Genomic DNA, 72,089 nt, shown 5'->3' with positions numbered 1-72,089 from the left:
GCATCATTATAATTACGTCATATTTCCTTTATCAACATTTCTATTCTTGAGAATTTTGAATATTACCTTTCTCCTTGTAAAACCTCTAAGGTTATCCTTGAATCGTTCCTCCTGTATTCCCTAGATATAGGGCATATCAAGATACCATTTATCAATACCAGAATCATTGTCTATATACTTCTGAAAAATTTCTCCACTGATCCTTAAAGGTTGTTATTACCTTAATCCTTTCCAATTCATACTATCAAAACTCATACTAACCCTATTAAGGGTGAAATGCCAACCTTTATGCATTCCCCTAGGATTCATTTTAAGTTACCGATGTTTTATCCTTAATTCCACCTTTAAAAAGGTACATGCATCCTTCCATGGATAAATCAAGTCATATATCCCAGATAAGGGTGTCTTATTCCATCATTCCCACCTTGATAGTTGTTATTCCTAGAGGACTAACAATGAGATTTACAGAAGGGGGGTTGAATGTAAATCTCAAAACTTTTTCAGGTTTTGAGAAGTTTATTAAAGCAGTGTGTTCTAGATGAACAAGTGTATGAATTGCTTTGAGCTAATGCAGACAGATATATATTCAAACACAAAATGTAAAGAACACAACAAACTTTAAAAACTTTTCTGGTGGATTTGTTGTTCCACCAGAGATGGTATATTAGAAAATCTGTGTTCAACAATGTTGATCACAGCTGCATCCTAGTACAAACTAGATGAATTTTCTCTCAAGATATTTCTTAACAGCTCTGGAAAATCTCTCTCTAATTACTAGCTTCTTCTTGGTTTATATATTACCAAGTGTACAAGTGAAAAACAATATAAAATTACAATAGTAAAATAAGTTCTTCACTTGCTTCTTTTCCTGTTCACTCAAGTACTTTGTTGACTATTGCATCTTTGTACTAAAGAAGAACGGCTGCTTTTTCTGTTGATCCTGAAATTCGGCTACCACATCTCAGGCTTTCTCTGACAACCCATGTGCCTCTGTTTGTAGGTACAACTACCACTTATCAACGGCTAATTAGCAGAACATCCGTTGAAGCTTTCATCCGTTGATGACTTCATCCGTTGAAGGATGTTATCCGTTGAAGCTTTCATCCGTTGATGCATTTATCCGTTGATGCTCTCATCCGTTGAAGGATGTTATCCGTTGAAGCTTTAGAGACATCCGTTGAAGCTTAGCTTCTCATCCGTTGAAGGTCTTTAAGTCATCCGTTGATACCACTTCATTTATACAAAATTACAAGGCATGAAATATTTACAATTGGCCTTCCTATCTGCATATCATCTAGTAGTCAACATGACTCATAGTTTCTCTCAACTTCTAAGAATTACATTTTAAATACAGAGACTGAAATATGCTACAATACTAGACTTATTTCTAAGTAAAGCTACACCATCAACGGATAGCCAAAGTGGTCTTATCCGTTGAGGCTACAGACACTAAATTTCTACTTAAGTGTTTTGTTAAACATATCATCAAACTAATGCACATATATTCCTAACAATAGTATATGCCTAATTTCACAATAACATCTGTATTTAAAATGAGGTTAATCAATATGGCCTCTAAAAGATAACAACGGTTATCCGCTTTTCTTGCCTAATTTGGTAACGATAACAAGGATGTTCTGGAAGATATTGGTCGTGTTCAATGTGAACTTCTTCTTAATAATTCCTTATTTACTTTTGTTGTTTATCTCAACAGTCATCTCAATGTTGAGATATCTTTCATACCTGGCGTCTCCCTTTCTGGGTATCAAGCCACCGGTCTTACACTTCACATTCTTGAAGGTCACTTCCTTCATCCAATTTTCCTAATTTCTTACTTCCTTGTCTCCTCAGTCCATCCGCGTCTCATTATTTATCCTTCGAACTACCTCAAGGTTTCCTCGAATCCTCCCAACTTACAGGGGTTAAAATATATGTACCTCCTATTCCTTCAATCATCAACTTTAACTCATGGTGAATCACCCTCATCCGGACGATTACATACTTTTCTATTTCTATTGCTACGAGTCTTTAGGGTTTCCTCATACCCAACTCCCTTATCATTCCTCAAACTCTATTGCCTTTATATTCCTTTCCACTTCAGTTTCTTTTTATTTTCCTTTCTCTTATCATTATTTCGTGAACCAAGACAACATAAGCATTGATTTCAAACATCCCGTCATTCTGGATTCGTGTCCTCAGAACGAATCTTGACAACTTTTACAACTTATATTCATAATTCATCATACTCTTCTGCCTTTGTTCTGGCTCTAAATATTTTACAATATCTCCATAACCTTGGGAAGTACTTTCCTGAAAACAATTGACTGAACTTAAATCAGTTTATTATAATCTCTTGCTCCGTGCCTTCCTTGGCCTTTCACCAGCGGGTGGCCTCTCTCTTAGGAGGGTAAGTGACAAAAACAGTCTTTTGTGATTCATCAATCATTTAGAATCTCAAATGATTCCTATATTTCCTTTAGCCAGGCTCTTGCCTCGACTGGGTCAGCTTGTTCCTTGGAACTCTGAGAGCTTAGCGACTTAAAGGTCCTGAAAGAATTTCTCGCCGCATTGTTTCCTCAGGGTGGTGGTTGGGGATAATAGTCTAAGTTCTGTTTAGGCAGGTCCATGAATTGCCCAATTGGAGTACCATCCTGATTCTCCCTATCTTGTTTAACTTCTGTTTTCTCAGTATGAAATGTTTCAACCTTCTCCCATAATCGGGGTTATCTTATACGTTAAAAATCCTTGTTTTCCACTTCATTATGTTATGGGTTCCTTCTATCTTGATGTCGACCTCCCTGACTATCACGTTCAGGGTTTGCTCTAAATCTTATTCCTCAAACTAGCTTTCATCTAAGATCTCATCTTTAAGTTCTTGAACATTTGGAACCCAAATTCTGTAGGAATACCTCATTATTCCCTTATCATCTTTCTCGGTATTAATTTTTATCTAATTGTTGGCTCTCTGCCTTCATTCATCACTTTTTCTGGCACAATATGTTCTTTTCCGATAATTCGGACTGTATTGCAATCTCAAACAGCTTTTCGGTACCGGCTCCGGTTACCTTCACTTCTATTTCCATTTTCTCAAAATCTCTTATAAACTCTCCCAAAGATATTATCATCTTGAGTCTCTCCTTTTTACTAAGGGCATCAGCCACCACATTGGCTTTCCCCGAATGATAAAGAATCTCCCAATCATAATTCTTGATTAGCTCTAACCGCCTCATCTGGCGTATGTTGAGCTCTTTCTACGGGAAAATGAACTAGAGCACTTATGGCTTAGGTAAATCTCGCACTTCTCTCCATACAAGTAGTGCCTCCAATCTTTAGGGAAAAACTATTGCCACGAGCCAAAGCTCATGGGTGGGGATATCGAATTTTATATTCCCTTAATTTTCTTGACGCGTACGCGAGTACCTTGTTGTGCTGTATAAGAGCACCCTAATTCCTTATGCGAAGCGTCAATATAAATCACAAAATCTCCTTTTTCCTTCCGGAAATGCCAACATAGGGGCCATCACCAATCTTTGCTTCAGTTCTTGAAAGCTGTTCTCGCATTTCTCTGTCCATTCAAACTTCTCAGTCTTACGAGTAAGCCGCGTTAAAGGGCTACTATCTTTACAAACTTGAACGCACTTCCGGTAGTGACCGGCCAATCCTACCTCTGGTAGTCGCCCTAACCATAGTCATCAATTTCTCAGTGGTCCTTTATTCATTCTTGTCAGGATCCTCCACGGGATTCTCCCTAGCAACAATCCCTTCTAGGACAACATCCTCAACCGCTACATCCTCAATATGAACATCATCCGGTCCTGCATTAGGACGCTCTATCAGATCCACAATCTGATCTCCAATTAGTAATAAGACATCATCGCGTTGTCGCTTCTCAACCTCAGGGTTCGGAGTCCCGCTACCATATAGGATAACGAACTACGCTTTTATCACGATATTTATAAGGGTTCCCATAAGGGTTTTAACTGTCAGTACTACGTTAGGTAGTCCAACTATGAACTTGGCAAGAGTTCTTATTTTCTTAGTGAACTTATTATCTTAACGTCACATCATCTCTGAGGTTTATAACGCTTAGCTCTGATACCATTTCTGTAACACCCCCAAATTCGGGGTCGGGGATTCGGGTTGTCACGAGTTCCATTTCCCTTATCAATAGTTAATCTTAACAGTCAACCAACTACTGCGTACTGTGACCCCACAATATACACACACACAACCACAAGTTATAGTCTCAGAGATGAATACCAAAAATAACACAAGTCATTTTATTCCACAATTATAAACCATTTCACCATAAAAGGGTTTCTAAATAGTTGACATTTCCTTGCCATTATTACAATTCATAAATATACATAAGTCCGGTACATCAAAAGTTGAAAGCCTAGCCTATTGGTAGATCTTACCTCAGCTACAACGGCATCAACGCTTACAGGAAACTGCGGAACGTTTCCTATCCGCTCACGAGTTGGGAGCTTGGTCCTGATCATCTTGTCTATCTGTTGTTGTGTGATGAAAGAAGAAAGCAAGGGTGAGCAACAAGCCCACCAAAATAATATGTATAATAATTAACAATATATGAGCATTCTCATAGTACTCATGAAAGTCTTGGTCGAAAGAAATGAACTAAGCTGACATCTTAACGCGACCAAGTCACAAAATATTCAGTATATATATACATATATATACTTTTCACAATATTTGAAATCCTTTGACATGTATAACATCCACAGAGTTCCAGTTTATAACTGTATAAAAATATCGTTGCAAGGTGATCTCATATATCTAACCTTGTCTCAACATTTTTCTGAAAACCTTTGACATGCACAAGATAATCATTTACTAGATATAAGTTTAAAAGATGAAGTTATAAGACACTCTAATATACTTACATCTTTTCCGAATACTACTTGAACTACCACCGTTCAAGTTATAATTAGTTTCAAAAGTTCATCACATAGATGAGACTACAAGATAAGATTCGAATAGATTAAATCTTTGAAATATCATTCAAAAGAAATGAAGTTACGAGATACTTCATTAAGTCCCGATATATATATATATACACCTATATATATATCTCATACATTTCCTGAAAACCTCTGTCATGTAAAGTATAAACAGAGTTGCAATATCCAATGAATTTGGAAAGAAAAGAATTTTGGCATAAACCCGATATCTTGCTGATCAGGCAAAGATACCAATAAGTAACCTTTTCTACTATAGATGGATGAATTCCTCGCCGGTCATCACCCTGGCCGCATTCGGACCTCGCGCTAGACCGTTACCCGGCCACTCACGCGTGGATGGACTGTCACCCAGCCTCTTACACCTTCATAGACCGTACCCCGGCCTGTCGCTTATGCCGACTCAGTTAGATGGACTTACTTCCCGAACATTGGGCAAGTAATCAAATTGTTTTCTCAAAACAGCAACCTTGTTACGAATATAAAATACACCACAGAGCCGGATCCCTAAGATTTTTTGAGCGAATATTCAAGTCCCCTTCAAAGGAAGATCTTAAATTTGAAAACGAGTTTTGGGATCCGCCCTAACTTTTAAAATCATTTTGAAGACTCGAAAACATTTTTTGAGAATATTTGGAGTAATGCCGATTTAATGAAATAAATCAGTCCCGATATATTAGAAAATATCTGAATATTATTATTTAAATAATATTCCCATAAACAATAATCTTTATCAAAATAATTGAAGTAGAAGTTTTAAAACTCATACTTGAAATGGATATTAAATAACCCAAGATATACTTATACGAAAGTATAATCTTTATTTGAATAATCGAAAATAAGTTTGATTATCGAAACATTATTCTTTAATAAAATAAAGAATATTATTTAGTAAATAAGCGGAGTCATAAGTCCTCAAATGAATATTCAAAATAATATTCATTAAATAAAATAAACGGAGTCTTAAGTCCTCGAATGAATATTCAAAATAATATTCATTAAATAAAATAAACGGAGTCATAAGTCCTTGAATGAATATTCAACTAATATTCATTAAATAAAATAAACGGAGTCATAAGTCCTCGAATGAATATTCAACTAATAATATTCATTAAATAAAATAAACAGAGTCATAAGTCCTCGAATGAATATTCAACTAATATTCATTATTTAAAATAAAGTTATCGAATAAACCTTATTCGATTAATAGTTTTGAAAACTATATCTATATATATATAAATATATATATATATATATATAATATACTCGGGAACATCGACTCCCGGTTTAGAAAATGTTCACCTTTGGGTCCCCTATACTAAGGGTATACGAAACTACTGCTTATCTCTAGCATAGGTATTATGCAACTTATAAGCTTTTGAATCAACAATTAGATATCAAGATTACAAAACAGGCATGCATATAAATATCATATCACATGCTCTAATATATCGCAAGACTTTGCTAATAATAATCATGCACTTATCACAAGATAATGCATATACATATATACATCACAACAACAGTATAACGGGTAGAAAACTTGCCTGAGTGCTCCCGGATAGACTTAAGCTTAGAGTGGGTCCGATAACCTATGAACAACAACATAAGTCGGAATTAAACCCCGGTCGCTTAAGAAACTAGACTATAACCAATTGAACCCTAACGTTCACTTATGGTAACTTATATGCTTAACGAATCACATAAGTCGCTCGTGTACCCTCGGCTCCACCATTTTTAATAAATTAACCATTAAGAGTTTTAAGGAGATTCTTTTGCGAGCACCTTATCAACTACCTAATCCACTTTACATAAATGTTTCATACTCCAATTAGTCATTTAAGGACCTTAACCAAGGTTTCAAAGTAAGGCGAGGGGTAATGGTTCGGTCGCGAAACGCCGTTACTTAAAACGGTCGTTTCTCCTAACCGTACATCGGATTCAAACGAACCACATATCAAAACGAAGCTTGAAACATAAACTATCTGAGCATGGAAGTGGTTAGTTTATAGAAGTAGGTGTTCGGGTCCAACAGTTAATCACAAAACAGTTTATAGAAAATCGGGCATTACGACGGCTATAACCTAACAATTTCCAAAGTTTAAACTATACCAAATCATCACCAATTCAACAAAAATCCAACATCCATCAACATCAAACTAAACCCATTCATCTAAGCACCATTATCATCCAAACAAACCAAACTTATAACTAAGGGTTCAAGAATTTATACCTTCCTTGGAGAGTGGGTAGTCACTAACAAGCCTCTAGGAACCTTGATCTATGCTTAATCAACCTTAAGCTTTCATGAAAATCAAGAAAATCAAAGTAAGTTACTATTCACTACTATTCATCATCATCTTTGATGAGTGGATTAGCTAAGCATACCATGGAATCTTGATCTTAAACTCATGGTATAACTAAGTTATGAAATATAGGATCCAAGGAAACAAACCTTGTAATTTTCCATGGCGCTAGAACTTGAGTTTTGAAAATCTATTTCTTCATTTCTTGAAAAGGCCGAATGGAAGAAGAAAGAAATGGGGGAGAGCTTTTGCTTGCTTGTTTTTCCTTGGGAAATGAGAAAGAAATGCTTGGTGGAGGAGATTTTTTGAACAAATATCTTGATAAAGTGATGACATCACTCACACATGTCATTGCTTGCATCATTCCTTTGCCACATATCCTTCCCTTATGGTTTGATGATGTCATCCTCCTCTAATCTCTTTGATTAGTGCTTAATTATTTGGGTTCAAAGGTTAATCCTTTGGTTACTTATATAAGCTTGATCCTTGGTCGCTTATTTGTTTTACGGTTCGCTTCACTCTCGTTCTCGGTGATCGTTTGAGGGATCATATCCGGGATCTTATTACTTGGGTTCCCCTAAACCTTTCTCAATATTTTATATTCCTTTTATGATCCTCTCTTAAAATACTTGAATTTAAATCCTTTTAATCATGTTACCTTATACTCAATTCTTTCGGTATCTGGTGGATTTTCGGGAAAAATCAAAGTGTTCGAATTTGGATTCTGACGATCTTTACATACACTTATATCCCATATAAAGTACTAATAAGATCTTAGAATTTCTATAACAGTACTTCTATATAGCGTGGCATGAAAAATTTCCTTAATCAACAAAATCACTATTCATAAGAGTTTCAAAAATTCCAAAATTTGGGGTTATTACAGCGGATGCATTGAGCCGCAAAGAAAGGCTGAACATGTTGATCACATTAACAAAATTGGTGAAAGAATTTGTAAAAATGGAAATTAAAATACGAATACCCGAGTCAGTGAATGATATGGTCTACGCAATGACATTTTAACCTAAAACACTAGAAAAAAAAATTCAACGTTGTCAGGAGCAATTAATGGAATATGAAACGGATAAACTGACTACTGAATAAATTAAGACTTAGAAAGACGATAAAGGTATGTATATGTTCTGTTCGCGTATTTAAATTCCTAATATCGCGGAACTGAAAAATGAGATTCCACATGAAGCACACAGTTCAAGCTTTTCAATCCATCCCGGAAGTACGAAGATGTACAAAAACCTAAAAGAAAGTTTCTGGTGGCCGAATATGAAGAAAGAGATTGTTGAATGGATAAGTAAATGCTATACATGTCAAAGAGTCAAAGCCGAACATCAACGACCGAGTGGATTACTTCAACCACTGGATATTCTCGAATGAAAGTGGGAACACATTACAATGGATTTTGTAGTGGGATTACCAAAGACGAAAGCTAATCATGATGCGGTTTGGGTGATCATTGATCGACTTTGTGCAAAGTCTGCACATTTCTTACCAATTAATGAAAGATTTTTATTGGAAAGATTGGTCAAGTTATATTTGACTGAAATTGTGATGCGACACAACATGCCCATTTCGATTGTGTCAAATAGAGATCCTAGGTTCAATTTGAGATTTTGGCGGCAATTTCAAGAATATTTGGGCACAAAGTTCAACATGAGTACCGCTTAGCATCCGCAGACTGACGGATAAAGTGAAAGAACTGTTTAGACTATTGAGGATATGTTAAGAGTCTGCGCTTTGAATTTTGAAGGAAATTGGGATGATCATTTGCCATTAATAGAGTTCTCGTACAATAATAGTTATCACGCCAGTATTGGTCTGCCACCATATGAAGCGTTGTATGGAAGAAAATGCAGATCTCCTGTCTATTAGGACAAAGTTGGTGAATGTAAATTATTGGTTCCAGAATTAGTGTAGCAAACAAAAGAAAAAGTAGAAATGAATCGAAAAGGGTCAATAGCATCCCAGGATCGATAAAAGAACTATGCGGATCAGAACCGAAAAGATACTATGTTTGAACCTAGAGAGAAAGTGTTATTGAAACTGTCACCATGAAAAGGTGTGTCAAGACTTGGTAAGAAAGGAAAGTTTGATCCTAGATATGTCGGGCCATTCGAGATACTGAATCAAGTCGAAAAAGCTGCATATGAGCTAGCTTTACCACCACAGAGGAGCATATCCATAACGTATTATATGTTTCATTGCTAAATAAATACAATCCAGATGCTAGTCATGTAATAGAATTAGAGCCCGTGTAAATTCAGCCAGACCTATCTTATATAGAGCAGCCACGTCAAATATTAGATTGCAAAGAAAAGACGCTTAAAAATAAGATAGTGCCATTATTAACAGTGTTGTGGAGAAATCCTAGGGTTTAGGAATTGACATGTGAACTTTAAAGCGGAATGCTTGAAAAGTATCCCCATTTGTTTACTTAGGTGAGATTCTGATGACATAATCCTTTTAAGGGGGAATAATGTAAAGACCGGGATTTTTGTGCAACTCAATGTGAATTAGTAAATAAATATTTAAACATAATTTATTCTAGTTTGACGGGTCAGTATAAGACTTGAGATATGAAACATGATTAATGATCGAGTCGAAATGTCAGTCGGGCCGTCAACTGAGACGCGGCCCGTAAAAGATGATTATATGAAAAGTTGATTTAATGAGATTATCGATAAAGAGGATTAAATTGATTATGTGGAAATATATGGAACAAACAAAGATTCTTATGTGCCATTAGCTTATTTGATCAAGAATATATATAGTCATATTGTTAGTTGAATTATTCGTTATTCGGTAAGTCATATTGGGATATGTGAATATATGTTATTTGACCCCTACGTGATTGAATGTATGATTATGGAGTTTTTAAATATTTTTAAACGATTTATTATGTGAGAAATAAGGTTTATTTGATCTTTAAATATTTTCATAAAATCATCAGAGTATATTTAAATTATAAAACTTATTTTACTATCTCTGAAATAACTCTATAGACCTTTTAAAAATAAGAGTTATATTTATTTTAAGGTTTTGATATTTTATAATGATTTTAAGAAAGTTATTTCTATTTTGTGCGTTATCTTGCAAAATTCGCAGAAAATGAACCGTCCATTCAAATATTATTTTAATAATACCGGAAGATAGATATTTTTATAAAATTCATTTTAAAAATAACTCTCTATTTTAAAATCTCCTTTTCCTATTTATTATTATATTTAGCGATTAAAATCATCATCATTGTTTTTCCCAGGAAATTGGTAAATGGTTGGATATTTGGGCAAATTACTGAATTTCCCTTGGGCATATAAAACCCAGGAACCCCCTTTTTCTTTCATTTCTCCCTGATGTTCATCCATCTTGTCTCTCTCGTTTCTCATTTCTCTCTCTCACTCTCGATTCTCACTCTCTCTCTCTCTCCCCTCTATATCTTCGTCGTTCCTTATTCGTTTTTCAATCTGAAACCATGTATGTATTCGGTTTTACTCCCTCTACAATTATATGTGTGTGCATGCATGTTTCTCTCAGATATTTATTGAAACCTTATTCTGGGTTTTGATTCAATTTTTTTTCGATTTCTGGATTGGGTTTTGGTTTCGTGGTTGATTCTTGATGATAAACACGATTATACAGTTATTTAATTGAATCGGGGGAGTTTTTGAGTGGAAACCCGAGTTGGGCACCACCGAGACTTTTCCACCACCGGCGTTGATCCCCGGTGAGCCGGTGGTGGGCAATGATGTACTAACCGAGCCCTAATAATCAACATAAATTCGTTTTTGTATTTGCATGTGATGTTCGAATAATTTTCAAAACTGTATTATTTAAATTTTTAAATTAATTCGGTTTCGATCATGTTAATTCGATATGTAAATTCAATTTGTATGTTTTAAGGGTTGCATGTTGATTTGGATGTTATAATCAAGTTGCATGTGTGAAGTTATGAATTTAGGATGTTTCAAAAATGGGATATTGTTTTGAAATAGATATGGTTCGGGTATCGTGTATTTGGTGCATATGTTTCGACTTTGTGATTAATTACTTGTGATATCAATGCATGCTATAATTTAGAAATGTTCAGATTTTATTAATTATAATTAGTTTCTGATTTTGAGAATTTTAGTCGATGCATATATGTTCGGTTCGTTAATTGTGGTTCGTAATACGATTATGACATTACTTGGAATATAGACACTAATATATATTTATTCAATAGTTGAAAAATATAAATGTATCTTGTAAAGTTGGATTTGATAATTCTATGGCATGTAAATTTTTTGTTATTTGGAATTAGTTAAATGGTAAGAGTAATTAAGAGAAGGTCATGCCGGATTTTTGGCAGGATTTTAAATGATATATATATATATTGGATTAAAACGTTTTGCGTATCGTTTAACAATGTGCATATATGGTTGTAAGTAAAGCGTTAAAGAATTGGAGTATATATATGTGATTACTTGTTTATGTGTAATGAGATGATATATATATATATATAGGGGAATGATCAAATACAAACTAAAATTAAAATAGAAACTTAGAACTAATCTAAGCCATTAGATCTACCTAATCTAATGGTCCTCCCTAAATCACCCCACACAACTACCCTACACCCTCCCACACCCAATTTCAGCTTTTCCCCTCCGTTTTTAATTTGATTTTTCCCGTCAAATCGTAAGTTTTCTTTTAAAATATGATTTCACTGTATTTTTTTACATCTAACAACGATCGATTTGCATACCATATGTATTATATTTCGAGTTAATTTTTTTAAAAAAATTATTTAGTTTCTAGTTTCTATTCTAAATTAGTTTCTATTGGAGTAGCCCCATATATATATATATAAGAATATAAGTTGGGTTATAATTAATCGAAAGGTTAGTAAAGTTAGACGTTCAGAGAAACGTCGAATGTTTATAAGGTCCCTAACTAGGGTTTATTGTTGTATAGTAGATTTAGAAAGCGAGGACATTCGAATTAGGAAAGGAAAGGAAGTCCTAGGTGGCAGTAATCCGATCTCTGTGAAATAGGAAAGAATCTGAGGCAAGTAACTCTGCCCTTTGTTATAAATGTTGAATGATATAAAATGTTAAGGGAAATTGTTATGATATGAAATGATAAAGAAAGTTGATCATTGATATTGTTATCCAAATATACCTTTGAATAGCCTGTTTCTTTTGATTACCTATACATCCTATACTTTTAATATTTCATTCAAACTGCTAAATACCCATAACTATCTAGATCTTTATATTAATAATACCTATGCTTGCTTACACCCTGCGCCGGTAATAGCCTTTGCTTTACACATACTTTTAATACCTTTGCTTTACTTGAACATATTTTAGCTGATGTTTCTTCCTTATACCTTCATTTACCGCACTTGAATTCCTGAAATGAAACTAAGAATAATTTTTGAATTGAAAGAGTCTAAATAATTTCAAAGGGTTGGTAAATGATTAAAAATGAATTAAGTTTTAGAAATACAATGACTTTTCCAATATAAAGATTTCGTTGGATTCCTAAAGTTTGGATATGTGCTTAAGAAGCTAGTAGGGCTAGTTCAGCTAAGTAAGAGGCTAACGGGGTTAGTCCAATATTAAAGGCTAATATAGTACCTTAGGTACCTTATGCCCGGAATGGAAGTCCGCACGGACTGATCGCCGGTTTTATATTTAAAAGATGGATAATCCAAGGGAAAACTATTTATTTTATAGTAATGAACGATTAAGATTTTAATCGTGCCTTAAGCACTAATCCTATTGTTATGTAACCAGTCGCACTAAAACCTTAAGGTGGTAGAGGAAAACATGAACATGATCTTATACTCTTTAACACTCCCCCTCAATTTTACGATACTTTTCGCTATGATTGACAACGACATATACAACCAACACCAATATCAATACTAACAATAAATCTTTAAATTAAATAAATGGGGGTGGGAGGACTCGAACCCGGGTACCTCCCTAAACCGAGTTCTGATACCATGTTAAGTAACCAGTCGCACTAAAACCTTAAGGTGGTAGAGGAAGGCCCGAACATGATCTTATACTCTTTAACACCTATGAACATTATGATTTGATTTTCAAAAGTGATCCTGAGACTTTCCAGATTTTGATAGAAACCTTCTTATAAAAGATTTGCTCAATCCAATGACTTTATACTCCCAAACCATAATCTTGAGCCTTTAAACCCTTAATCAGAGATCTAATTTACTACCATTGGGTTACTTCCAGATGATTGATATTTTGAATTGTTCTTATAATTACTTGCTGAGCTTGTAGCTTATATTGTTTTATGTTGATCTAACTTTGGCAGTTAAGCAAGAAGATGGCCAGACTGGCCAGACTTATGCACACGGCTCGTAAGAGTGTCTATAACGGTCCCTTTCGTACCGTTAGATTCAAGTGCCAGACCAGGTAACTTTCGAATGTGAGGAATCGTTGGATGTTTTTGGGAATGTATGTGACGCCCTCAATCTCGGGGTTAGGAAATGAGGACTCACACCTCTAATCTAATAATTAAATATGCATAAACCCCGATTAACTACTAATAGGATCAACATGATAAAGTATGAGACAAGATTACAACTACCAATCACAAAATATAACTTACAAACCCAAAATACTATTAAATAAACAATATCGATTCCGGCTGGGAACCGACAGATAACCCATTGTATCTTTATACACTTCTTTCTAGGCGCGAGTTCACTCATAACAACTACTACCTGCTCTGGCAACCGGAAACCCTCAACACGGTAGGGACCACCAGGTACGCTCTTACGAGCAGTGCGCCTAAGCCTGACCATCTTCTTGCTTAACTGCCATGGTTAGATTAAGACAAAACAAATGAGTATAAAACTCAGCAAGTAACTATATAGCAGTTCTACAATATCAAATCACAATATACTTTGAACAAACTAGGGCATTCTACTTTAATTAATCTAGGTGACAGATTTCCATTTTTTTTCTTTGGGATAAGGAAAGGTATCTGAAGAATAGTTGGGCTTTCAAGAAACAAGGCTTGAAATAGGACGAAAGCCGATATTCATCACAAATCATTATAGGATCAAAATAGATCTTTCGATAGAGGAAAGCAACAGTATTTCAAGATATAGAATCAATCATATGATCAACAATTTCAAGAATCAGGGTTCTCGAGCCTTAAGCTCCATAATGACATAATCAACTCTTTTCAAAGCAATATAAACCATTTTCATTTCCAAAAATCAATTTACTGAATAAAAGTTTCAGTTCCCTTTTAAATACTCACTTATAACCCTTGATTGGATCACTTTATCTTTCCATTTCATTATATACGGGTGATCAGCCCGTATCGACCTCCATTCCGGTCTTTAAGGTACCAATCGGCATAATTTCAGCCTTAAATTGGACTAGTCCTACTAGCCTCTTACCATGACTGGACTAGTCCCACTAGCCTCTTACGTCTCTATCCAATCCATCAGGAATTCATTTGGAAAACCTTGAGTTTGGAAAAACAAATAGGTTTTCTAAAATTCATTTTATCATTACCAAGCATTTGAAATCATTCAGACTCTTTCAAGTCGAAACTCATTCTTAATTCAGATTTTAAAGAAACAAAGTTCAGGGAGTGAATCGAAGATACGCAAGGAACAATTCACAAGAATTCTGTATCAAGGACGACAAGGCACTAAATAAGAAAGATCAGCATTGACTTAGGGATCAATAGGGTGATCAAGAGAATCAGGGTATCATTAAACAGAGTTAACCAAGATAATCAATAGGTTCAATATGATTCATGGCATTATAGGTAACTTGAACAGAAAGGTCAGGTTATCAATGAGTGAAATCAATAGGCTTATCAATAACAGGATATCAAGAACAGGGATTCTTTAAATCAATAACAGGGTTTCACAAAACAAGGGTTTCATGCTTAAACAGTTCAATACTCTACATGGTATGAACAACATTTCCTTTATAAACATTTACACAAGTAATCAGAGTTACTTGCCTGAATTTGCTTTCCTGAGGGTTGAACTACTGCCACCTAGTAAATCCTTTCCTTTCCTAGCCTGAATGCCCTCACGCTCCGAATCTACAATAAAACCAAAATCCTAATTAGATTCCCAACTCTCGTTCCCGGAACGATCCCACTATACGGTAACTCGATTATATCCTTGACTCGAGCATACGAATATAGCTTATACATATAAGCACATAGCACTTAGCACATAACATAATCCTTATATACTTAGCAATCAAAGCGTACTCGTTTGACCTTGGCTATGTCTCAATTCACATTAACACGACTCTCTTTTACGAGTACAAGACCTATTTACAACCAAACATTTACGTATATACTATCACTTATATCAATCAACTTAATTTCCTTTTCTTTTGCTCCTTAATTCGAACCATACATACAAAACACATCCACATATATTCATTTTCAACCTCATATAAGCAAGCACAACTAATGCAATTCACAAGGATCATTTAGCACTTAAATTTCATCCCTTTTTAACCAAAAATCCGAATCTTACTTTTATTAATATCGAAATCAACACTCCCGTTTAATTACCAAAATTCGAACATATCACTTCTTAATCTTTATCATGCAATCAAAATCTCACTTAGCAATTCAATCCACTTAATTTCACCTTTTTATTCCTAAGAATCCATTCGGGTTTTTCCATAAATCAACATACAAGAATGGATTTTAACATGCAAGGCAATACATCACATTTCCCACTTATTTTAGTTCTTAACTAGATCATTCCATTCACTTAAACACCAAATCATGTAACACCTAACTCATTCAACCAATATGCATTTGCTCAATCAATAATTAACCCCTTTTTATCTTGTTTTCATTCGGCAAGAACATAATTTTCAACTCAAGGACTAATCAATAACATGCACTAATTGATCTTCTTTAAAACTATCATGCAATCACCTTTAAGCCACATAAACCTAGTGTTCAACAAGATTAACCCACAAAACCCGAAGTCCTCTTCTTTATTAGCAAAAGCCGAAGCAAAAACTCACATGCAAATCCTCAATTTTTTATTTTCTAAGCAATAATCATATGCACACATTCATTTTCTTCCTAACACAATCAATGGAATCTTTTAATCAAGCACACACTTGAATTTCATCAAAGAAACAAAACCCTTTTCTAAATTTTCAAGAAATCATAACATGCAACACTAAGATCCAACGATCACATCATGGAAAATCCACCGGCTCTCCTTTGGATCATGGTCGGTGGTGGTCGAACTTGAGAGAGTCCATAACGGATCTCTTCTCGAGTTTATGACCTCCAATCACGCTTAAATTCACTCTCTTAGTTATGCATCAAGAAATTGTTTTTCTTAAACACAACCATAGTGATTACTTCAACAAAACCTTTATAATCACTTACATGCAAGTAGGAATCGAAGTATATACCAAGAATAACAACTAATGGAAGCAATATCTCGGTGTTTGAGTGTGTTTTAATGGTTGCATGCGAGTGAGAGAGGTGAGAGAGCCGAGAGGGAGTGAGAGAGAGAGAGTGTGTTCGAGAGAGAGAGGAGAGAAAAAAAAATAAGAGAGAAAAGAGTGAGTGCACGGAAAAGAAGAAGAAAATGGGGGAGGAAGGAGTATTTTATACTCCACCAAGATTAAGGGCAAAATAGTAATTCAATAATTCCTTTTTGACTGGCACTTTCTTTCTCTTTTTACTCAAATGCAATGAAATTCAAAATAAAAATATTTCTCTCTCGGAAAGATGAAATTGTTCTTGAATAAAAATCTTTAACACGTAGGTTTCGAAATTAGCTTTCCAACCATTACTCATAATGAATTTTTGAGCGAACGGTTGATTTTATATGAATTTCGCAAACTTGCTTTAATAAATACATTTTCCACATAAAATCAATTTAAAAATGCAAAGATCAACAATCAAGTTCACTTATTATTTTTAAAAAGTCTCTAGGATCTTTACGAAGATAACAGAACAAATCTCATGTTTTTATCCTTCTCGGATGATTTTATAAAAATGCGCGAAGGTTAATTAAACCTTTACTTAAATCACGTAATTCCTTTAAAATTTACAAAATTGACACAGAACACATAGTCATGCACACAGTCAAGCTATCACACACATATAGTCACATAACGACTCAGGTCTGATCATAGAATCTATCCTTCTTTAATCCTTATCCTCTTTTACGCGTACCGGGTCACGTTCAGCCTGACGGCCCGACGCTCAGCGTTTCGATTACGCTTCTCATTATCTTTGCCAATCAACACGTCTCTTAAGACGCGAAATGCTTTATTCATTCACTTCATATATAATTCACATTTTATATTATTTAATTCCATATTAGGACGGGTTCCGTTCTACTTGACGGCCCGACACCAAGCTTAACTTCTAAGCTGACTCTTTAAATTGGAACGTTTTTATCCACGATCCTTAACTCTAGTATATAGATAAAACAAATAATCATCACTTAATCACATAATTATAATCTCATCACATAACACATAGTGAGATAACACATACTTTATTTTCTTAATTACGACGCAAAATTCTCGGTCGTTACAATGTAACCTTTGAGTACAGATACAACTTGGTTATCTGGAAATTCTAAATCGAAATTGTAATTTCTAATATTTTGAAAATGATTGTAATAGTAATTATTATTATGGTTAATAGCTGTAATCTAGTCTCATCCTTTATCCTGTATCGGTCCTTATAATTTTTCGGGGTTTATTATATTGCTGTTATTGCATAGTTTATTTATTATAAGGGTGTCGTGTGTTCTTATTTCTAATCCCGAATTTGAGGACGTCACATGAACAATATATTATTTCACGTTAGAATTTTAATAACTAAACTAAATTTTATTCATCAATTTTTAATTTAAATTTATTATATATCTCATACTCCGGGTCATATTTGTTTCAGATAATTTATTTTTCAGTTTTGATCAGTTTCAATTTATAATTACATTTATTATTTTGAAATATTTTCGGTTATGTTTTTGCTTATGGTAATTTTCAGATTAGTTTAAATTAATTTTCACGTACTTATTAAATTATATGATTTAGATATTAAATATGTTATCAATTTCATATATTTTGGTTTGATTTTCACATAACGGTTTTGGATTTGAATGACCTATTTTGGCAGATTCTGTGACCTAGGTGATTGATGATAATATTTGTATAAATATTTTTAAGCGACATTTAGGATAACTTTTTTATAAATGATAAATTGTTAATTTTTTTTATCTCCATCTAATCTAAATAATTGTGGGGAAAAGGGAAAAGAAAAACAAATCTGAGACCGTGGACACGTGTTAAGACTCTTCATCAACCACTCTCTCGCTCTCTCTCTCTCTCTCTCGTCTCTCCCAATCTCTCTCGACAAAATACAGTAACCAAAACAACACATACAAGATTCGCATATCACTAACACACAAACACACACAAACATTAATACGCGCACGAGATTCAATGTCAAGCGCAACAATGGTGATTGCTTCAAGCTCCTGGTCACGAGCGTTGTTACAGATCTCTCCGTACACTTTCTCCGCCCTCGGTATCGCAATTGCTATCGGCGTATCCGTCTTAGGCGCCGCTTGGTAATTATGTTGTGTGTATAACTGTATATATGTATCTATTAGTTTGATTTACGTTGTAATGGTTTGATTTTGAATGTTATTGATGTTTGATAGGGGGATTTATATCACTGGAAGTAGTTTGATTGGTGCTGCGATTAAAGCGCCTCGTATTACTTCGAAGAATCTCATTAGGTTATATTCGAATCCTAGCTTCGCGTATTTGTGTTGCGTTGTTTTGGTTTTGATCTGATTTTACGGATGAGTGTTTGTTAGATTGAGTTGATTTATGTTATTGTTTGGTGATAAGGTGTAGTTGCGAATGTTTTATGCATTGTCCGGAATTTGTTTTTGAGTAGTGTATGTTGGTTTGGAGTGTTTATATTACTGTTAGAATAATGATTAGGATGCGTTTGGATTAAATTGCGATAAAAAAATTAAATATAGCTGGGCTTTCTGTTAGGATTGTTACTTGTTAATTTGAACAAAGAAGATTTAGTAGGAAATCATGTCTTGTTTGCGATTTTTCTTATCAAGCTAATTGATTTGTTGATGACCCAGATTCTATGAAGCTATCATGAGTATTATATGTGCAAACATCTTTTGTCATGGTGATATTGTGTGTCATCGCAGATTATACACCCTTACTTTAATGCAAATCCATGCCCTGGTGTGGTTTATATGACAGGTCTAAAACCTTAGTATAGTTCATATAAGCAAAACCATTATGGCATGACCAAACTTACTAATATTTGCTTAGAGAAAAAGTACAATATAAAGCTGTTGGATATAATTGCCTAGATTTGTTATCGGATCTTTGAATGACTTGAATGTTATGTTTGATATGACTTCTTATGCCTTAGAAAGAGTATGGAGAAGTAGATAACTTTCTGCCTAGACTTTATAGTTGGTAGTCACCTTTATTTGCCAAAAGTGACAAGGGCCAGTTCTTTCCTTGTAGAAGTTGGTGTTGTTAAAGGTTTGAGCTCCTGATTAATTGCCTTCGCGTTTCGGACCAAGGTTCACGATTTAAAAATGAGGTTTTTTTGAAAATGGCAAAAAAGAAAAACGGCTAATATGCGCTTATACAGAAATTGCACAAAAGCACCAAAAGTGCTCTTTCTCTTAAAAGGCAAAAAGTACCCCTAAAGTAAAAGCAAAACTTACAAAGAAAATACACAACACTGGTCGACTTCTTAGACAGCTGCTAAAGGTTAATCTAAGTGACATTATGATGCTATGTGTTGTTTTTTAACCAAAATATATCGGTATGAACTTGGTTTTTATTCTTGTAATGGTGGGTTGAGTGTAATAGCTTATGATCTTATGGTTGTATCAAAGCTGTAGATACCCCCCTCCCCTCTTCCCCTTCTTTTGACAAGAGAGTAAGATATTTTTTATAATTGCCAGTTCACATACTTGGATAATATTCACTTTATTGGTCTCGCTGTGCTATGAACATCATTATGGAAATTGTAGCAATGATGGTGTTTGTATGATTTCAGTGTAATCTTTTGTGAAGCTGTTGCTATATATGGTGTCATTGTGGCAATTATTTTACAAACGAAGTTGGAGAGTGTTCCAGCATCCCAGATATATGCACCGGAGTCTCTTCGAGCAGGATATGCAATCTTTGCCTCAGGAATCATTGTAGGCTTTGCAAATCTTGTCTGCGGGTATATATTTTTATCTTACACTAAGGTCTAAGAGAAATTAGTTGCAACTTACAACTTCTTTTTTGTCATGTTTTTTAAAAATATCTTAGCTTATGATGAAAACTACATGGTTTAGACTTTATTACCAAAAAATTACTTGATTTTTAGCTTATCTTCCTGTACTTAATAGATTAAAGAAAAATACTCGATTTCACCTTTTACGTTAGGTCTATCTGATTCTGTGATTTTCGTAATCTCTTGTATGTGTCCCTGCTTATTGAACTTACTTTTCTACATTGCATAAGGAGCTCATAAGTGTTAATCTTAAATTTTATAAATCTGCTTACAAATTACAAGGCTTTTTATGTATATAATTTTCAAACTGTATAGTTAAAAAGCAACAAGATAGTCAACAGCACCAGTGAGAATTTTTTTATCTAAAAGATTTTTATCTATTTAGTGGAAGGAAAGGAACTACTACCCTGCAGGGCCATACTTTCTACCATACCTCCTAAACAACTCTTCTGCGAGCAAATTATGTCAATAGGATAGTGAGTAGTTCTCTTAGTGGGGCTTTAACATAGCTCTATTAGGCCAATTCTCATACTTGTTCTAGATACGCAAATTGTTTTGTCAACCTTGATCGCCTCCAATACATGTCGAAAAATCTAAATCAGTCTAAATTTGGGAAGTCTGTAATTGTTTTTCTGAGCAAATAGGTTAAGTTAAAATTTTGCAATAAAGGTGGTGTTTGGTCCCAGGATATCTGGTTATGGGTTTCTGAATTTCATTCCCATGAATAGGTCTTTGGCTGGAAAATGCATTTGATTGGAACGGTTTATACACGTATGCTAACCTTGTATAATGTATACCTTAGTTGACCCATGGGATTGAGTTTCATCCTCACTCCCATTTCCTTTCATTCCTTTTGCTATCAGCAATCCAGCACCGCTAACAATGATATGATGTTGGGTACTTTGAATGTAATTGGTTGTGTGATCATTATATATCATCGTCTTTAATTAAGTTTTTGTCAACCTTCTGCTTGGCAGGTTATGTGTAGGAATTATTGGAAGCAGCTGCGCACTATCTGATGCCCAAAACTCATCACTTTTTGTGAAGATCCTTGTGATTGAAATCTTTGGTAGTGCACTGGGATTGTTTGGAGTGATTGTGGGAATTATCATGTCAGCTCAGGCATCTTGGCCAACCAAAGTTTGATATTCTACATCAGTCAATTTAAGACAGATATACCAATGGATGGAAGCATCCCTACGAAATGTGCTTTTCACAACTTTTCAGGTAAGTTGTGTAGTAAGGATTTCCAGTTTAAATGGAAATACTATTTGTACCTTTGTAAAGTGAGGGTGAAAAAGAATGATGAACCAAGAAACAGCATTTGCTAGATTTTGTAAAATGTTGGTCTTGCATTTAGTTTTTTAATAATAGCTCTTTTGAGTTGTATCAGCTGAATAAGATTGCGACAATTTACTTGTGAACTCATTTTTACTTGAGATTCTTTTGAGCACAACATCTTCCGTAGCTCGGATATTTTACATATAGTCTCTGCTATATAATTCTGGTCATCCGCATTTTGTTGAGAGCAAGTTGTCGCAGGCTTATTGAATTCTTAAGTAATGTCAGCCAATGTTTTTGTTCATTTTGGTTGAATAATTTTCAGTTATGTTTGATTCGTGTTATGTGGTTAATTGAGTTTACAAACTTCTATCAATAGAAATTAATTACCTGTTGATACTTGTTTAATTATACTTCGGTTACTATGCCACACAAGTTGCATCAAGCGAACCATTTTCCCTTAAAAAAAATGTACGGTCTTGTTCGCTTTGAAGAAGATTGGAGGCTGCCTGCATTTTTTTTTTTGCTAAATAGCTGCCTGCAATTTTAATCTGTCTTTTCAAAGTTTGACAGTTTAGGAGGTTCTATTAAATGGTTTATAAATAGAAAATTTAACATTTTTCTGACAAAAGATATAAATCAATATACTAATATAAAGGTTTTAATTATAAACTTGTTGCCAAATGAATTTTTATTTTAAGGTAAATTATACAGCTTCTAGATCAAATTTTAGGGCCCTGAAAGTCCAGCCAAAAAACTTTCAACTCCACTATGAGTCTTGAGTTATATGCTCAACCTAACCCTTGAACATAACAAATATAAGACTAAAGCTAAAATAAATACTCGAGTTTGTGCAACAAGTAGTCAGTTACTAAGCTAATAATTACCTAAAATTAGTGTTTTAACCACTTCCTATGGTGTGTTACCATAGTCATAATTCCACATCATGTGTACAATTTTAGATATTTTTGCATGTCCTGATCATGGACTCCCCCCTAACAAAATTCTGAATTTTCAATGTGTAATCAACTGGCATTTTGGCAAGACGTAATGACTTGGCTTCGCAGCCCTCTAACTTCACAAAATTTGAAACTCTTGCAACAAGTCCAGTAAATTAGGTATTCATGCTCCTAACTTCAAAGTTAAGAAATTTCAAGGTCAAGAACTGTTAGTAAAATAAGAGCTCCAACAATTGAAAGATTACTTAAATTAGACTAAGATCGTCCACTTATAACTTATTTTTAAATAAAACACTGCTAGGTATCCAAAAAAAAATTTGTCAGGGTATCAATTAGTTCCCAAAAAATAGTTACAAAATAACGTATGTCATATTTTTATTGATTACATGTAAATGACCCTATGCATTAACACTAATAACACCAATTAAATTATTCGATACAGCCACATCATTAACACTAATAACACCAATTAAATTATTCGATACAGCCACATCATCCATTCGACGGCACTTTGTAATTATTTTTTGTATCTGTAGCAATACTCCCGAAAATTTACATTCCAGTTACTAGTCGTCAATTTTTGAGTTATAGGAAACAACGGACTTGCTCTTAACCATTAACATTTTCATCACGGATTCACGGTCCTTTAAACTTTCCAAAGACTGTCCAGCTTTTATGGTACATACAGATACAGTAAGTTCATGGCATGAAGATTAAAAAATATGGAATTAAACTCTGTACAAGCAGGACCTGACTTCAATTAAGCCAAGTCAATCTGCAAATGCTGTTTAGAAATCGAAGTTATGAAAACATTATATGCATAAGCTTCATCTCAAATGGTTGCACTTGCACCAGGTCTTACAACATATATCAGGCTGTGATCATAACATATACGGCGCACATAAGCATCCCCTTCAAATGGTTGCATAGATCAGGCTCGTCAAGGAAAACTTTGAATAGTATACCTCCTTAATTTACATGCACATAGATAATCTTGTCTCTCTAATCTTGAAAAAAGTCCAAAAAATATCTACGAGGTAGCCCTCAAAATTGAATTGAAATATGAGATCACATGGAAAACAACTAAAGAAACATAAATGATAAAGTAGGGCCGCTGGCTATAGGTCTTCCTCTTCTTCCCTAATTTCCTAAGTTGTCAAAAATTTCCATCAAAAAGCTTGACTGGCTCATGCATGACGTTAGATATATATGTCAGCATTAGTTAGGTTTAGCCTATATAAACCGGGGTCATACTCTCGTATTTCGATAATTCAAGTTTAAAGGAGCAAAAAGATGAGGCTCTGTATTGTGACGATCTGCATTTTGGCCCTGTCTTTGGCAATTTCTGCAGAACAATGTGGAAAACAGGCTGGGAATGCTTTATGCCCAAATAGAATGTGTTGCAGCCAATACGGGTGGTGTGGCACCACACCTGCCTACTGCCGTAATTGCCAGAGCCAGTGTGGTGGCTCAACGCCTTCCCCTGGTGGTGGTGGTGGTGGTGGTGGTGGTTCAACACCTGCCCCTAGTGGTGGAGGTGGAGATGTTAGCTCTATTATTAGTGAATCTCTCTTTAATCAAATGCTTAAGCATCGGAATGATGGAAGTTGCAAGAGTAATGGTTTCTACACATACAGTGCTTTCATAAACGCAGCAAAATCTTTCGGTGGTTTTGGTACTACTGGAAGCACTGACCAGCGTAAACAAGAACTAGCAGCTTTTTTGGCTCAAACATCTCACGAAACTACAGGTAAAAGTAGTTTTCTGCACACAGGCTAGTTGCATCATAGTCAATTCAATATATAACACACAAAAGATGGTCAATGGTCTTTCAGGTGGATGGGCAAGTGCACCAGACGGTCCATATTCATGGGGATATTGTTTCATAGCAGAGAGAAACAATCCGGGTACATTCTGCACTTCCCCAGACTGGCCTTGTGCTTCTGGAAAACAGTACTACGGTAGAGGACCAATCCAACTCACCCAGTAAGTCCATCGATATTTATTAGTTACTAGTCAGTCCTAATAACTAAATTTAGTTGTAAGCTAACGATCAAACTTTGATCTGGACTAATCGATCAGTAACTACAACTATGGCCAAGCTGGAAAAGCAATTGGAGTGGACCTCATAAATAATCCTGATCTAGTAGCTACAGATGCAACCATATCATTTAAGACAGCTATATGGTTTTGGATGACTCCCCAAAGCAACAAGCCATCAAGCCATAATGTGATCACCGGGAGATGGTCTCCTTCTGCTGCAGATAATGCAGCAAATCGTGTCCCTGGATTTGGTGTGATCACCAATATTATAAATGGCGGACTTGAGTGCAATAGAGGGACTGATAGCAGAGTGCAGGATAGAATTGGCTTTTACAAAAGGTACTGTGACATCCTCAGAGTTGGGTATGGAAATAATCTCGACTGCAACAATCAAAGGCCATTTGCTTGATCTATTTTGTTCTAACTTTCAGTTAGCTAGATCAACCAGTAGAGATGTACGGGGTTGCCCAAATACTGTTAATGATCTAGCTACTTACTTCTACATGAATAAAGTGTTACCGGGATTATAAATAAATTTGATGATTTTCTCAGAAATAAATAAAGCGTTGAATTAGTATGATCACTGAAAATAAAACACAAGAATAATATTAAATGTAACCGCCTATACAATTTATATATTTGAAATGATGCTATTATGCCCAAAAAAAGCAAACTTTGATGTCCCTTCAGAGCCATGTACTCAACTTATCTTAGACACTATGATAGTAATTGATAAACAAACACTAGCTACTCAGTCAAGTGTTTTAACCACTTGTTCTACTGATGTATTATAATTTACAGTCATGCACAAATTATTTGAATGCTGCAAGTCATAATCATCAACTTCTACCAAATAAAATTCTGAAGTATATTTACTATCGATTTAACTGACAAGTCATAAAAATTAGCATCTGAATTCTGAAGTGTGAATTTGATTCAAAATCTTCACCACTAGCATTATCATCACAGCCCTTCCATGATATATTTCTGCTCCATTTCCGGTTCATGACTTGAAAATTGTAAAAACGCGGAACTCAAATGAAAATTATGATTTCATTTGAAGCCAAGTCAATCTACATATGTATTTTACAAGTAGAAGTTTTCAAAACATAAATGCAATGGTTGCACTAGGTTATCATAATTTATAGGACATACAAAAGCTTAATCTTAGATTGCTGCTGCACCAGGTTATAAGACATATATCAGGCCCGTCCAGAAAAACTTGTATCAAAATGGATAAGCATAAAGTAATCTAGTTCTTGCTCACTGGATTGCTCGTGCTTGACTTTAACTTCCTTACCATGCATGTCTTCGTGCTCGTGCATATATCAATAGGAACAAATTATGTATTCCTCTAATTTTCTAAAACAAACCAAATATGTCTATGAAGTAGCCATCAAATTTGAATTGAAACATAAATTTGTGAGATAACATGTAACACAATTAAAGATGTTAAAACAATCTGCGATTAATACATATAATCAAACAAATGTGTGCGTGAGTAAACGAAATCAAACGGAGGAACAAAAGATATACACAGAAGAGAGATCCTCGAGTCCAGTTGAAACTGTCTCCTTAAAGCTATTTCGCCTCTCACCGTATGCGCGAGTCGATAGCCTCCCAGGATAAAACGAGATAGCGGCGGCGTTACGGATAAGGAGCACCTTCAGCGAGCTTGAACGGGTACAAAACTATCACCGAGAGAGAGAGAGTTTTGTATTTAAAGGCGAATATGTTTTTGGTGTGTATAACCCTAACGCCTTAGATGTGTTTATATAGATGTAGATAGACTTGTGCGCTACTCTTTTCCATAATTTAATATCATTAATTATGGAATCAGTGTAATACTTGCAAGCTACTCTATTCCATAAATAATCTGAAACAGAATCAGATTAAATATATCAAGACATACACCATATCAATTAATCTGAAACAAAATCAAATTAATTTATGCCATAATATTTGAGCCAAATTCTAATGGAAAATAATAATTTCCATTATTAAGAGAATATCATCATATCTTACACATCTTTTAGTCATAATGCTCAAAAATATGACTTACCAATATGGGACTTATACCCATATTTTCCAACAATCCCCCATATGGGTGAGATTGGTGATCTTAGTAGCACACACCAGACATACAGACAGACACGGAGTTTGACTTGGTGATAGTTTCTTCGATCAGATATAGCATACGATAGGTAGAGAATGCTCCTTGAACCTTCGCTCGAGTAAGCATACCGACTTTACTAGTAGACAGTAGACGTGCTTGTCCTTGAACTGTTCGACCGTTTGTGTAAACGATGATATACTTATCACTATATCGTTTCTGACTCGTTCAGCTCTCATGAGTATGTCCATTTTGGCCATGGAACATCGTCCTGGTTCTGCAGAAGTTTCTAAAGAATTGTGCCTCACAATTCTCCTTTGAAGCGGCCCCACTTCTCTCCCACATAGGTGATCTTTATCTTATAGAGTAACCCGCGTTTACTTAACTGAATTCCATGCGTTCACTCCCGAGCTCCATGTATTCATCAAAGATCATTAAAAGCTCAAAGCTTAACCTCGTACCTTACGGGTCTCACTGTTTCCTCATCATAGGAACAGGCCAGGGGTTACCCCCACAGTGATTTGGTCATCATGATTTAGTTGTCCCATTGAACCAAGTTCTTGGGATCTCCAGTCAGCAATGGTTGGGTGTCCACCATGATGCCGTTAAGCAATAGGCTTAAGGCCCATCCCTCTCGATGATTTCTCAACTACTTCTCTTGATAACCCTTTGGTTAGTGGATCCACGATATTAACTTTTGACAGTATATAGTCAACAGTGATAATTCCGGTTGAAATCAATTGTCTAATGGAACTGTGTTGTCGTCGTATATGACGAGACTTTCCATTATACATCGTGCTCTGTGCTCTGCCAATAGCGGATTGACTATCACAGTGAATCCCAATTGCAGTTACAGGCTTTGGCCATCTTGGAATATCCTCCAGAAACTGACGTAGATATTCAGCCTCTTAGGCGCATTTATCTAGTGCCACAAACTCAGCTTCCATCGTGGAATGAGTTATCACCGTTTGTTTTGAGGATTTCCATGATATTGCCGCTCCAGCTAATGTAAACACATAGCCACTCGTAGACTTAAGTGCTTTCTTGCTAGATATCCAATTTGTGTCAGTATATCCTTCTAATACTGCTGGGTATCTGCCATAGTGCAATCCATAGTCTCGAGTTCCCCTCAAGTACCTTAGTACCCTTATGATCGCTTTCCAGTGATCAGCTCCCGGATTACTCGTAAACCTACTCAACTTGCTAATTGAGTATGCAATGTCTGGTCTTGTACAACTCATGAGGTACATCAGACTACCAATTATCCTCGAGTATTCCAATTGGGAAACAGCTACACCTTTGTTCTTGGATAGGTACAAAGTCATATCCACAGGTGTCCTAGCTTTCTCAAAGTCATCCTTAAGAAACTTCTCAAGGATCTTGTCAACATAATGTGGTTGACTTAATGCGAGACCCTCTGATGTTCTAGAAATTTGAATTCCCAGAATTATATTTGCTAGTCCCATGTCTTTCATGTCGAATCTTGATTTCAACATGTCCTTGGTAGATTTGATCACTTTATCATTGCTTCCGGCAATAAGTAGATCATCTACATATAGCGTCATCATGACATAGCCATTGTCATTCTCCTTGACATAGCTGTTCTCGTTATCCTTGTAATAGGCACAGCTATCACATTCATTGATTTTGAAGCCATTGGCCAGCACGACCTCATCAAATTTTTCATGCCATTTCATAGGCGCTTGTTTCAAACCATACAATGATTTCACCAATCTACAAACTTTCCTTTCTTGTCCTGGGACAACAAACCCTTCGGGTTGTTCCATATAGATTTCCTCATCTATGTCCCCATTTAGGAAGGCTATTTTCACTACCATTTGATGTACAGTTAGATTACGCATTGCAGCAATAGCAAACATCATCCTTATGAACATTATTCTCGTTACAGGAGAATATGTATCAAAGTAATCAAGGCCTTTTTGTTGCTTGTATCCTTTAATTACAAGTCTGGCCTTATACTTATCAATAGTGCCATCAGTTTTCAACTTCTTCTTGAAAACCCACTTGCTACCTAATGGTTTGCAACCAGTTGGCAAGTCCACTAATTCCCAAGTATGATTTTGCATAATTGAATCAACTTCATTCTTGATGGCCTCTTTCCACATAGGTCCATCAGGTGAGGTAACCGCCTCCTTATAGGTTTTTGGGTCACCTTCTTCGAGCAAATAGGTCATAAAATCAGACCCACAGGATTTCTCCGTTCGTTGTCTTTTGCTCCTTCTCACTACCCCCACATTTTTGTCTTCACTTTCGTCACTCTCATTATCGTCATCTACAGACTCATGAGATCGTTTAAACGTCGTAGGTTGTTGGTTTCCTGGATTACAGGGAAACTGCATTCCTTGATTCCATAATGGTATTCTTTTGAATATCAGGAATCTTGGATTCATGAACAAGAAACCGATATGCAGTACTATGTGGAGGATATCCGATGAAAATACAATCCACAGTCTTAGGACCTATCTTCACCTTCTTCGGTGTAGGGATCAGTACCTTTGCAAGGCACCCCCACACTTTCAGGTGTTGGTAACTTGGTTTCTTTTTCTTCCACATTTCATAAGGAATTACATCCTTATTCTTGCGCATCGTAATATTTAAAATATTATTTGCGCTTAAGATGGCTTCTCCCCACATCGATTGTGGAAGCCCAGAGCTTAACAACATCGCATTCATCATTGTGCGATTCTTCCTTTCAGCCACACCATTTGACTGAGGGGAGTATGGTGCAGTGACCTCATGGATTATACCATGTTGTGAACAGAATTCTCCAAATGGTCAACATATTCACCCCCACGATCACTTCGTATCGCTTTGATTTTCTCAGTCTGTTGTGTCTCAACTTCTTCCTTATAGATTTTAAATTTATCTATAGCTTCGTCTTTGCTTTTCAACAAATATACATAGCAGTATTTTGTACAATCATCAATGAATGTAATAAAATACTTGTTTTCTCCTCTTGTTGGAGCGAATTTTAAATCACATATGTCGCTATGTATTAGGTTTAGCACTTTGGTGTTCCTTTCCACACGTTTAAATGATGATCTCGTTAATTTTGCCTCAACACAAGTCTCACACTTATGTTTTGAATCGATAGTAAGTTTAGGTATGTATTCTTTTGCACTTAAACGTCATAAAGTGTCATAATTTACATGTCCTAATCTAGCATGCCATAAATTAGGAGACTCAAGCAAGTAAGCAGAAGAATTCTTCATTTCATTATCGTCCTTAACGGACATTACATTGAGCTTAAAAAGCCCATCGGTTAAATAACCCTTCCCTACAAACATACCACTCTTAGACAAAATTACTTTATCTGACTCTATTACAATGCGAAAGCCATGTTTACTCATCAGAGAACCAGACACAAGGTTCTTGCGAATATCAGGCACATAAAGTACATTCTTCAAAGTCAGATTCTTCCCAGAGGTCATCTTCAGGATCACCGTGCCTTCACCCTCAATGGTAGAAGTTGTTGAATTCCCCATGTAGAGCTTCTCACCAGCATCAGAAGCTTTGAGGCTAGAGAAAATCGCCTTGTCTGAGCAAACATGCCTAGTAGCACCAGTATCAATCCACCATTCACGTGGATTAGAACCGACCAGGTTCACTTCAGAGACCGTAGCACAGAGGTCTATATCACCCATATCCTTGGAGATATTCTCTACCATGTTTGCTTCTTTCTTCTTGTTGGGCTTCTTGGGCTTCTTGCAGTCAGAAGACCTATGACCAACTTTATCACAGTTGTAGCACTTCCCCTGAAATTTCGACTTCGAAATCCCTCCTTTGGGTGCCAGCTTTGCCCCTTTACTAGAATTAGTCTTCTTGGGCTTGGAGCTTTGAGCATGCTCCACCATGTTTGCCTTCTCAGTGGAAACATTAACTTTCTTCTCGGACCCTCTGTTGTCTTCTTCAATATGAAGTCTAACAATAAGATCCTCCATAGACATCTCCTTTCGCTTGTGCTTAAGGTAGTTCTTGAAATCTTTCCATCCAGGTGGAAGCTTTTCAATAACAGCAGCAACTTGGAAAGACTCACTTATGACCATTCCCTCAGCATGAATGTCATGAATGATCACCTGCAGTTTCTGCACCTGACTGACCACAGTCTTAGAGTCTGTCATCTTATAATCAAGAAAGCGGCCAACAATCCACTTCTTTGCCCCAGCGTCCTCGGTTTTATACTTATGGTCAAGTGACTCCCATAAGACCTTAGCTGTTGGCTTCGCGCTGTATACGTTATACAACGGGTCAGACAAACAATTTAACACATAGTTCTGACAGATGTAGTCGGAGTGCTTCCAAGCATCAGCAGCGTACACAGTCTGCATGTTACTCTCAGCAGTGAGCAACGGTGGTTCTTCCTTAAGGAAGCGATCCATATGCAACGTGGTCAGATAAAAGTGCATCTTTTGTTGCCAACGTTTGAAGTTCGTTCCGTTGAACTTCTCAGGTTTTTCAGCATGTGCAGCAGGCACAGTTGGCATAACAGGTGCAGCAGGCACCACAGGTGGAACAGATGGTACGTGCGTCTGTAATACAGGTGTATGCACACCAGTAGGTACCGCAGGTATGATCGGAGGAGTGAATCCTGCCGATATCTGTCCAAGAGGAACACTAAACTGTCCAATGACAGTGTGTCCCACAGGCACATGTCCCAAAGGCACATGTCCAACAGGCGTTTGACCCCCATCAGATCGTACGATCCGTGCGTTAGGGTTAATCGGCTGCTGGTGAACCCCATCAGATCCAGTGATCAGTGCGTTGGGATCAACCGTCATGTTCATCGGATCGTTTACAGTTTGGTTCTCCATCGATCTGTTACTCAATCAAAACAAGCAGATACAGATGTATCAGTCACAGATGTATAAAATAAATAGCTTTAAGATTGTTAAAACAATCTGCGATTAATACATATAACAAACAAATGTGTGCGTGAGTAAACGAAATCAAACGGAGGAAGAAAAGATATAAACAGAAGAGAGATCCTCGAGTCCAGTTGAAACTGTCTCCTTAAAGCTATTTCGCCTCTCACCGTATGTGCGAGTCGATAGCCTCCCAGGATAAAACGAGGTAGCGGCGGCATTACGGATAACGAGCACCTTCAGCGAGCTTGAACGGGTACAAAACTATCACCGAGAGAGAGAGAGTTTTGTGTTTAAAGGCGAATATGTTTTTGGTGTGTCTAACCCTAACGCCTTAGAGGTGTTTATATAGGTGTAGATAGACTTGTGCGCTACTCTTTTTCATAATTAAATATCATTAATTATGGAATCGGTGTAATACTTGCAAGCTACTCTATTCCATAAATAATCTGAAACAGAATCAGATTAAATATATCAAGACATACACCATATCAATTAATCTAAAACAAAATCAAATTAATTTATGCCATAATATTTGAGCCAAATTTTAATGAAAAATAATAATTTCCATTATTAAGAGAATATCTTCATATCTCACACATCTTTTAGTCATAATGCTCAAAAATATGAGTTACCAATATGGGACTTATACCCATATTTTCCAACAAAAGAAACATAATCGACGGGGGCTGCTAACTGACTGTCTTTATCTGCTTCCCTCCTCTACCTGAAGAAGTCAAATACATCCATCAAATAGATATATTATCAGAAAAGTTATCTATATAGAATTTACCCTTCAACTTTGTAGGCAACCTTTTATCACACAATCACACAACACTCTCTATCTGGCCTGACTTCACTGGAAGCTCAGTCATAACACGAATGCAAATGGTTGTACTAGGTTATCATAAAATTTGGGACGGAGGGAGTAGACTCTAACCTCCTTACAGAGCATGTCAACTTCATATACCAATAAAAACAAATTATGTAGTCCTCTACTTTCTAAAACTACTCAAATATGTCTATGATATAGTCATCAAAATTGAACTGAAACATAAAATATGCGGGATCACATGTATCACAATTAAAGAAACATAATCAATAGGGGCTGCTAACTGACTTTTTTCCCGCTTCCATCCTCTCCCTAAAAAAGTCAAAAACATCCATCAGATAGACTGATTATTTTAAATTTGTACAAGGTTAGATATGTCAGTTAGTAAAATTTTATCCTATAAATTGGTTCATGTGCCATACTTTCATATATCATACTTTCATTTATCGATTACTAAGTAGCATAAAGATGAAAATCTGGATAGTGACAATCTTCATATTGGCTTTGTCTCTGGAAACTTTTGCAGAGCAATGTGGAAAACAAGCTGGGAATGCTTTGTGTCCAAATGGAATGTGTTGTAGCCAATATGGGTGGTGTGGCACCACATCTGAGTACTGCAGCAAATGCCAGAGCCAGTGTGATGGTTCCACACCTGCCCCTGGTGGTGGAGGTGGAGATGTTAGCTCTATTATTAGTGAATCTCTCTTTAATCAAATGCTTAAACATCGAAATGATGGAAGTTGCAAGAGTAATGGTTTCTACACATACAGAGCTTTCATAAATGCAGCAAAATTTTCAACGGATTTGCAACTACAGGAAACACTGACCAGCGTAAACAAGAAGTTGCTGCTTTCTTGGCTCAAACATCTCACGAAACTACAGGTAATATAGATACTGTTTGGTTGCGATGATAATATATCTTAAATATGACATGTGAACCAGATGGTCCATATGCATGGGGATATTGCTTTATATCAGAGAGAAACAATCCGGGTACATTCTGCAGTTCCCCAGACTGGCCTTGTGCTTCTGGCAAACAATATTACGGTAGAGGACCAATCCAAATCACTCAGTAAGTGCATCAGTATCCATTAATTTACTGATCGTCCTAAAACCTTAATTCTATTTTAGATTGAAAATATGTTTTGGACTAATTGATCAGTAACTACAATTATGGCCAAGCTGGAAAAGCAATCGGAGCAGACCTCATAAATAATCCTGATCTAGTAGCTACAGATGCAACCATATCATTCAAAACAGCTATATGGTTTTGGATGACTCCTCAAAGCAGCAAGCCATCAAGTCACAATGTGATCATCGGAAGATGGTCTCCTTCTGCTGCGGATAATGCAGCAAATCGTGTCCCTGGCTATGGTGTGATCACCAATATCATAAATGGTGGTCTTGAGTGCAATAGAGGGACTGATAGCAGAGTGCAGGATAGAATTGGCTTTTACAAAAAGTACTGTGATATCCTCGGAGTTGGGTATGGACATAATCTCGACTGCAACAATCAAAGCCTTTTTCTTGATCTATCTTGTTCTAAATTTCAGGTAGCTAGATCAACCAGTAGAGATGTACGGGGTTGCCCGAACACTGTTACTTTAATGACCTAGATAGTTACTTATACATGAATAAAGTGTCACCGGGATTATAACTAGCTAATAAATACCCAGTTAAGTCTTGATAGAGCTCCGAGCTGATCGTTAGGCTCGACTCGACTCGTTAAGTAATCGAGCTCGAGTTCGAACAAGAAAATATGCTCGTTAAACTTATCGAGTCGACCCAAATTTTACAAGTAGTCGACTCGAACTCGACTCGAGATCGACTCGACTCGTTAAACTCGACACGAACTCGACTCGATAAGTAATATGCATAAAAAATCTATATATGTACATGAGCATTCTCTATTTTAAATCTTAAGTGGTAATCTGATGGAGTTTCATCTCTGAGACTTAAAAATATCTATCTATTATATATATATATATATATATAATAGCCCAACATAGGGCATTGGTGAGACATTTTATTAAATTTAAATGGTGAGACATTTTATTTAGCTTGAAATGTCTAAATTGCCTTTGTAGTTACCATTTATAAAAAATGCTTTTGATGGGAATCAAACCCTAATCTTGCAAATACTCTATACAAGAGCATACCATTAAGGTACTAATTCATATGAAAAAATTAATATTTAGTATTATATCTACTGTGACTAATGAATAATTTTTAATTATCTATCTTTTTTTACATTTGCTATGCTTAGCCCAACATAGAGCATTGGTGAGACATTTTATTCAATTTAAATGGTGAGTCATTTTATTCAATTTAAATGGTGAGTCATTTTATTTAACTTGAAAAATTTAAATTGCCCTTATAGTTACCATTTATAAAAAAATGCTTTTGGTGAAAATCGAACCCTGGTCTTGCAAATACTCTATACAACAACATACCACTGAGGTACTAAATCATATGAGTTGTTAATCATATAGATATTAGATATGTTTGTGTGTTTTGAAGAAGTTAATATTTAGTATTATATTTACTGTGACTAATGAATAGTTTTTCATTATCTGTCTTTTTTTTACATTTGCCATGCTTTTAGTGGGAATCGAACCCGGTCTTAAAAATACTCTACACAACATAATACCACTAAGTCATGCAACCATATATATACACATATGAGATATGATTGTGTGTCTCGAAAAAGTTAATATTTGGAATTATATATATTGTGAGTAACGAATATATCAGGGCTTAATGCTCCTAAATGCATGGGTATTTTTATGATTACATAATTTTATTAAAAAATTAGACTATTAAAAATACACTACGTGCTCATATAACTCTCTTAAGTACGTACTTTGGGATATTTTTCTCCAAATTTTAATCATCTATTTCTTTTTATATTTTCTACTTTAGTCATTTAATCAAATTGACCGTAAAGTTATAAAAGTCAACAATAATAAGATAAACTGAGTACTATTATGTGTCCCTATGGGTAAAACTATTTCAAATTTTTATTTGGACTAATATATTTGAGCTTATTCTGAACTCAGCATCAAAATGTCACTTAATTTCTAAAAAATACTCAAAATTTGACCGTTTTTCACAAATGATGTCAGAGCTTTATCAAGCTAAAATGTATTTTTTTTTACTTTCGAATTTAGTCAACGGGCTAGAAAATGATTGATAATAAGTTGTTTCCACTGATATTTTTCGTACACTTTATTTTAAATTATCAAGGGCTATATACTTTATTTCTAACAAAATCGACACAAACTAAATTTTTTTAAATTATACGCTATGTATTCTAAAACATTATTATATAATGACTCGTGATAGCCCAACATGGGGCTATTTGTTCAAAAGACATTTTATTCCATATAAATATTAAGATAATTTATTCAGTTTAAAATGTCTACATTTTCATTAGACTTACAATTTTTTTAAAAAAAAATTATTTAAATGGATTCGAACTTGAATCCATACACTAGATTGCACATCTCCTACCACTAGACCAAACACTCACATGTGTTTTTAATTATGCAAATTATATGTGTGTATGAGTGTCGCATGAATTAAAATATAATGACAAACTTATCATTGTGCTTACTTTTAAAAATATAATTAATATTTAGGGTTTTCAAAATTGAGTATAAACACTAATTTAGACATTTTCTTATCAATTGAAAATCACTCATTTGTGTTTTATATCACAAATTATAAGAGTGTGCATATCGCATGAGTGAAGAAATTTTTGATAGTTTAATTATTGTGTTTCTATTAACATATTTTAATATTGATCAAATTTGTATACTTATTGATTCAGATTGTAATATATTATGTATTATATAAGGTCTCTTTATACAATTCTAAATTATTTAATTTAGTGTAAAAATAAAATAATAATGTAAATTTACTATACGTAAATAATTGCACTGAAAATTACGTTACTTGTGTTTTCAATCATACACATGGTATGTATGTGTGTGTGTGCCGCGTGAATAAAATAATATTTGGTATTATTGTTATGATTTATTAACAATTTTTTATCATAATTTTAGTTTTACATATCTTAATTCGGATTATAATATATTATTTCACATTACAATATTAATAAATTATATATAATATAGATGGACTATATTTCAAAGTAGTGTTAAATAATAGTAATAAACTACTACATATGAAAATCAGATCACGCGCCCACCTAATCTTATATTTCCACTCATACACGTGATACATGTGTGCGCGTGTCGCGTATTATAGATATATTTGGTATTTTAATTATTATAACTTATCAAAAATATTTAAACACAGTATTTTTTTGTATTTATTTATTCAAATTATATTATATTACTTTATGATTTAAAATAAAACAAGCAAGTTAGATTAGACTATAAAGTAACGCATACCTTTAGTAAATTGCAAACAACATTTCCACATATGTTGAATCGATGAAGAACATTAGGGACACATCAACCCAATTATAGAGAAGAAAATTTGACAGATAGACCATCATGTACCAATATATATTTCAAACCAAAATCACATCATGTACCAATAAATATTTCACACAAGAACTGTTATGTATGGATGAAACTATGTAAGCTAGAAAAAAACTCTACTTTTATGAATTGGGTACATAAAGAAATTTTTTGTCCACAGTTTTGTTATCTATGTGACTCTTTGCAAATATGGACCAAAAACACAAGTAAGTCGTTTATAAACATTATGCACAATCTTGTAAACTATTAAATATCTACACTACTCATTTCGCAAAACAAAAATATTTCAATTATGAATAGTTTTCATCTATAACTAGGTAATTATATAGCTAAAGTACAACATATTCATCACCAAATAATGAATATCGCACACAGCACAAAATATCGAAAATTTAAAATTTATACTAGAACATGACCCGTGCCTCGCTGTAATATCCGGAACTTAATAATAATAATAATAATAATAATAATAATAAAAATAATAATACTAATAATAACGACTTGAAGATAATTAAAATAAGGAATCTAATATATTGGTAATTAGAGAATAAACAGTTGATAATAATATTTAATCAATTATTAAAATTATATAAATATCTAGAGGCTATATATTTGCACACACAATTGTCTAATTAATTAGAACCCTAATAAGTAAAGTCACGGAGATAAAAAGAGAGGCAGGGAAACAGAGGGGAGAAACAGAGCCATCAGGAGAGAGAAGAGTCAAATACATATGTACGAGTCATTTGGCCGTAAACCAAGTAAGGTGATTCATTCTTGTTCAAGTTTTAGTAGTCTTTTTATATAATTGATTAATTAATCCTATGTACATTCATAATTCATAATGTCACATCACGAAGGAGCAGGTTAACTTAATGGTCTAGTTCGGTAGTTAGAGTTTTAAAAATTCAGATATTAGTTAATAAAGCATGAAAGGGTTTAAAGTATATGCTTATGTTTCATGAATATTAAATTGTAAACTTAATTGATTTTATGGCTTCAAAATCTAAGGTAATCATGTAAAATATAAATATATGTAGATTCAATAGCTCGATCCACCGAAACTGGTTTGTAAAATTAGAGTCAAAATTATAATATTAAAATTAGTAGTAGTCTTAATTAATTATTTGTATGACGAGAGTCTCTTAGTGAATAATAAATTACAAGGATAGGAAGTTATTCATGGATGAGGCTAAGACATTTCTATTTTATTTATTAGAAAGGCTTATTATCTAAGTACGAACAAATCCACAGGATTTGTATTGACTTTAATAATATATTAACTTTAATATGTCAATACTTTTGTTACTAGCTCAGGATTCGAGAATTTAGTGAGAGGTGATTTGCAGATTTTATTAGTTAAGAGGATTGCTATATTTGAGATACAGATTCTATCCCTTTTTATTCAGTGTTACTCTTATTATGATAAATATGTTCATCCTTCTGTTCACTCCGTTATTATTCGTCTCAAATATTTTCACTTTTTAAAATTATTTTAAAATCTGTTTTGAAATATCTAAAAATCTACTTCATCTGTGGTTTTCAAAATTACAAATCTCAAATAATCTTTTTAAAATATTTGAATATATTTTTCCGTTCTTTTTCAAAATTATATGTCTTAGATTTGTTTCAAATATTAAAGTATCCGTTTAGTTTTGTTCTGAAATGTTTAAATATTTGTAGCATCTCCGTTTCGAAATATTTGCATACCTGTCAGTGATTTTAGAAATTATTCATGTTACAAATCTGTTTAGAATATTTGATATATTTGCATCAAGTGATTTTAAACTTTGCGAAACTATTTTGTTTGAACTCTTAGTGTGATTTAGGGTATACCGAGTTAACCAGCTGTAGGGGTACTACAGCCATGTCATTGCGGCAACTGTGACATGACAATTCTGTGACAGTGTGATTGGTCGCGGCTCATCCTTCTGTTAGCCCTTGGGAGGAGCTTTTGGCCATTTTGATATTTGTTCAGGATACGTGGGTGCACCCAGAATTTGATTTGTGATTTGATTTATGGTGACGTTATATATGCCGTAAACGTTATCCATTCTGTTGCACACATTAGGTACCCTATGATGTGTGTATTTGTATCTGTTAAGATCTCGGTATGAAATATCCTAACCCCTCGTTGTTTCAGCCTTACTTATTTTTTTTAATTGTTTATTTATTATAAATTGCAGATTATTTATTTCTGATCTCTTAGTTTTATAAACTGTATTCCAAATCCGTACTGGGCATTTGGCTCATGCCGTATTTTTTTTTTCTTGACAGGTGCTTAGGGGGATTAAAGACTGTGTGATGGAGAGATACCCTATATTTTGTTGATTAGGTCTATATACTTCCAACGTTATTTAGATTTAAATATTTATTAAAGATTATATTAGTGCTCTGTTTGCAAGTTTATGGATTATAGAAATATCTCCTTCAATTTTCCAGAAGGGGGTGTTACACTCGCACGGGTTTTCATGCTAGTTTTCTTCTAATACAGCATTATCCGGGACAACTTCTATATGTATTTTTTTATTTTCTTGCTTTCATTTCAACTCTAAAATGTTTGAGAGATAGATTCAATCAATTAACACAACAAAGTGTCATTTTTAAACTAAAATGAAATCCTAAATCTGCATAAATCAATTTTGAAAATAAGAAGCAAGAAAATAAGACATACTAGTTAATTTGTAAGATAAGAGTAATGAGTCAACTCTAATTGTGAAAAAAGACCAAAAAAAGTTAAAAAATTAATGACCAACTCGAACTCGACTCGAAAAGTTTGTAAACAACTCGAACTCGGCTCGGTTGTTAACGAAATCAAGTTCGAACATTAAAATCTGATCGTTAAATTTTTTGAACTTGACTCGACTCGTTAGGAAAAAATTCGAACTCGATTCGGTTCATTTACAGATGGATGTATTACTCGGTCATGGAATAATCTTTCATGCATGCTTTGGAGACGTAAAACATGGATAAATTATTTGAATGCGGGAAGTCCTTGTCATGGACTTCTACGCAACGCAACAAAATTCTGAAGTATATTTATTATCGATTTAACTGACAAGTCATAAAAATTTAGCATATAAAGTGGGAATACAAAATTTGATTCGAAATCTTCACCAATAGCATTATCATCACAGCCCTTGAACTTTACGAAGACTGCCCAGCTTTCGTGATATATTTCTGCTTCATATTGGGATAGCGGAGCTCAACTAGACTAGGGCCCTAATTGGGAGCAACTACAATGATGATTGATTCTAGTTCATAAATATATGCATTGCAAATCAAGAGAGAAAATACTGAGCAAGAAAAGATGAATTTGCATTATCATTTTTAGCCTCTGCCTTTTACAATCATCTCAGTTTGTCTTATATAGGACAGAGCATTAATTTGGCTACTAGACAAATTAGATAAAACGTTCCTCTACCTAACAACCTTAATTTGCTATAGGATAATAGAATGACAGCTGGAAAATAAAATGACAGTCTATTTCCACGTGCTTAGTACGCTCATGTTGTACAGGATTAGCAGCTATGGCCAATGCTGCTTTATTATCACACTTAATTTGTGTAGATGGCAGATTTTTGAAGCCCAGATCTTTGAGAAGGCTGGATAATCATGTTACTTCACAAGTGGTCATGGCCATTGCACGGTATTCCGCCTCAGCGGATGAGCGAGCCATCACACTCTATTTCTTCGACTTCCAAGATATAGGTGATGTGCCCAGAAATATGCAATAACCTGTAGTAGATTTTCTGGTGGCAAGACAGCTAGCCCAGTCGCTGTCGCAGTAGGCAGTAAGGTGAGCAGCACTAGAGGAGGCTAGTAAGATGCCCTGTGAAGGTGATCCAGCAAGGTATCGAAGGAGGCGTTTTGCAGCTTGAAGGTGTGTTGTTGTAGGGGCATTCATATATTGACTGAGCGTGTGGACTGTGAATGCTATATCAGGGCAGGTTATTGTCAAATATATGAGCTGGCCAAGTAAGTGTTGATAAGGGATGGGGTTGGGAAGTGGGTCTCCAGTAGTTGGTGTGAGTTTGAGGTGAGAGTGCATAGGGAGTGAAATAGGTTTACAATTAAGTAAGCCATGTTCTGTGAGAAGATCGAGGGTGTATTTTTTCTGTGATATAAAAAAGCTAAAGGTTGATCTGTCTACCTCAAGACCTAAAAAATAGCTGATAGGCTCGAGGTCTTTCATATGAAATTGGGAAGAAAACATTTGTTTAAGGTGAGAAATATCAGCCATGTGAGAGCCACAAATCAACAGATCATCCACGTAAACAAGTACAACAAGAGTAGTGGTAGGTGTTTGCTTTAAGAAAAGGCTATAATCAGATTTTGACTGTTTAAAATCAAGGCTGAGAAGGGTTAAAGATAGTTTTGAAAACCATAAATGAGGGGCTTGTTTAAGGCCGTATAGAGCTTTAAGTAACTTGCAAACTAAGTTGGATTTAGAGATACCTTTGTATGCATCATTCAGAGAGATTCTACACCCAAGATGGGTATATCCAGGTGGCATTTTCATGTATACATCTTCGAGAAGCTCTTCATGTAGAAAGGCGTTGGATACGTCCATCTGGAAAGTATACCAGTCTTCTATGGCAGCAACAGCCAACATGGTTCGCACTGTTGTCATTTTGGCAACAGGCGCGAATGTTTCTGTGTAATCCTCTCCATATTTTTGTCTACAACCCAAGATGACAAGACGAGATTTATGTCGTTCAATGCTACCATCCGGGTTAAATTTTGTTTTAAATAACCATTTGCACCCAATTGCTGTTTTGCCTTGTGGGAGTTCAGTTACAGTCCAGGTGCCATTTCGTTCAAGAGCTTCTAATTCATCATTCATAGATGACACACATTGATGTTGTTGGACCGCTTCCTTAAAATGAACGGGATCCTTTGTTGTGGTGACAGTAGCAAGGAAGCAGGTAAAAAATGCATTGATTGACAAATCTGCAATGCTGGCCACTGGTTGTGCAGAATAGTTAGTAACATAATCTTGTTGCCACTGTGGAGGTCGATGAGCCCTTGTAGATCGTCGAACAACAACAATGTCATGTTGTATATCATTGTGAACAGATGGCTGTGAGGTTTGTAAATCATTGTTGGTTGCAGGGGATGGATGCCTTGAGAACTCATCAGAAATATATTCCTCATCAAACATGTGCAGATTTTGAGTTTGAACAAGGTTCGGCATGTTGATTGGGAGAGGCTGCATATAATGTAAACCCGCATTTGGAGAGAAGGGGAATATTTCTTCATGAAATTTGACATCTCTTGAGACAAATTCAACCATTGTGCTCAAGTTTAGAAGTCGATAGCCTTTCTTGGTTGCTGGATATCCTAAGAACACGCAAGGAATACCCCGAGCTGTAAATTTGTCAGTAGAAACATTTGGGTTGTAACTAATGGCAAGACACCCAAATACCCGGATATTATCATAATCAGGAGATTCTGCATACAAAGCCTCATAAGGTGATTTATTACTCAACAAAGGAGTGGGTGACCTGTTAATCAGGTGCACAGCAGTCAAAACACAATCTCCCCATAGGTGCAGGGGCAAATTTGCTTGAAATCGCAAAGCACGAGCTGTTTCCAGAATAAACCGATACTTTCTTTCAACTCTTGCATTTTGTTGTGGCCTACAGGAGCAGCTTGTTTGATGGATAATGCCTTTATCAGCACAAAATTGCTTACACAACACATTCACAAATTCCATTCCATTGTCAGACCGTATAGATTTAATAGAAGCAGCAAAATGGGTCTTGACGTAGTTATAGAAAGCTTTCAACGTCTTCAAGGAGTCTGACTTATTGGACAATAGATAAACCCAAGTGTAACGTGTATGATCATCTACCAAGGTAAGGAAATACCTATAAGTTCCTTTTGTATTTTCTTTATAGGGTCCCCAGATATCTAGATGCACTAAGTCAAATGCTACTTTAGCATGTGATTCACTACTGGGAAATGGGAGTTTAGTGAACCTAGCAAGTGGACAGGTGAGATACACAGTTGAGTAGTGTTTGGGCAAATTAGGAAGATTACTGATCTGTTTAACTTTATCAATAGGCGCATGCCCCAGTCTATGGTGCCAGAGGTTTTTATTAGCACTGGTTGTGGAAATAAGTGACACATGTTGAGATTTTCTATTTGATTCTTGTGTATGATGGGTAAAAGAGTGAACATTAAGCACTGATGGTTTATGTGGATTATAATAATATAAACCATCTCTAGCAATACCTACTCCTACCACTTTATGAGAGCTAACATCAACAATGTAACAATGGTTTGAGAAAAACCGAACTTGACAATTATTATCCTTTATTAGTCTTTGAACAGACAATAAATTGTGCTTAAAATTGGGAACACGCAAGACACCGGTAAGGTTTAAACCATTAGGTAAAGAGACAGTACCTGTATGTGATATTACAGTGGTATCCCCATTTGGCAGATTAATACAAGGTGAGTTACTTGTTGGAGCTGCATTTTGAAGAAAGGTCATATGGGGCGTCATGTGGTCCGAAGCACCGGAGTCCAGAATCCATTCATGATTCAGGTTGGTTGAGTTATGACAAGATATCATTCCAGAAAAATGGAACTCCAGATCATCCTCTGATTTTAGGGCCTTTGTGGAGCTTAACTGTAATTGAGGCACTAGTTGTGTTAATTGCTCGAGCTGCTGATGTGTAAACAATAGGCCTGGACTAGTTGAGTTTGAAGTTGTTGTTGCATTAGCCGCCATCTTGGAGTGTACTGATTTTGAAGGCCATTTAGACAAAGGAGTATTATTCAAAATACGCCCTCTTGGTGCATTGAGGTTGCCTCTGTGTTTTGGATGCCATTGAGGGTATCCAATTACGGTCCAACACCTCTCACGAGTGTGGCCTTTGACATTGCAAGCAGAGCATTGTATAGGCCTCTGATTATCAGAAGAGCGAGGTTGGGTGCTCCTACTGTACATAGCTGATAATTCGAGATCAGGAGTGACTGAATGCAACAGATTTCTTTGTGCTTCTTCTTGCTGAAGGATAGAGACAGCTTGCTCAACACTTGGCAAGGTAGCAGACATTAGTAGCTGACTACGTTGAGGACCATAGACTTCATTTAGTCCATTCAAAAATTGAAAAAGTCTAGCTTCCTCTTGTTGCACCTCTATTTTACTCAAGAAGATTATTATTTCATCAGTGGGGTTAAGAATGGAAGGAGGAAGGTTCATCGAGTCAAGCTCTTCCCACAATATTTTCATTGTGGTGTAATATTCATTAATGGAGGCAGTATGTTGACGAACTTCATAAAGATCTTTGCTTAGCTTATATTCGCGCGACCCATTTGTCAAAGTAAATCTTTTTTCCAAAATTTTTCACATTTCAGATGCATTATTCATAAACATTATAGATTGACAAATAGTTGAAGAAACATTACCTGTTATCCAGGCAATAACCATGTTGTTACAAACTTCCCGCATTTCTGCCTTTGTGTCATCATCTTGTGGCTTGGTTATGGTTCCATTCACGAAACTCAATTTGCGTTTGGAGGCTAGGTTTATTTCCATGGATCGACTCCAAGATCTATAGTCTGCTGAGCCTTGCAGCTTTTCTACTTGCATAGATGTAGCATTGTCTAAGGGGTGAAGAAAGAGTGGGTTTAGCATGTCTTGATAGGATTAGTCTAGCAGGGGTTCCCATTGTAGTCACAGATCTAGTGTAAAGAAGAATAAAGTTTGAGTTTTAAAGATAGAGACTAGAGAGAGAAAAGTAGATCTGAGAGTGTAGAAAGATTAATGATAAGGAAAGATATTTGTTAAGAGAGAAAAGATTGACATCATCAGAGAACTAGGAGAATCTTGTATACAGGCAGGAAAGAAGGCTCTGATACCATGATGATTGATTCAAGTTCATAAATATATGCATTGCAAATCAAGAGATAAAATACTGAGTAAGAAAAGATGAATCTGCATTATCATTTTTAGCCTGTGCCTTTTACAATCACCTCAGTTTGTCTTTATATAGGACAGAGAGCATTAATTTGGCTACCGGACAAAATAGATAAAACGTTCCTCTACCTAACAACCTTAATTTGTTATAATAAAATAGAATGACTGGAAAATAGATGTGATCCCTCATTATACAACTTGCTCTAATTCGGGTGTTGGAGATGTGAGTTTACAAATATGCTAATCCACTTCAATTTTGTCAAGCAGGAAAACTGACTCGAACTCATGCTTCAATGGATTTCGGAACTATGGCCACTTTAAAGAGATGGATGCAAAATTTGTCCTTAAAAGATTTTCATTTATTATTTTGTCCGCACATCTATAAAAAACCTAAATGTAACAAATACTACAGAAAATGAACTAAAATTAATCGTCCGTAGCTGGGGAACATTGCTAGTTAAATTAATGCGCCCATTGGTAACAACAAACACAAATCAAGAGGTCTCCCGCTGTACAATTAATCATCAGGCGGCCATTCATCAGGAGGTCCCCCGCTGTAAAGATTTTCTGTTTAATTGAGTGCCTCAGTAAACCCTCATAAAGGGTGTCCCAGTAGCCCCAGCAGAATTTGCCCCACCAGAATTCGCTACAACTTATATCAAATGCCTCTGCTTCAGCATCATCAGCATAAAAGGGAAAATATATATCCCCGAACAGAGGACACATGGTCCTTCTTACAAGACTTCCATCTCGGCCAAAGGCAAGAAGAAAAGAAGATTGATAGCGGTTGCAGCTTTTACCATAAAAAGAAAGAAAATCAGAGCATCCGGGTAACAACTCAACTTAACATGATACCAACCATGCCACATCTGCAACTCGCTTACCGTTCTCATCTTTGCTATTGGGAAAATATATTACTTCAAACTCATAGGCAGTGCCCTTCATTCGCATATACTCCATTTTTTAAATCTTTCGGAAAAAGAAAATGAACTTGTAAATGAAAAGTGATAACATGAACTTGGAGTTTTGAAGATATCTATACTCTTTATTAATAATCGATCGAACCATGTATAATTTGGTGCTAGAAGTACCAAGATACTAAGGTATCAAATTTTGATACTTACCTGACATAGATTGACTTCTATTCTCTATAAACTTTGTTTTAAACACAAATCGACTTCCATTATTTCTAAATTTTATTTTTTTTGCAAACTAATAAGTAAATTACTAACACGGATTGACTTATATTCTCTGCAAATTTTATTTATTTATAAATTATATTCAAAATCTATTAATTTACGTTAAATTAAGTAAAATAACATATATTTACTTTTATTTTGAAAAACTACTAACTGCAAAATTAACTATTAACACGAATTGACTTTTATTCTCTGTAAACTTTATTTTCTATTAGTCAGTCTCAATCCTAATGTCAGTTTACTTTTAAATTGGATAATATTATTTTAATAATAATTAAAGGGTAGCGGCTGCGGGTTACCTACGATAATAATAAAAAAATATCAAATGACTTTGGTAACATTTAATAACTTTTAAACTGAAAATTATTGATTTAACGATCGTATTTGTTACTGTCCATCACAACGTTTATTTACTTAAAATTAAAAAACATATTTTAACAATAACAAATTTATGGGATGTATTTAGATTATATTAAGTAATATTAAATTAAGTTTAATAATATCTATTTCCTTTTAATTTGTAAATTAATTTTTATCGATAATTAGGTAATAATAAATAAACTATATTGAAAAGGCTAATTATAAGATAATTATCAAATAATATTAATTAATATTAAATTATCCAAAGAACATATATTTGGTTCGTAAGATAGAAATACAATTCGTTTCACAAAAATAAAACTAATATGTTAGATTTTTATATCAAGTAAAATCATGCAAAACTAGAATTATAGTGGAAAATTTCATAACTGATTCGAATCCTTTTAACCACATAACTATATTTTGCAAGTACCAATTTAATATTTAATATTAATATATTAATTTTAATTCGTTTTTCACACAAATTATGAATAATTCTCTACAAATATTAATTCAATTTTTTTAATCTTGGGCCCGTGTTTCGGGTTATCAACTATTAACTATCTATACTAAAAAGCGAAACTATGTTTAGATCTCAAATCTTGGTACTCACTAAAAAATTATACAACTATTTTTAAAATTTTATGTAATCAAAACTCAACTGACAAAATTAACTTCTACTCTCTTTTAATTTTATTTTCCTTCAATTTTTATTTGTTGTTGAACATCCAAACATCAGTTTACTTTAAAATAATCATATTAGTAAGTTAGCATGTCAGATTTATATAAGTAATTAAGTGCATGTATAACTAGAAATATAAGGTGAAATTTTAGAGTTAGATTTTTTAACTACATATTTTAACAACATTTTATATATTATATTTAGATCTGTATTTTACACGAATTATGAGTTTCAGTTTATATAAATAATAATATGATACAATTATTTTTATTCGGACCCGTGCAAAGCACGGTTACCAACCAGTAAATATAAATTATTAACCTGGGACCCATCTTTTCTTTTGAAGTCGGTATCTGGACTACATAGCATCTCCAACTTCAGTTCCCAAACTCTTTTCCCCTCTGCCATTTCAGATTTGTCATACATGAATAGGTTTGTGTCATATCCCCTCAAGATGTTGATAAACCTGGCTCGATGATATCGGCCCAACAATTAAAGGGTAGGATCATAGATAGCTTCATCCTCCTGATCGTAGGGATAACTACAAACCCGCCTCAACTTCCTAAGACCTTCTCCAATCCTCAGGTCCTTGGTCAACTGATTTGGGGTCCATAAACAAGCCACATGGATATCAACTCATTTCAACTTAAAAACTGGCCAGATGCTCCAACGGGGGCCAAAACCAAGTGCTGCTAATCGTATTTCATTTAGTATTATATTCGTATAAATAAAAACTTGATTATGAGAAAAAACAGTTTCAGAATTAATATTATATAATTGAAAAAACTCATAATCAAATTGAACTACATAACAAAAACACATTACAAGAAAATGAAAAAAATAATAAAAAACATTACATATTAAATAACGTTCATGTTAACGTTAATATTTACGTTAGAATTTACAGAAAAAGCAGCAGGCAGTGGAACAGACAGCAACATGAAGTAGAAGTGTGCAGGTTAATAAATTGATTCACTTGCCACGTCAAGCTAAAAACAAGAAAATATACAGTAAGTTCTGCAGTTGGCTGTGGCCACCGAGTTGGGCTCTAGCCTAGCCACTGTTTTGCTCCAATGCTTATTTTACTACCCGGATCCTTTACACATTATTCAATGCAGCACTTGGGCCTGTATTGGAGAAGGTCTAAGAGTCGGGTCTTTATATGGGAGAGCCAACCAAGACACAGTATTAAAAGTTTTACAGAATGTTTCTTCATTTGTAGAATTTACGCCGTATTCCCAAATCTAGGATAGAAAAGAAAAGAATAGAAAATAATCAATTTTCCTTTCTCTCATAATCTTTCCAAAAGTGGAAAGAAGATTTTGGAGATAAAAATAAAGAAAACTTCTTCCCAAATTTGCAGTTTTCTTTTCGTTTCTTTCATAAAGGTTGTTCGGAACAAGTTGAAGAAATGTATACTTTACATTTCTTTTTTTTTTCTCTCCAAAAAAAGTTTCTAAAACATAGTTAGATGTATGTTATAGAGGTAAAGTAGGACAACCTCAAAATTTTCATCTTTCTTTTTGGATTCTTCAGAATACATCTTAAGCTTTCTTGTAAAGAAATCAGGCAAATAACCATCCTCATAAAAAGATAACGCAACCACCTTATTTTCAAGAGTGTAAATCGGAACCTGTCATCACAAGCAGAAAATTATCCAACGAAATATTAAATGTTTATCTAAATTCATTATACCATGTGCAAATGAAACAAGAGTAGTATCATAGGTCGGGACCAAAAAAAGTATTACATTATTTTAGCGAGTTTATTATTTTATCGGGAGTAAAAATACATTATGTCCATTATGTTGGAACCGAAGAAAAATATTATTTTAGTAAGTTTATTGCTTTATCAATTATTATTTTATCGAGGTTTAACTGACATTTCACTTAATAAGTTTTACCTTTATATAAAAGTATACATTAGTCAGACCTTCTGCTTTGCTAAAGCTTAGTTTTAAAAGGCAATCCTCGTGTAAGTTCATATTATTCAGGACAGGAAACCGTAAGTGCACCCTGTTTTAAAATATGCTGAGCCCAACTTGTAATCCACGTAAGAAAAAGTGACTCGGGAGAAGAAGTACATGTATGTCTCCAACGCAGGTTCTATTCAGCACGCTTTTTAAAATTATTTTCATAATATTCTATACTCCCACACTGATTGCACTAATCTGATTGCACTAGTTTATTAACTTGAACACTAAACTTATTTTTTTATTTTCTAAAAATAACTCGATTGTACTAGTTTAAAATTCTAAATTAAATAATAAATTTAAAATTATAATAATCAAATTAAAGTAATTAAGATATTAAATGTGTTAATTAAATAAGAAAAAAATATAAATAAAAGTGATTATATTATTAAGAACATGAAATAAAAATACATTAAATTTAAACGTTACAACTTAAAAAAAATTAACGATTATTATGAAACTGCGAGATATGCTCAACTAAATCATTTTTTAGCTGACGATGTATCTGTCTATCACGCATCTGCATATTGTTTTGGACATATGTTTCGTACGGGACAAATGATTCTTCCCCTAAATTTGGTTCCGGTAACCCATTTGTTGTATCATCATAGGTTGGTAGTGGACCAAATTGAGTAGCATATGTCTCTCTCTCGTCTTCAACAATCATATTATGTATGATAATGCATGCTCTCATGATTCTCACAAGATCTGCTCTGTCCCAAAAGCGTGCCGGACCACGTACTGTACATCATTCGAGTTCAACTTTCGTAAGTATTCACCCTCAAATACTGTACATACAGCAGCGGTGAATTTTTTCAAGCATTCAACCGCAGTACTCTCTCCAATACGAACATAGTCATCAACAGCATCAGCAGAGACACCATAAGCCAACATACGCATTGCTGCAGTGCATTTTTGTAAAGGTGATAAATCTTTTCTTCCAACTGCATCAATCCTCTGTTGAAAATATGGATCAGAATTTGAGACAACATCCACAATACGAAGAAAAATATGTCTTCCCATACGAAATCTTCGCCGGAATAAATTTTCTGGATATACTGGATTTGACGAAAAATAATCATTCACTAGACGTTCATGACCTCCTTCACGATTTCTGTAAATACTTTTACGAGGCGTGGATGTCGTTGAGCTTTGTCCATAAATTTTGTTAAAAAGCTCGAGTCGACGATTGCGTTTAGCATCATTGTAGAATTCTTCAATGAATTCTTCAGTGAACCCCTGAGCAAAACTTTGTGATGTGGGTGTTTGATTCATGTTAGTGTTTGTTGTGAATTGAATGAACTAACACATCTAGTTTATATAAAAGGTAAAAAAGAATAACTTACAACGGCTTTATTACAAACAAATAAAAACAAACACTAGCTTCCAACGGCTAGTTTACAAATAAATACAAACAAACACTAGCCTCCAACGACTAGTTTACAAACAACTAGAAACAAACACAAGCTTCCAACGGCTAGTTTCTTGCCATTCACTTGTATAGATTCATATTCAGCAACTTCTGCAGCTGTGGCCTTCCCCTTTCCTTTTCCCTTTCTACTAGTTGCAACTTTTGTACCTTGAGGACGAACCAGTTCAAATTCTTCAGATGTTGGTGTATCGTTATTTCCTTCTGATGAGTAAGCTCCAGAACTACTTAATTTAGTTCTTTTAGAACTTGCACTAGTTGGAGGAGGTCTCCACTTGGGATGTCTACGAAGCTCACACTGAAGCTCAAAGTTAGACTTCTTCTTAAAATTAGTTAAATGATAATCGCGAGCTTTCTCGACCAAATTATCCATGTTTGTACCACTCCCGGCTGTTCGTTGAGCCTGATCATAAGCCGCTCCAAATTTCTGAGCACCTTTATTTATTCGTTGCCACCTTTTTTTAATTGCCATAACTCCTCTCTTAATGACACCGGGGGATTCATCTTCACAATATTGTTGAATTCGACTCCAAAATGCTTCGGCCTTTTGATCAGTACCGACTAGTGGATCAATTGACACATTCAACCACACACTTATTAGGAGTTTATCTTCAACCCACTTCCACTGACCGGTATTTTCTCGTACATCTTCGCCTTCTTCACAATCATCATTTAGATCAATAACATTTTCGTGGGCAAAGACCGGCACTTGTGTTTCGGGAGAATTTTGAATATTAATTGGTATTTGTTAAGTTTCAAACTGTGAATTTGGAATTGGAGGAAATGGATAGTGATAGGGTGAATTTTGAGGATACGAAAATGGAAATTGAGAATTCTGAGGAGGTGAAAATTGATATGGAGAATTCAAATTTTGAGAACTAAAATTTAAATTTTGTGGGTTTGGGAAATAGCAATTTGGATATGGATATGGAAATTGATGGTTTATATTTTGAGAATTTGAATTTTGGTTTGAAGATGGGGGATTATTTGGTTTCATTTTTTGCTAAGAATTTTTTGAAGTAAGAAGTGTGAATGATAAGGGTATAGAAATTGATATTTATAAAAATAAAAATATTACCGTTTATATAACAATTACGATTTAAATGTTAATATTGTAACGTTAATACTGTCAATATCTGCATAAAGTTTTACCTATCACATGTATGTACAGTTTTGACAACAAAGTATTATTAAAATATTAACTTGTGGGCAAGTAACCCCGGCCCAGGAAAGTGTCCCTGAACACTTGCAACTGTCCGCTCCAACCCTTGCTTTCTCACTTGTCCAGCCACTTGGACAATTTCCTTGTCCCCATGCATGACTTGACCCCGCGTTGGGGGTGCTCTAAAGTTTGGATGAAGCGCATCTGAGGCGTGAGGTGACCTAGATTGTGTGCTTGGTGTTGCTTAAAAAAGCACGCCTCATGTACTAGGGAAACCACTACTTGTAATTCTGGATACAAAACCGTAATGTTCCGACAAAGAACGTCTAAGCCGCGAAGCGACACAAATGGTGCTCTTGGTGTTGCTAGACTTTGAGTATGTGCGCTTGGTGTTGCTAGAAGTTGAGTTCCAAATAGACCAATAATCTTTGTGTATTTTTAACAATTTAAATTTGTGATTTTCAATTACATTGTTGGTATGTTTACCATACACTCATGCCTTACAATATTGATTGAATATATGACTGGTTAGTTGACCTTAACTGAAAACAAAATACAAGAAGATATACATTCATCTAAAAACACTATCCATCTATTAATAAAAACAAGGATAACATAATCCAATATATTTAAAAGATTACTTTTCTTGATTTATAAAAATTAAACTCAGATAGTGGAAGTGATTTTAATATAAATTTATATTTTCTTTCCGAACAATTTAATCAAAATACTATCTTAAAACCCTCATTTTCTCCAAACTTCGGCTTCTGGAAAACTCGTCGCCTGAACTCGAATTGCATACATGCTTTTTCTGAACTAGGAATGTAGATGGTCACTATTAAAACTAACAGATTCAAGTAAACTGTTTTGTTGTATTCAAGCGGGAGCTCTTACATTGATGATATGCTTAGAGAGTAAGCAAAGTATATTTCAAGCAAGTAGTAAAAAATGAATTACAGATAGCTATATATATCTAACTAAGTCTGTAACAAACTAGCTGACATGGCACTACTAAACAGCTCAGCACATACTGTGTACAGCTTCTTGACAGCTTGTAACTCAGCCTGCACTACTCTGCTCAATATTGCTATCCTGTTCCATTGTATTCTCAACAGCCCCTCTCAAGTTGGGAGATGAAGAAACATGAGTCATTCCCAACTTGAACAACAAAGAAGTAAACTGAGGAGAAGGTGTAACCTTTGTAAAAACATCAGCCAACTGAGATCTGGTAGGGAGATATGTGAACTGAATTAACCCCTCCAGAACCTTATCACGAGTGAACTGGCAATTAAGCTCAATGTGCTTAGTACGCTCATGAAATACCGGGTTTTTAGCTATGTATAAAGAAGATTGATTATCACAATGCAAAATAACCGGTTTAAGGTTAGTGACACCTAATTCAGATAGCAAACGAACAACCCAAGTAACTTCACTAGTTGCAGAAGCCATAACACCATACTCTGCTTCTGCAGAAGAACAATAAACAGTGTTTTATTTCTTTGATTTCCAAGTAATTGGCGAATTTACAAATAATAGGATATATCCTGTAACCGAGCGCCGAGAATCTATACAAGAGGCTCAATCTGCATCCGAGAAAGCTTGAAGTTGGAGATGATCAGATGCCTGTAAGAGAATGCCTTGGGACACAGTACAAGAAAAGTAACACAGGGTATGATGCAAAGCTGACCAATGTGAAGTACGTGGAGAATGCATAAACTGACTAAGAGTTTGTACAGTATAGGACAAATCTGGTCTGGTATTAGTAAGGTAATTCAATTTACCCACTAAGGAACGATACAGATCAGGATTAGAAATGAGATCACCATTAGATTTAGATAACTTCAAATGAACATGAAGAGGTGTCAAAGCCTTATGAGTAAGAGAGAAACTAGACTAAAGAAGCAATTCTCTAGCAAATTTGTGCTGACTTAAAACGATGCCATCAACAGAATGATTGACTTCAATACCCAAAAAATAATGAAGTATACCTAGGTCTTTAATACCAAATTTGTTGTCCAGATGAATCTTAAGATCAGAAATACCATCAGTATCATTACCAGTTAAAATCACATCATCGACATAAACAGCAGCCACACAAATTTTATCCTTGCACTTCTCTAAGAATAAACTATAATCATTCGAGATTGAACAAAACCTTGAGACAACAATTCTTCAACCAGCTTGGCATGCCATTCTCGAGAAGCTTGTTTGCACTACTAGAAAATCAGCATTAGACATCGCACATTAGACATCAGTCAGAAAAGTCACTGATGTTAAAAGCGTTTTTTACATCACATAAAAAATAAGTGATGTCTTTTTGGTATGTTTACATTAGCTTTTAAGTATAGCGATGTCTAAGTTGTTCTTTTAAAAACTACGTTACATCAGTTAACATATAAACCGATGTCCAATTCACTTTTAACATCGGTTGACATATAAACCGATGTCTAAGCTCAATTTTAAAAAATTAGAGCCCGCTGCTTCTCCCTTTTGCTCCCCGCCCTTAGCCAAATAGTTTCCTTTCCCCCCTAGTATATTTCCTCCTCCCGCCTATCACTCAGTCACTTTAATAAGATTATAACATAAAATTAAAAATAAATCAAAATCAAAACAAAAACAAAAAATTATAAACAAAACGGGTTTTGCATCTTCAGACAAAACACGCACCTCATTCCCCCTTTCTCTCGACTGCTCATAGCTAAACCTAGAACTCTCAAATGTATTCAATTTCCGATTAGACCTTCAATCTCCAATTAAAGCTCTCAATTTCTTCAACTCATCTCTTACTTTCTTACTGTCTTTCTTTCAAATGTTCTTTTTTCTCATTTGTTTCAATTTTTGTGACAGATTCGAAGATTAAGGAGTGAAGTGTGTTCATTGAAGTTTAAGGTGAGGAGTAGAGTTTGTTGGAGCTTAAATCTTGGAGCTAAGGGGTTGTTAAAGCTTAAAGCTCGGAGCTTGGAGTTAAGTTGGATTTTGGGCTTCGGAGTTAGTTTTTTAGGATTTTGGAGCTTGCTTTGTTAGGTATATTCTTCTTTACATATCTATTTATATTTATTTGGTCTGCATGTATATATTTATGTAGTTGTATGTATGCATATGAAATTGAAATGTGTAGTTGTTGCATGTGTAGTTATTTGTCTAAAACTGTTTGCAAATTGTCCTCTTAGAAATTTTTGTATTTTTTTATGTTTTATAGACCCCTGTGAAGTTAACATACAGATTTACATGTAATAACAAGTGCTTGTATATATTTGTGTTTGTGTAGTTTGTAAATATATAGAGGTATAATGTGTTTCAATATTGTTTGTTTTAGGTCTAAATTAGAGATTACAAAAGCCACTGAATGCCATCGAAGGAGGTGTTTGTGGCTTGTCGTTGTAAGTAGCATGGTTTATGAGTGAATACTAGATGAAATCTTAAGACTGAGCTATTATTTCTACATTTTTTTCCTAATTAGAGTGAATATAAGAATTTTATATTGATTATACTAGGTAGTAAATGTACTATAGTATATAGTAAATTAGAGTAAATATAAACGCATTCAGTAGTACTTGCTTACTTGTAATTAGAGTACTATTATGTATAAAATATAAATGAATTATGATTTGTAAATATGGGCAGGTATGATGATTACCTAGAATGTACTCTCGCATTAACAACATTAACATATAGTACTAGTATGTATAAAGTATAAATGAATTATGAGTTCTAAATATGGGCAGGTGTATGTAATAAGTACTTTTAATATAGTACTAGTAATTGTATATAATCTTCGTTACCATGTAAGTTAATACTTTATTTGACAATCAGGTAGTTTGAGAATAACATGGACAAATCTTGGATTTTCAAAGATAGGGTCACACTTGACTATGAAATCGGGGTTGAAGAGTTTTTGATATTTGCCGAGGAAAATGCTGGTGATCCTAAAAAAATCCCCTGCCCCTGTAAAAGATGTGCTAACTTCAAAAAATTTGCAGTTAAGATTATCAGGGGACATTTATATGAAAATGGTTTAGTCTGGGGTACCTTGATTGGATTTGGCATACACAAGGGTCTGCAAGTAGGTCATCAGTTAATAGCAATGCTCCGACCCCTGCATCTACGCCTTCCCCTGCACCTACGTCTGCCCACGCACCGATACCTTCCCCTGGCCTTGCATTAGAAACAATCAATGTTTGTGATGCTGCATATAATTCGATTGAGTACAATAATGAGTCGTATCAGTTTAGGAGATTTGTGGCTGATGCTGAACAGCCTTTGTATGAGGGTAGTGAATGTACCAAGTTGGAGTCGATGCTAAAATTGCACAATTAGAAAGCTAGGTTTGGAATTAGTGATAGTGCCTTTAACGATTTGTTGTCTACCGTTGGCTCTCTCCTTCCTAAGGACAACGTGATGCCACCTAATGCATATGAAGCCAAGAAAACCTTATCCGACTTGGGCCTAGAATACATAATAGCAATTTTGAAGTCTCGTTTACCTTGAACATTACTTTTGAAGATAATTTGGTTAGTCGATTTAAAGAGGGTAATCCTGATCGTCTCTTTTTTATGCCACTAATAGCAAGTAAGTACATAAAAAATGTCTCCAGATTTATTATAAATCGCTTTATTTATTTATAAGCATGAAAATTAAAATGATATGATTCTGATATTAATTCTGTTTATTATAAATATTTATAAAAAATAGCTGCAATTGGATATTGGTTGTGATTTGGGCGAGCGAGGTTTTCATACTCAATCCTCTGCCTTGTTCAACTACCTTTCCCGAGTTGGAAAAAGCAATATCAAGGTATTTGCATTTAATTTCGAGTGATTATTTTCATTACTGAGATAACAATCAATTTGTGTTATTGATACTGCTAAGATGACAGGGCTGTGATTGCGTTCAATGTTCAGGCCGGAAGGGGAAATAAAGCACCGACTATCAGATATATTACAGTAAGAACCAGGGGCATTAATTTACTTATTAGTCAAAGTTTTTTCGGTTAGATAGGGGCATTAATTTACTTATTAATAGGTCTGAGTTTTTTTGATTAAATAGGGATGCCCCAAACAGCCCGGTGGAACTGAATGCGGCTATGTTGTTATGTGGTATATGAAAGAAATTGTCATGGATAATGAAATGACATTTGTCAAAAAGGTATATTTTTTGCTTAATTCATTCATTGTTACTAATTCCTATGTGTTACACTTTTCAGTGGTCGACGAAGAATCGAAAGGTGACTGTTCCCAAGGCTGAGCTGGACGAGGTTCGATGTGAGACTCTTAGCCATATCGAGTCCTTCTTATAAAAAGGCATAATATGCAGCTCCTTTATGTGGACTGAATTTGTAAGAGCTACTAGTGGTTTTTGTTGATAAATGGGGGAACTTTAGTTGGCAAATTTCTGTTTGGGATGAACTATGTAAATGATCGATGGTGGAAATGCTTAGTACTTGGTTTTGCAGTTATGTAGTTTGTTTGGATTATGTAGTTTGGTTGGTGGTGGATATATGTACGTAATTGGTATAATCTATGGTAAATGAATGAATGTATATTTGGTTTTGCGTTTATTTTTTGCGTTTATTTTGGTTTGGTTAGTTTTGGAATGGTAATATGGCAGTTTGTATGTTTTTGGATGACTCTTGTTTGGGTTTTGGGCATTTGATTGAAACAGGAGATTCATGAATAAAAAAAATAAACAAACATCACTTTATGAACAAAATAACTGATGTAAAATGTAGTCAAATAAGACATTTCATACAATAATCTGATGTCATAAGCAGGCACATATATTAGCTAACAAAAAATGACTGATGTAAAACAATATAATAAATATCACATTTTGAAAGAACTGATGTTAAACACACACAAAGACATCAGTTTCATTAAAAAAAGAAAGGTACGACATCGCTTCTGATAAAAGACTGATGTAAAATGTTAAGTTACACATCAGTTTAACAAGTTTTTCGATGTTAATTTATCATATTGCTTTATATGTGATAAGTTTAAAATGATATACATAACATATGAATGAATAACTGAAACCATAGTGAAGGTATACATTGAAGAAAAATACATCACATTGTTAAGGAAAAGGATGTCTAAACTGTGTATAGACATTGGCTAATAAGCGATGTGTAATGCACCTACCTTTCTCATCGCATGCAATGACATCGCTCGGATTTCAAATAGACATCGGCTAATAAGCGATGTCTATTGACAAATTTCTAGTAGTGAATTGAGGTCATAAATGGATTTATGTAACAAACAAACTAAGTTCAAAGAGTTAGGGATACCTTCAGGAACTTTCATGTAGACCTCCTCCTTTAAATGCCCATGTAAGAAAGCATTATTAACATCAAGTTGATGAAGAGTCCAGTATCGACTTGCTGCTAATGATAACAAAATTCTGACAGTTCCCATTTTGACAACAGGAGAAAAAGTTTCCTCATTATTGATTCCAAACCTTTGATTGTAACCCTTGGCTACAAGCCTAGCTTTACAGCGTTCTAAACTACCATCAGATTTTAACTTAACCTTGAAGACCCATTTCGAGCCTATAGGTTTCTTTCCAGGAGGCAAATGTACCAAATCCCAAGTGTGATTATCATGCAAAGCCCGTAATTCTGATTGCATAGCATTAATCCACAAAGGATGAGTAGCTGCTTCTTGATAAGAATGTGGTTCTGTAAGTTGACATTTAGGAAAAGAGACAGAGGTTTGCACTAGATTACACCAGTGTTTGGCAGAAGTTATACTGGTAACTTTATTGCATTTGTTATCATTCAAATGAGAAGGTGTTTTATGAATCCTTGTAGAATGTCTGATAGGAACAGAAGATACAGATGGAGAGGTAGTATGATGATTACAAGAGGTATGAAAATTGGATGAGGATGCAACAGGAAGAAAATCAGATAGATCAACTGAAGTATTATTAGTTGGAATAGAATCATTCACAGTATCGTCAGGATTTTCTATTAAATAGTCAGGATTCCCCATTATATTTTCAGGATTTCCTACTGTATTGTCAGGAGTTCCCATCACATTATCAGGATTTTCCACTTCTTAAGGAGAAGTGGTTATGGCTGGAAGATAAATGTCAGAAGGGAATAATGTAGCCTGCTTGTGAGTATGAAAAGGAAAATGAAATTCATGGAATACTACATCCCTTGAAACAAACAATTGATTATCAGAGAGATTCAAAACCTTGTATCCCTTTTGCACTACGAAATATCCGAGAAAAGCACAAGCAATAGCTTTGACATCAAACTTAGTTCTATGAGTTAGACTAGAAGAAGCAAAACAAAGACATCCAAACACTTTTAAGTGTTCTAGAGAAGCTGGCTTACCAGTGAGTCGAAAGTAAGGAGTTTCATCATTAATACTCTGCAAAGGACTTCTGTTTATCAAATAAGTAGCACATAAAACACATTCACTCCATAATTGGGCAGGAACTTTAGATTAAAAAAGAAGTGACCTAGCAGTCTCAAGTAAATGTCGATGCTTCCTCTCTGCAACACCATTTTGTTGTGGAGTATAGCTACAACTAGTCTGGTGAACTATCCCTTTCTGTAAGAACAAAGTCTTCATGGGACCTTGACAAAGTTTAGGAGCATTATCTGATCTTACTATTTGAACTCTAGATTTATACTGAGTTTCCACATGATTAAGAAAACCCATCATAACTGGCATGTTAGATATATTTGATAATGTCATGGCTAATATAATTTATGTTTAGATTTCAGATCTTACTTAACAGGACAAGTCAGTACTTAACCATTAATCAGTACTTATACTGGAAGTCAGGACTTGAGGATATCAGTACTTATATTATCAGGAGATAATCATCAGAAGTTAGATATCAGAACTTAAGTGCTGAAGGACGTTCAGATAAGGACAGTAGCTGATTAAAGGAAAGAAGATCGAGATAAACATAAGAAGAGATATGCATGAAGAAGGAGTTCCGTGAAGAATGGAATACTTGGAAGAAAAGATATCTGATTGATATATTTTAGGAAGCAGAATTATATTCCATATCAATTAGCGATTATCTTGTAACTGTGTAGTATATAAACACAGACATAGGGTTTACACTATAAGTGTTATCATATTCAAGAAGATTATTTATTGTAACCCTAGCAGCTCTCGTGATATCTGTTCATCACTGAGAGGTAACAGTTCCATACTGTAACATAGTTTATTGTTTAAATAAAGTTTGTTTTCTGTTACTTAACATATTAAAGTTCGATTTGATTGTATTATACACTGTATTCACCCCCCTCTACAGTGTGTGTGACCTAACAAGTGGCATCAGAGCTAATCTGTTAACACACATACAGTTAAAGATCCAAACACAATCATGTCTGACACAGAAACTCCAACTAAGCCTACCAAAACTGAAGAACCTCCAAAGACACAAATTCAAAGTCGGTATGAGACTATCAGAGTTCCCATACTGAGACCATCTGAATATCCCATATGGAAGGTAAGGATGACCATGTTCCTGGAAGCAACAGATCCAGAATACCTTGATAGAATCAAGGAAGGGCCTCACAAACCAACCAAGCTCGCTGTTGCAGTTGCAGGTGAAGCAGCAAAGACCGTACCAAAGGAGAAGAGTGATTATACTGCTGAAGATATAGCATCAATTGCTAAGGATGCTAAGGTATGACACTTACTGCATAGTGCCATTGATAATGTAATGTCAAACAGGGTAATCAACTGCAAGACTGCTAAGAAGATATGAGATGCTCTGGAAACAAGGTGTCAGGGAACTGACACAATTAAGAAGAACAGGAAGACAATACTCACTCAAGAGTATGAACATTTTGACTCAAAGACTAATGAGTCATTGAATGATTTATATGATAGATTTGTCAAACTTTTGAATGATTTGTCATTGGTTGATAAAGAGTATGATCTTGAAGATTCAAACCTTAAATTCCTGTTAGCTCTTCCTGAATGCTGGGATTTAAAGGCAACGATAATAAGAGACAACTACAATCTTGATGAAACAACTCTTGATGAAATCTATGGAATGCTCAAGACTCATGAACTTGATATGGAACAAAGAAGCAAGAGGAAAGGAGGAAAGTCAAGGACAGTTGCTCTTAAGGCTGAAGAAGAATCCCCCAAAGCAGCTTCCTCAAGGAAAGACAAGGGTAAAGCTCTTTTCATAAAGTCTGAAACTGAGTCATCAAGTTCTGAAAGTGATGATGACTCAGATTCTGAAAGCTTGCCTGAGACTGATGCTGATGAGGAGATGATGAAGCTATGTGCTCTTATGATGAAAGGAATCACAAAGATTGCATACAGGAAGTTCAGGAAGGAAAAGAAGTTTTCCAGGAAAGGCATAAGTTCTGATAAGAAGAATTTCAGAAGATCTGAAGGCAGAGGAGGAAAGTCTGACAGAGGAGATTATACCAATGTTAAATGCTATAACTGTGGTGAGAAAGGCCACATATCTCCTGATTGCAAGAAGGCAAAGGGTGACAAAGGCAAGGCTCTTGTCACAAAGCAGAAAAGCTGGACATACACCTCAGACTCTGAAAGTGAGGAGAACTATGCATTGATGGCAAATTCTGATAAAGAAAGTGCTGAGAGAAGCTCTGAAGCTGCTGAAACAAAGGTACCTCAGACTACTTATGCTTTTCATACTAATGATATTAATGAGTTGAGAAGATATCTTAAAACCATGTTTGTTAGTTATAGAGATCAAACTTTAACATGTGAAAGATTAACTTCTAAAAATCTTGCTTTTAAGAAAAGAAATGATTTCTTAGAAAAAGAGTTAGTCATGTTCCATCAAACTCAGAAGGATAGAGATGATGCTTTTTATGTTAGGGATGAAGTGCTAAAAATGAATGAATCTCTAAAAACTGAGTTAGAAAAGGAAAGAGAGATTATCAGGACTTGGACTAACTCTGGCAAAATAACTCAAAATTTGCTAAGTAGTGGAAACTGGAAAGAGGGCTTAGGTTATGGAGAAGATAAGAATGATAAAGGAACTGAAGAAATTAAGCCTGTTGTTAAGCAAAAGCCAAAGTTAAAACCTGTTAAGTTTGTAACTGTAAAGTCTGAAAATGAGAAATCAGAAGTTAAAGAGGAATTAACTTTTGACAAACTAAAACAGGAAAAGACAGCTGAAGTGAACATAGACTTAATGACAAAGAAGCAGCTTAAGCATAAGCTGAAAGATGTTAAGAATGCAAACAAGGTAAAATCACCTAGGAAAAATAGGAATGGAAAGGAAGGTGTGAATAAAAGTAATGATTATAAACCTGTTCCTGATGCTCCTAGGAAAATATGTCATAACTGTGGAAGTTCTAACCATCTGGCTTCTTTTTGCAGAAATAATAAAAATATTAACTCCTTACCTTCCAAATCAGGAGTTAAGAGTCAGTCTGTTAGATACAAACCACAAAATCCTTGTTTTCATTGTGGTAGTTTATGGCATTCCATTTATACTTGTAAGGAATATCATAGTTTGTACTATGATTATTATCAAATAAAACCTTCTTTGAAGAAAGTTTCCATTGTTCCTTCTAGTGTAAATTCTGATTCAAAGTCTGATAGTGTAAGTTTTGATAAGAAAAATGTTAACATAAACTCTGATGTTAAATTCGCTGCAAATGTTAACAAACTTAATAAGGCCAAAGGATCCAAGCAAGTCTGGGTCCTTAAAACTAATAATTAGTGGTCTTTGTGATTGCAGGGCAACAGGAAAAATATTCTAGTTCTGGACAGTGGATGTTCAGGACATATGACTGGAAATAAGGCCCTGCTATCAGACTTTGTGGAGAAAGCTGGCCCAGGTGTTTCCTATGGAGATGTCAACATTGGAAAAACATTGGGATATGGCAATATCAATCTTGGAAATGTCATAATTAAAGAAGTAGCTCTGGTCTCAGGACTTAAACACAATCTGCTGAGTATAAGTCAAATCTGTGACAGAGGTTATCATGTTGATTTCTTTGAAGAACACTGTGAAATTGTGAGTAAATCTAAAGGCAAAGTTGTTCTGAAAAGATACAGGCGTGGTAACATTTATGAAGCTAAGCTTTCAACAAGTACTGATGGTTCTGCAATCTGTCTGATGAGTAGAGCATCAATTGAAGAAAGCTGGAATTCGCACAAGAAACTCTCTCATTTAAATTTCAACAATATAAATGAACTGGTCAAGAAAGATCTTGTGAGAGGATTTCCAAAGTCAGTATTTGCTCCTGATGGTCTTTGTGATTCATGTCAGACTTTGCAAGAAGTTTGCCAAACTGATGCAGTCAAGATATCAGATGAGTATGATGGGGGAACTTAGCTATTTTCTGGGCCTTCAAGTCAAGCAGAATGAAGAAGGCACTTTTATTTGTCAACCCAAGTACACCAGAAACTTGCTTAAGAAATTTGGAATGCAAGATTGTTCAAGTGCATCCACTCCCATGGCCACTGCAACAAAACTGGATAAGGATACTGGTAAATCAGTAGATATTACTGATTACAGAGGTATGATTGGCTCTCTACTCTATCTAACTGCTAGTAGACCTGATATCATGTATGCTACCTGTCTTTATGCAAGATTTAAAGCAGATCCAAGAGAACCTCACTTAATAGCCGTGAAAAGAATCTTTAAGTATCTTAAAGGAACAGCTGATCTGGGATTGTGGTATCCTAGAGAATCAGATTTTAAACTAATAGGTTACTCAGATGCAGATTTTGCAGGTTGCAAAATTGACAGGAAAAGCACAAGTGGAAGCTGCCAATTCCTTGGAGGCAGATTGGTTTCTTGGTTCAGCAAGAAACAAAAGTCAATTTCCATATCAACTGCAGAAGCAGAGTATATTGCTGCAGGAAGCTGTTGTGCACAGATTCTTTGGATGAAGAATCAGTTACTGGATTATGGGTTAACATATTTCAAAATCCCTATTTACTGTGATAATCAAAGTGCTATTGCTATGACAGGTAATCCAGTTCAACACTCTCTGACAAAGCACATCAGCATCAGGTACCACTTCATAAGGGAACATGTGGATGAAGGTACAGTGGAATTGCACTTTGTTCCAACAGATCAACAACTAGCAGATATCTTCACAAAATTACTGTGTGAAGCCATTTTTACAAGATTGGTAAATGAACTTGGAATGATTTCAGGTTCTTTCTCTAAATTTGCTTAGTCTTGTTCTGTATTATCAGACTTTATGATCAGTATTTACAGAATTTAATCTCTTTGTGTATTCTGTGATTAATTGATAAATATTTTTAAGTACTGACTGTTGTCTGATATATGTTTCTAAACTCTGATAAGTGATATGTCTGTCTAACTAACCATTCATTCCTATGAGGATAATTGTGTTAGATACTGACCTAGTAGTCTTCAATAAATAAATGATCCCATGTAAGAAGTAATTATTTCTGTGGAAATTTTATGACACAAGCAAACTCTGATAATTGAGCTTAGTTGAGTTTACTTTGTTTATCTTATTACTAAGTCACAAATTAGAATAATGCTACTCATCTGTTAAGTTCTGATACTAGTAAAACTGCTGGATGTACTAAGTGCTGATAAACCTCACTTATAAAAAGAAAATTCAAAAGGATCAAAGAATAAAATCAGGTACTCCTTTGAGATCTAGAGTAAAAATGTGGAAGGGAAGACCCAAGTGCATTGCTGGTATTAAGTAAATATGCATTAGAAAAGCAAAATATTTTCTTGGTGACTTTTCACACTCTATGATTACTGGAGAAATACTCTGATAATAGCATAAATTCTGATAAGCAGTCGTGACTCACTTACACTGAGGAGCCACTGTAGAATAGAATTTAAAAAGATGCATAAAATTAGCACAAATCAGTTGAGGTGGACTCAAGCATGAACTCATTCATCAGTAGGTTTCAGGATAATGACAGCTCTTTAGCAAAATTTTAGTTATGCCTTATTTCTAAGATGTACTGAAGTGAATCAGACTTTACTCTTTGTCTGCTATTTAGCTTGATGCACACACTAATCACTCCATCTGAATGATGAAAATTACTGTGGTAGTCTATGTTGTTTTAGATAAACAGTCATTGTGTCACCTTGCACTAATTTTGAGGACAAGTTCTGGTTGCATATTCTGAAGATTAAGTTCTGAAGAGTATAACTCAGAACCTGTATGAGGATTTACTCAGATAAGCATTTTTTTTCGAGTTAAGAAATTATGTTCTGATGACTGTTAAGTTCTGAAATAAGTCTAAGTTCTGATATTACAGTCTAAATTCTTTACTTGACTTATCTGTGGATAAAATTTGATAACAGTCTCGGTATAAACTAGAACATGTGAAGTGGAAGATTAATAGTCACTATGGTTAGGATTAATGGTACTCGTACTTGAACAGTCAACTTTTACTTGTGTCTTGTGCGCATTCAACCATGTTTTCTCTTTCCAATGAATGTTATTCTTTTTCCAAGTCTGGGGAGATGAGGTAGAATTAATTCTACCTGTCAGCATTAAAAACCTTTACATCTCCTGGCATTCTCTTGCCTATATAAACAGCCTCTTCACATCAGCCTTCCCATCAAATTCTTTCTCACAAACTTACCTTCATAATTTTTCTTTCAAAAACACAATGGTCAGATACAACATGTTTTTGAACTACCAAAACTTCAATATGGAGCTAAGCTGTGCCGACTGGCAGTAGGAATGGCACGGCACGACCATTCCTGAGGAGATATGGGACTCTTTCCCACAGGAGGTACTGACCCACCTCCTGTTCTTCTATATGGACTACCATCGCCATCTGGAGCGATTGGAGGAGGAAAGGCTGGAAGCTCTCCGCCAGCAAGAGCGTATCATCCGACTCGCCATTCTGTTTGTCGAGATTAGGAAGAAGAAATGATTTAATCTCATCTTCTTCCTGTTTTTCTTCATTAGCAGCCTTGCCCTGCTTCTTGAGCAAGGACTAAGGCTGTTGATGTTAGGTTTAGTAGCTTAGGGAAATCTTGTATAAGTACTGATGTAATTTCCATTTCATGAATGTATTCTCTTGATATATTAATGAAATTTATTTTTGTTTCAAGATTTTGTCTCTAAGTTCTTTTGTAATTCATTGATAAATCATGATAATTATTCATATTCTGATGACCATACAAATTCTGATTTAATTTAAGTTATGATTTTCCTTTATCAGTACTTACTCATATAATTTATCTTGGTCACTTTCACTTGATTTCTTTTCAGAATATTAATGTTGTAGTGAAAATTAATTAAATCAGTGGGAACGGTTTCAATTTTGAATTAAAACTGTTTCACCTTGATTAATGGAATATCTGGGTAAGTGGAACGGTTTTTCCTTGACAACAGGCAAGTGGGCAAGTAATGATTACTGTTTTCTCGCGCCCAGTAACTATCCGTTATTACTGCATGTCTGACAGGTGTCCAACGGTAACATTTTTTTTCAGAGTATAAGTACGACAGAGAAAGGATTTCTCTAATCTTTTATTTCCTTCATACTTTTTCTCTCTACTTGCTTTTACTCTCTCTTTCTCTCACGTTGGTTTTTCATACAGACATTTTGTCAAACACCTAACAGGCACTTTTAAATCTCAATTTTTCACATGGCACCTAAGGATTTAATCATTGATGGAGCTAAGTTTGTTCCAAACAACTATGCTGCAATTCTTGATCATGCTAAAGCTCCATCTGAATTGCATTTTGTGCAAGATCTTCTTGCACACAGTGAGATTGGGTATGCACTGACCCAGCCTTCAGTCTTTTCGAGCCAACAAGTTCTGACGTTTTGGCGGACTGGGCACTTTGATGATGGTGGTAAACATGGCACTCCTAGTATTGTTTTCGAAGTGGGTGATTCTTCTTATGCAGTCACTCCTGGTACAATACGCAAGGCTCTACATCTTCCAGAAGGTTGTATTTTTTCAATTCCAGAAGAATCAGCTCTTCCGGAGTTAATGGCAAATTTGGGGTATGAACGGAGTTTGGCAAAACTTGGGCAGTTGAAACGGGCTCATATCAGAAGAGAATGGAGCTTCTTCTTCGACTGCATCACCAAAGCTTTTGGGAACAAATGTTCGAATTTTGATGTTATCCCAATTCTGAGTCAGCATATCGGGTATACCATTATCAATCAAACTCATTTTGATTTTGCAACTGGTATAATTGGTTTTATTGGGGATAGGATGACAGAGGATAGGAATGTTGTCTATTTTGCTAGATTCTGTCAACTTATTTATACTTTTTGTACTGATGAACCTCAATTAGTCAGTTCCTCAACCCCACCTTTTAAAGTTGCAAAACGCTACTTTAATGACCTGGTAAATGCTGACACTAAGAAATCAGTGGTTAGACCATTACAGATTCCTCAGTCTGTAAAACAGATCCTAGTAAATGCTGATCCTGATACTTATAGATCTGTTTACTCTGATGTCCAACCAACAACAAACACCCCAAAACCATCATCCTCAGCACCTACCACTCATTCTACTCAACCTACCCTCAGGACATATCTCAAATCCTATCTCTCCACTTCACAGACTGTTCAACCCAAATCCTCAGTACCTACTGTGAAGCCTTCATCCTCCAAGCCAAAGAGGACAAAGACTGTTCCTCAAACACCTCAAAAGAGAAGGAGGATTGCCTTGAGAGATGAATCTGATACTGAGGAACAGGTTCCTTCTTCAGAACCTGTTGTAGGTGAAGCTGAGAAAGAGACTTCTCAGAAGGATTCTGGAATTGGGGGATCTAGGCTTCTCAAAAGGCTTAGAAGAATGACAGTTCCTGAAACTCCCAAGGAATCCAAATCAACAAAGAGATACAAGAAACAGAGGGCAAAAAGGCCAGTTTCAGATGATGAAGAGGAAGCAGCTAAGGAAGGGGATCAGGAATCTCTGATCTCACAAGACAAGGAATTTGCTCCAGTCACTTCTTCTCCATCAACTCCATCTCAGGAAGCTGTTTCTGAAAAGGCTAACACACTATCTGTGTCTCCTGTTGATCCAGGCACAAGTGCTGATATTGATGTTCAAAACTTGGTTGTGCCTGAAGTAATTCTCTTAGAAGCTCCAACATCAAATAATCCTTCTACAACACCTGTTACTGATGTTGTTCAAACTCCAGAGTTATCAATAACACCTTCTCTGCATCAAGATGCTGATGATCAGACTTTAGGTGAGCATCAGGATATGGCTGTTGATCAGAACTTAGAACAAGATCAGCAATTAGAGGATGCTGAAGCCTCCATTGCTACTCACACTGTTATTTTATCAGAGGATACTGATTCTGTAAGTTCTGATGCTGCAAATACTGGAGATACTGGTGATGCTGCTCCAACTGCAGATGCTGATACAGCAGGTCCTTCAGGACATGCTCCTCAACAGACTATTCTAAAGTCTGAACTGGTTAAGAAGTTTGTTACCAGAGAAGCACCAGTACCTTGGAGTGAAACTCCTGCAGGTCAGGAGTGGACTAAGGAATGGAACTCAGTTTCATGTGTTCCAACTGAAAAGCATCTTGCTGAGCACTTGACTAAAGCTGATGAAATGTTAAATTCTGATGATTTTAAAACCCAGCTTAGAGTCACTGCATTGAGTACTAAACATCTACAAGGTCTTCACTCAACTACTCATGCAGAGCTACACAAGATTCAGGAAAACTTTATCAAACTGGAACAAGTTTGGAAAATTGATAAGAAAAAGTTCTTCCAACCTACCATTGACAGGATTGCTTATATCGAGAAGACTCAAGATCATCAACAAGCTCAGATTGATGATATTCTGAAAAATCAAGCTTCTCAGCAATCACAACTGACTAAAATCCAATCCTCAGTGGAATTGCTTATCTCTCTTCTACTACCTGCTGATGCCAAAAAGGGGGAGAAAGTAATTAAGTCCAAATGCAAGACTGACAGGACACTGACAGGAAAGGATGATGAAAAAGATGATCAAGGAAACCCTGGAATGGGTAGAGGTCATAGTCAAGGTAGAGGATTCACATCAAGACAAGCTAGTCACAGGACAAGTTCTGATACTGGGAAAAGAATAAGTTCTGCTACTAGTAAAAGGATAAGTTCTGATGAACTTTTAGATCTTGATGAGGAAATGTCAAGACATTTATTTCTTCAGGAAAATCCAGGAATGGACTTGGAGAGTTTAATGAAAGAAGAAGCCAGGCTTAAATCAGAGAAAGTCACATCTAAATCTGAAGCTTCTGGTAAAAACCCACTTCCAAAACTCAAAGGCATTGTGATCAAAGAAAGGACACATACTGAAGCAACATTGGCTAGATCACAACCGCAGATAGATCCAAGATCCAAGGGTAAAGAAAAGATTGGTGAACCTATCAATGTTTATGTGCCTCCTGAGGATGAAGAAATTACTGATGAAAAAGATGATCTTGCTCTGACTTCAAAAAAAGTTCTTAAAACAACCTCTGACATGGCTCAAGTTGTTCGGAGTCAAGAAATTGTAAGTTCTGATATTCAGAAGAAGCAAGTAACCTCTGACATAGCTCAAGTTAACTTGATATCAGAAGATAGACCAAAGACACTCCTACCAGGATTCACTAAAGCAAAACAGACTCAACCTTTGAAGACTACTGCAAGTGGTTTTGAAGCAAGAGTAGTTACTGGAAAGGAAGCAAGAGATAAAACTGGATTGAGAAGTGCTGATGAAAGAAGAATACATAACACTACCAATGATCCAACTTCCTTGAGTGAACCAGGTATTGGAGCAACTCCTGAGAGATTGAATCAACTGGAATCTGTACAAATGGTTTACCATACCTACTTGAAAGAAAACATCTTGTTGTACTTCATGACAGATGGTAAGGTTTATCATATAAGACAAAATGCCATTCCATTGAAGTATTTTGAAGAATTGGAGCATGTACTATTCTTACTTCAAGTGGATGACAGAATAACAGGAACTGCTGCAAACTATTTGAAAGAACAGATTCAGAGACAGAAAAGGCTTTGTTCTGTTAAGTCTGACAGCACATACGTTCCAAAGTACAGAGATCACAATGGTGATATAGTTGAAATGAAGCCCAACACTGCTAAGATTATAACTACCTTTCTGGGGTACAGGGCTTTTGAATTCAATCTTGAGTCTGATAAAGCTTATTTGATCAGACTGGATCAGGATATAAGAAAAGCAAAGATCAATGATCTCAGAGCTGCAATCTTTCAAATTGGTGAAGATACTGCAGAGCTTAAAGATTTCAAAAGGAGAATGATTGATGAACTCAGATATGCTGAGAAATGTTTGTTGAAGAACTATCTCAGAACAACTCCTAACATCAGAGAGATCAGATGATGAAGCCAAGTCAAAGATCTACAACTGCTTAAATTCTGATATTTGTACAGACTGAAGTTGTTATCAGAAGTTGAATATTGGTAAAACTTTAAGGACTGTAAGTTGTAGTTATCTAGTCTAATTCTCATGCATTTGTACTTAATATTTTTGACATCATCAAATATCTGTTAAACTTGTATATTATGCTAATTTACAAGTTGGGGGAGATTGTTAGATATATTTGATAATGTCATGGCTAATATAATTTATATTTAGATTTCAGATCTTACTTAACAGGACAAGTCGGTACTTAACCATTAATCAGTACTTATACTGGAAGTCAGGACTTGAGGATATCAGTACTTATATTATCAGGAGATAATCATCAGAAGTTAGATATCAGAACTTAAGTGCTGAAGGACGTTCAGATAAGGACAGTAGCTGATTAAAGGAAAGAAGATCGAGATAAACATAAGAAGAGATATGCATGAAGAAGGAGTTCCGCGAAGAATGGAATACTTGGAAGAAAAGATATCTGATTGATATATTTTAGGAAGCAGAATTATATTCCATATCAATTAGCGATTATCTTGTAACTGTGTAGTATATAAACACAGACATAGGGTTTACACTATAAGTGTTATCATATTCGAGAAGATTATTTATTATAACGCTAGCAGCTCTCGTGATATCTGTTCATCACTGAGAGGTAACAGTTCCATACTGTAACAAAGTTTATTGTTTTAATAAAGTTTGTTTTCTGTTACTTAACATATTAAAGTTCGATTTGATTGTATTATACACTGTATTCACCCCCCTCTACAGTGTGTGTGACCTAACAAGTGGTATCAGAGCTAATCTGTTAACATACATACAATTAAAGATCCAAACACAATCATGTCTGACACAGAAACTCCAACTAAGCCTACCAAAACTGAAGAACCTCCAAAGACACAAATTCAAAGTCGGTATGAGACTATCAGAGTTCCCATACTGAGACCATCTGAATATCCCATATGGAAGGTAAGGATGACCATGTTCCTGGAAGCAACCGATCCAGAATACCTTGATAGAATCAAGGAAGGGCCTCACAAACCAACCAAGCTCGCTGTTGCAGTTACAGGTGAAGCAGCAAAGACCGTACCAAAGGAGAAGAGTGATTATACTGCTGAAGATATAACATCGATTGCTAAGGATGCTAAGGTACGACACTTACTGCATAGTGCCATTGATAATGTAATGTCAAACATGGTAATCAACTGCAAGACTACTAAGAAGATATGGGATGCTCTGAAAACAAGGTGTCAGGGAACTGACACAATTAAGAAGAACATGAAGACAATACTCACTCAAGAGTATGAACATTTTGACTCAAAGACTAATGAGTCATTGAATGATTTATATGATAGATTTGTCAAACTTTTGAATGATTTGTCATTGGTTGATAAAGTGTATGATCTTGAAGATTCAAACCTTAAATTCCTGTTAGCTCTTCCTGAATGCTGGGATTTGAAGGCAACGACAATAAGAGACTACTAAAATCTTGATGAAACAACTCTTGATAAAATCTATGGAATGCTCAAGACTCATGAACTTGAGATGGAACAAAGAAGCAAGAGGAAAGGAGGAAAGTCAAGGACAGTTGCTCTTAAGGTTGAAGAAGAATCCCCCAAAGCAGCTTCCTCAAGGAAAGACAAGGGTAAAGCTCTTTTCATAAAGTCTGAAACTGAGTCATCAAGTTCTGAAAGTGATGATGACTCAGATTCTGAAATCTTGCCTGAGACTGATGCTGATGAGGAGATGATGAAGCTGTGTGCTCTTATGGTGAAAGGAATCA

At 35.2% G+C, this 72,089-nt stretch overlaps 4 protein-coding genes, 1 long non-coding RNA gene and 1 pseudogene across 5 annotated transcripts; 4 read left to right on the top strand and 2 right to left on the bottom strand.

The window, feature by feature from the left end:
* Positions 1-18,619: 18,619 nt before the first annotated feature.
* Positions 18,620-22,085, top strand: LOC141697840 (V-type proton ATPase subunit c''2-like). The gene is made up of 4 exons (XM_074502396.1): positions 18,620-18,923; positions 19,017-19,094; positions 20,405-20,575; positions 21,607-22,085. The coding sequence occupies exons 1-4, from the start codon at positions 18,796-18,798 to the stop codon at positions 21,773-21,775; spliced, it is 546 nt and encodes a 181-aa protein (XP_074358497.1). The 5' UTR covers positions 18,620-18,795; the 3' UTR covers positions 21,776-22,085.
* Positions 22,086-24,071: 1,986 nt separating this feature from the next.
* LOC141697202 (basic endochitinase-like) lies at positions 24,072-25,492 on the top strand. The gene is made up of 3 exons (XM_074501482.1): positions 24,072-24,619; positions 24,705-24,855; positions 24,952-25,492. The coding sequence occupies exons 1-3, from the start codon at positions 24,163-24,165 to the stop codon at positions 25,319-25,321; spliced, it is 978 nt and encodes a 325-aa protein (XP_074357583.1). The 5' UTR covers positions 24,072-24,162; the 3' UTR covers positions 25,322-25,492.
* A 7,696-nt stretch (positions 25,493-33,188) lies between these two features.
* Positions 33,189-34,687, top strand: LOC141697201 (endochitinase-like; annotated as a pseudogene).
* A 3,215-nt stretch (positions 34,688-37,902) lies between these two features.
* On the top strand, positions 37,903-39,709 carry LOC141696808 (uncharacterized). The gene is made up of 2 exons (XR_012564497.1): positions 37,903-38,012; positions 39,529-39,709. It is a non-coding gene; the product is annotated as an uncharacterized LOC141696808 (long non-coding RNA).
* A 10,387-nt stretch (positions 39,710-50,096) lies between these two features.
* On the bottom strand, positions 50,097-50,672 carry LOC141696176 (uncharacterized). The gene has a single exon (XM_074500357.1). It carries the CDS (start codon positions 50,670-50,672, stop codon positions 50,097-50,099), a length of 576 nt encoding a protein of 191 aa, XP_074356458.1.
* Positions 50,673-50,818: 146 nt separating this feature from the next.
* On the bottom strand, positions 50,819-52,145 carry LOC141696175 (glutathione S-transferase T3-like). Its single transcript, XM_074500356.1, has 2 exons — positions 52,073-52,145; positions 50,819-51,483 (listed from the first exon to the last, which is right to left on the bottom strand). The coding sequence occupies exons 1-2, from the start codon at positions 52,143-52,145 to the stop codon at positions 50,819-50,821; spliced, it is 738 nt and encodes a 245-aa protein (XP_074356457.1).
* Between the last annotated feature and the right edge of the window lie 19,944 nt (positions 52,146-72,089).

The sequence above is a fragment of the Apium graveolens genome, chromosome 11 (genome assembly GCF_009905375.1).
Source record: "Apium graveolens cultivar Ventura chromosome 11, ASM990537v1, whole genome shotgun sequence".
Lineage (NCBI taxonomy): Eukaryota > Viridiplantae > Streptophyta > Magnoliopsida > Apiales > Apiaceae > Apium > Apium graveolens.
This window is presented reverse-complemented; position numbering and strand designations above follow the sequence as displayed.

Excerpts from the sequence above, each read along its gene's own strand:
- LOC141697840 (XM_074502396.1), top strand. The coding sequence starts at position 18,796 with ATGTCAAGCGCAACAATGGTGATTGCTTCAAGCTCCTGGTCACGAGCG. Across the intron at positions 18,924-19,016 it reads TCCGTCTTAGGCGCCGCTTG|GGGGATTTATATCACTGGAA; the intron begins GTAATTATGTTG and ends GATGTTTGATAG. Across the intron at positions 19,095-20,404 it reads ACTTCGAAGAATCTCATTAG|TGTAATCTTTTGTGAAGCTG; the intron begins GTTATATTCGAA and ends GTATGATTTCAG.
- LOC141697202 (XM_074501482.1), top strand. The coding sequence starts at position 24,163 with ATGAGGCTCTGTATTGTGACGATCTGCATTTTGGCCCTGTCTTTGGCA. Across the intron at positions 24,620-24,704 it reads AACATCTCACGAAACTACAG|GTGGATGGGCAAGTGCACCA; the intron begins GTAAAAGTAGTT and ends ATGGTCTTTCAG. Across the intron at positions 24,856-24,951 it reads GGACCAATCCAACTCACCCA|TAACTACAACTATGGCCAAG; the intron begins GTAAGTCCATCG and ends CTAATCGATCAG.
- LOC141696176 (XM_074500357.1), bottom strand. The coding sequence starts at position 50,672 with ATGAATCAAACACCCACATCACAAAGTTTTGCTCAGGGGTTCACTGAA.
- LOC141696175 (XM_074500356.1), bottom strand. The coding sequence starts at position 52,145 with ATGCATGGGGACAAGGAAATTGTCCAAGTGGCTGGACAAGTGAGAAAG. Across the intron at positions 51,484-52,072 it reads GTTGGAGCGGACAGTTGCAA|AAGGCGAAGATGTACGAGAA; the intron begins GTGTTCAGGGAC and ends ATGATTGTGAAG.